Source organism: Poecilia reticulata, chromosome 11, assembly GCF_904066995.2.
Source record: "Poecilia reticulata chromosome 11, P_reticulata-male-v2, whole genome shotgun sequence".
NCBI lineage: Eukaryota > Metazoa > Chordata > Actinopteri > Cyprinodontiformes > Poeciliidae > Poecilia > Poecilia reticulata.
Genome location: NC_088840.1, coordinates 20,112,625 through 20,178,015, shown reverse-complemented (window position 1 = coordinate 20,178,015; position 65,391 = coordinate 20,112,625). Strand labels below are relative to the sequence as shown.

At 39.9% G+C, this 65,391-nt stretch overlaps 1 protein-coding gene and 2 long non-coding RNA genes across 3 annotated transcripts; 1 reads left to right on the top strand and 2 right to left on the bottom strand.

Moving 5' to 3' along the window:
• Positions 1-4,715: 4,715 nt before the first annotated feature.
• On the bottom strand, positions 4,716-6,160 carry LOC145553735 (potassium/sodium hyperpolarization-activated cyclic nucleotide-gated channel 2-like). Its single transcript, XM_081612622.1, has 2 exons — positions 5,752-6,160; positions 4,716-5,010 (listed from the first exon to the last, which is right to left on the bottom strand). Exons 1-2 carry the CDS (start codon positions 5,834-5,836, stop codon positions 4,802-4,804), a joined length of 294 nt encoding a protein of 97 aa, XP_081468748.1. The 5' UTR covers positions 5,837-6,160; the 3' UTR covers positions 4,716-4,801.
• A 20,545-nt stretch (positions 6,161-26,705) lies between these two features.
• Positions 26,706-27,169, bottom strand: LOC145553748 (uncharacterized). The gene is made up of 2 exons (XR_014089783.1): positions 26,994-27,169; positions 26,706-26,920 (listed from the first exon to the last, which is right to left on the bottom strand). It is a non-coding gene; the product is annotated as an uncharacterized LOC145553748 (long non-coding RNA).
• Positions 27,170-27,435: 266 nt separating this feature from the next.
• On the top strand, positions 27,436-34,720 carry LOC145553740 (uncharacterized). Its single transcript, XR_014089774.1, has 2 exons — positions 27,436-27,669; positions 34,549-34,720. It is a non-coding gene; the product is annotated as an uncharacterized LOC145553740 (long non-coding RNA).
• Positions 34,721-65,391: the final 30,671 nt, after the last annotated feature.

Sequence of the window (65,391 nt, the reverse complement as noted above, 5' to 3'; positions counted from 1 at the left end):
TTTATTATTGTTGTTTTGCCTATTTCACATATATTGTCCACTTGATGTCCCAGTGGAGCATATGAAGCACAGCGGTGCATCGGCTCAGGAGTCCAGTGATTGGATGGAGTTCCTCAGGGCTTCATGAAGCTTCATCTCATCATCACTACTTTTCATTGTTTCCTCTGCTGCTCTGGTCAAAACCTAGAGGCCCAACCCAGTGCATGCTGGTCCAATACCAGTCTCTATAGTGATGGAAAATGGACCCACAGTTCTTCCTGTTTAACTTAGAAAAGTAAATAACAAAGGACAAAAACTAAACAACTATTAACCTACAAATAAACTTATGTTTGTAAATAAACCCCAAAGATATAAAGTGAACTAAAATTAAATTTTTATATAATTCAGAGCAATACAAATAAAGAAAATTTTGACATAATGCAATTTACTGTTAAATATCAACAATAATCCCTACTACAATTATCCATCCATCCATTTTCTTACACCCTTTTCCCTCAGTGGAGTCGGGAGGGTTGCTGGTGCCTATCTCCAGCTAGTGTACCAGGCGAGAGGCAGGGTTCACCCTGGACAGTTCGCCAGTTTGTCGCAGCCCTACTACAATTAATTTTGCGATAAAATATGATTTTAAAATCCGTTCATGTGAGAATTCTCCAAATGTCAGCTGGATATGACGACTGATCTGTCTCTGTCTACGCTTTTGAAATTTAAAGTGTTTTTTTTTTTTTGTTGATTTCTGTTTTAAACGATGAAAATTTCTCCTACTTCAATAAAGTTAACAATAACTCTTTTTCTCTGTTTTCTCCTCCAGGTTCCCTGCAGTTTAACCAAGAGAGAAGATCGACTCTGGACCAGGAGGAGTTGGAACCTCTGCAGGGAAAACAAGACCAGGAAGAGGAAGAAGTTCACTGCAGTCAGGGAGAAGAACAGATTGAATTAAAACAGGAGACTGATACCTGCATGTTGGTTCCTGTTGATGAGCAAACACACCAAACTGAATCAGAACCAAACAGGAACCAAGTCCTCTTAAAGGAAGCTGCTGGAGCCGAGAAGCAAAATCAGGAAAGAAGAAAACTTTTCTCATGTGCCATCTGTAAAAAGCGTTTCGCTTTAAAATATGTTTTTGATGATCACATGAGAACTCATACGGTTCAAAACCTGTTTTCATGTGTGAAGTGTGGAAAAAGTTTTAGTCAAAAAAAGTATTTAACTCGGCACATGATGATTCACACTGGTGAAAAGCCGTTTTCATGTGGGAGTTGTGGAAAAGGTTTTAGTCTAAAACAGGCTTTAACTCAGCACATGATGATTCACACTGGTGAAAAGCCGTTTTCATGTGGGAGCTGTGGAAAAAGTTTTAGTCTAAAACAGGCTTTAACTCAGCACATGATGATTCACACTGGTGAAAAGCCGTTTTCATGTGGGAGCTGTGGAAAAAGTTTCAGTCAAAAACGGGATTTAACTCGACACATGATGATTCACACTGGTGAAAAACCGTTTTCATGTGGGAGCTGTGGAAAAAGGTTTAGTCAAAAACAGAAGTTAACTCAACACATGATGATTCACACTGGTGAAAAGCCGTTTTCATGTGGGAGCTGTGGAAAAAGTTTCAGTCAAAAACGGGATTTAACTCGACACATGATGATTCACACTGGTGAAAAGCCGTTTTCATGTGGGAGCTGTGGAAAAAGTTTTAGTCTAAAACAGGATTTAACTCAGCACATGATGATTCACACTGGTGAAAAACCGTTTTCATGTGGGAGCTGTGGAAAAAGGTTTAGTCAAAAACAGAAGTTAACTCGACACATGATGATTCACACTGGTGAAAAGCCGTTTTCATGTGGGAGTTGTGGAAAAGGTTTTAGTCTAAAACAGGCTTTAACTCAGCACATGATGATTCACACTGGTGAAAAACCGTTTTCATGTGGGAGCTGTGGAAAAAGTTTCAGTCAAAAACGGGATTTAACTCGACACATGATGATTCACACTGGTGAAAAGCCGTTTTCATGTGGGAGCTGTGGAAAAAGTTATAGTCGAAAACAGGGTTTAACTTACCACATGATGATTCACACTGGTGAAAAGCCGTTTTCATGTGGGAGTTGTGGAAAAGGTTTTAGTCTAAAACAGGCTTTAACTCAGCACATGATGATTCACACTGGTGAAAAGCCGTTTTCTTGTGGGAGCTGTGGAAAAAGTTTTTGTCACAAAGTTGATGTAACTCACCACATGAGGCGTCACACAGGTGAAAAGCCATAGCAGTATTTTCCATACTTGTCCTATGTTGAGGTTCACTATTGAATGGTTTTGGTTTAACACTAGAATGAAAGACTGGAGGGGTTTCATGTCTAAAACTTGAAAAGTTGAAAGTGTGATCATTTGTATCTTCACATTTGGATTCTTGGAGATGTGCAACCACGACACATTTTCCTTCAGAGATGCTTTGTTTTGTTTTCCTGGCATATTCCGTATCAAAAACAATACTGATCAACTGTATGTTATTAACATCCTGTTTATGTACAATGTGAAGAGCAGAGGGCTCAGCACACAGCCCTGAGGAGAGCCAGAACTGATGCTGATAGCTGAAGTGGCTTTGGAGCCCACTGACTATTTCATGCACTAACAGAGTTTGACTGGACATGGACTCCCTTCCAGAACATTCTCACAAGACTGGACTTGATTAGTATTATTCTATCCTGTATAGAGAAGAGTGGTGGGTGGATGTTGTTGATCTTAACACGCTTAGAATAAAAAATACAATGTGCTGTTATGCACTAATTGTGCATTCTCAGATACATCTACATACAAAAAATTATCTGATAAGGTTTCTCTTCAAAACAAGATGAGATTGTAACTGATGCTGTTATTTGTTTCAGATTATATTAACCAGTTTAACTCTACTCAAGTAACGGTTTTATGAATAAATAAACATGTTTATGGAAAATGTAAGAAGCATGGTGGATTATTATTGTCTTCAATAATTTGGTGTCTTTTGTCTTAGTTGTATTTTTCTCTTTTCTGCTGCGGCTGTCTTCTATTATGACTATAAAAAGATGTTACGTTTTTAGGCTGTGACTCAGTTGTATATTACATTTACTCAAGTTACATTTAGTTGAAAAAAAGATGGAGAACCTTTTACTTGAGTAATATTATGAATACTGCTACTCTTAAATATTTCTGGCTACTTACTACACTCTTTGAGTTACTTCACTAAATGAAGAATAAACATGTTTTTACCAAAATGACACACAGTTTATGTTAAAATAAGACTTTTTGTCTGTACACAAACTTTGTCGTACTAATTTTCTGTGCCTGTTGTACTATTTGGAGATCAAGCCCTGACTAAATATTTTTATTCTTAAATTAATAATTTATTGGACAGCCTGTGTTTAATACATAACCGAAGTCACTCCATGGAAAAAGTCCCCAGAAGACATTTTAATATAAAATTACCAAAATTACAGGGAAACAAATATTTGTAAGATTGCACCAACATCAGATCTCTGACGTAGCACTGAATTATTAGCTGCTGTTCAGAAAACCATCTGCATCATCAGCCGTCTGATGTACAGCAATATTTCCTTTCAGTGCTTACACTCTGCACAACACGCAACTGTTTCAGACGGACATAAATATCAACACAGTGTTTTGCAAATGTAAACAAATGCTTCTTTAAATTAAAAAAAGCAATACAATGTGTACAAATATGAGCTAATGTTCTTTGTTGTTCTATGAAAGCTGCTTTGGAAAACTCATTATTATGTCTCAGGGTCAGAAATATTCATATTTACTCTGCATAATCAGTGCCAGCAAAATATAAACATTTACGCAGAAATCCAGTCAGAGAAAGTCTAATTACAGTTCTACAAACATGCAAAGCAATTTGTCCCTCAAATTTTAATTTTATGCAATTTAAAATATTACCACCACTCTATTAAAGACCTGTTTTGAGAGAAACACTTTAGAAACAAACCTTATTAGCAGGATCTAAAGCATGTAAACAACAGGCAGTTGATGAAAAGAAAACCAAACAATCTCAGTTTTACCTTTTCTCCGCCTGCCTTTGCCTCTTCCTGGTGAAAAGCGCTTGACGAGAATCAAATATCAGCCGAAATTAACTGATTCAATCTGGTAAAGTGATAACATACTGAGAGTTTTATTCATTTATTTATTTATTTGTGCGTCTGATCTTTTAAAAAGACATTATTCTTTGAAACCCAGTGTAACTATAAATCCTGACAATAACAAATGAGTAAAATAGGGTGATGTAAAAGTTCACCACCACCTGCAGCTGCGGTCACAGTTGAGTTATTACATCACTGGAGCTTATCGGCCATCGGTATTAACCTCCATGTGACTCAACATACAGATCTTAGGGATCATTTGAATCAGAAAGCTTCATGATGCACCACCATCTGCTGCTCCCATGTCAGTGCTGGTCAAACAGAAATCCAGTCCTTGAGGTCCAGTGGCTTTTTTTGAATGTGTTTCTGCTTGAACACCTGATTTATATGGCTTACAGTCTATAACTTGTTAAAAAACAACATGTGGATCTATAACTCTCAGTTATACAGAAGAAAAAACTGTAAAAAGCGCTGACAAAGGTTTATTCAGTTTGTGAACATCAATAAAATCCAAGTAAACATTATGTTGACCTTTAATATTCAAGTGACAATTTGTAATTAATGAATGTTCAATAGTTTCAATCAAGTGATGCAGCATTTAACAACATCTGTATTTTTTATTTTCTTGAGATCTGTTAAAAAGGTCTATGTATGTCTGGCTGGAGTCTCTTTCTCTTCTTCCTTCACTCAGACTCAGTCGTTGGAGGTTGATAACTGGATCTGCGTGAAACTCGATCCAGTCGCTCCACAGCCACGCTCTCCAACACCCGCCTCATCAGAGGATGCTCCTCCAGGACTTTGTTGAAGTCGTCCACGCTGAGCGAATAAAGGCGACAGTAGGTGTCGGCCCTCACGCTGGCCGTCCGTCGGCCCTGAGTTAGTAGGCAGATCTCTGAGCCAAGAAAAACAATCGGTTTAGTCATAAAGTTAGAAGAAAAACGCAAATCTTTCTAAATATTTTTGGTCTAGTTTCTAGTCCAAATATTTTAGTGCACTTAAAGTAACTTTTCAACAAGATATTGGAGCTAGTTTTAAGTCCAGAATTGCTTAATATTGACTTAAAATGTACTAGTTTCACAGGCTGATTATTTTACTTATAGTGTTGGATAAATGTCTTGTAATAAGTGAAATAATATGCCAGTGGAACTGGTACATGTTACTTATATTAAGAAATAATTGACTTAAAACAAGCTCCTATATCTTACAGAATTGCTATTTATAAATTAGTTTTGTTTTATTTCAATTAAAATTTTCTTGTTTCCTAAAGAAAAATTCATGGCAAGATTTTGGGTTTTTTCACAGTGCAAAAAAAAGAAAAACTACCCTGCAAAATGTATTTACAGTATAATCATAATCAAGCAACTTGCACATTATCTTCATTGCTTTTACAGAGTGAAATATTTCATAATTTTTAGTTTTTTCTTCAAAATGACATTAAGCCAATGATGAAAAATTACATTTACCATTAGAAATTCAGAAGAAATAGTAAATATTAGGTGGAAATGTAGTGCAGTTACAGCCAAGAGTTCTGTGGGAGATTTTATAGAAGAAGGGCAGCAATAATCTGAATAATGAAGACTCTCGTAGAGATGATAAGTAGCCGAATAGAGTTTTAATACTCTGCTGTATTTACCTCCAAAGTAGGCTCCATCACTGAGCACTAACTCCTTACTGTCACGCGGGATAATCGTGACGGTGCCATGCTGGATGAAATACATTCTCCGACCCAGCGTTCCCTCTCGTATTACATAGTCTCCCGGCTGGAAAACATAAAGCGCAGCTTGGTCAGGATCACGGTGACAAAGTGAGGGTCGGTGTTGGCAAAGAGCGGCATGTTGGCGACAAGTCCACGGCAGTTATAGCTGACAATCTCCTGCATGACAGAGACAAAATGGACAGAAGTAAACTAAGTGGAAAACACATTTCGGTGATTCTTGAGAATAGGGACAAAATGGGTTTTAATTTTCCAATATTTTTTTGTTTTTTATTTCTCAACCATAAGTATGCAAATATGACAAATAATGTTTTGTAAATGTAAAGATGCTAAGGTATAGGCTCCCATTTGCAACATTTTTTTTTTAAAATTACACTCTTAATCGACCTGACCTAGAACGTTGCCATCACCATCTGACAAAAATAAATATAAAATAATTTTTAATGACCCTATTAGTGATATTTTTACTCATTTTAACGACAAATGCTTCTCAAGAAACAAAATAAATATGATTTAAAACCAAAAACAACAAAAAGTCCATCTGATGGAGTTGACATTGCATGACGGAGTTGACACAGAACTGAAGGTGATGACAAACTAGTGAGTAAGATGAAAAACTTGGTACATGTAAAGTAATGCAATTTATGTAAAATACATTAAAATGAATTAATTGCACGTTTAAGTGAGATTTGACAACAATTTCACTGAAAGAGTCACAAAAAATCTGATGGAGTTGACATCTGACAGAATGGACGAAATGCCAAACTACCTCAATTTATATGATGTTATTCTGAAGGAGGCCATATTGTAGCTCATCAGGTCCATGAAATCTTTACATTTTACCAAAATTAAGCTTTTATTTCACAAAATTTCATCAAAGTTTTGTAAATTGTCAGTTATGGTGTTGACACATCATGGTTGTGACAAACAATTTAGGAATAATAATAAGAAAAAACTATAGAATAACATAAACTAACCAGAGCTAACTAGCCCTCTTAGCAAAGGAAGAGAAAGGAAGTGGCCATGGGGTCCTCAGAAGTTCTGGTGCCCCCCAATAATGCCTGATTTTATTTTATTTTTTACATTCTTTTAATTTCTGACGGTGTTGACAAAAACTAGGGATAAATTTCAATGGAGTTGGAAAATATATAAAAATGATTTTTAATTCAATTTATTGATACTTTTATAATTATTTATATGACTACCTATTTACTGCTTAATTGTCATAATATATAATTTTAGTATTTTTTAAATTGTTTTAAGCTATTATAATGTATTGAGTTCTTCTCCGGAACAAGGGACTTTCCAGGCATCATCCACCGACTAGTGTTTAAAATTAAAAAAAAATATTCATCAAACACCAGGAAAATATACATTGTTGTGCTCACATGACCCAGGTTAGCTTAGTCAGATATTTGAAAAAAAAAAAATATTTTTTGTATATTTTATTCAAATTTTGTGCTTTATCCATAGGACCTGTTTGATCCCTATTCTCAAGAATCACTGATTTTTAATTTTCTGCTGTGCATATTGAAGACTGTTGATAAAATGTATGACTATTAACTCATTTAAAGAGTCAAACTCCAGTCTTCAAGGGTCGTTGTTTTGCAACTTTTAGATTTCATTCTGGCTCAACACACCTTAATGAAAAGTTTTATGAATGACTAAAAAATAATTACATTTAATATACATTACATTTATTATACATACATTGATCTTTATTTTAGAAATTATGATTGTCGTCAATAATTTAGTGGGGTTTTTTTTGTTTTAGTTGTATTTTTCTCTTTTCTGCTGCAACTGTCTTCTATTATTACTATGAAAAGATTTAACGTTTTCCAAAATGAATTGCCACTGTATGAGAACTCTTTACATGTAATGATCTAAGGATCCACAAGGTGGCGGTAAAGCAATAACATGAAAACCGACAATCATAAACCTGGAAAGAAGAAGACAAAGAGGACTGCACGTCGTCTGTTGTGTTGAATGTTTGAGTGTTTCTCTGAAAACTATCTTCTGTCCAGTTTTAACGAGTTTATCAAAAAGCTCCTGTTAACTGCTGCTGAAGCAACATTCAGAGTTTAAAGAAATAATCGTCAAGTCAGAGGAAGAGATGGATGATCAGCGCAGACTGCTGGATTTCTCCCGGACCCCCCAGATAATCTTACACCGAATAGGTAGGAAACACCAGCGTTTGGACGAAGGTTAATATCTGCACTTTTCTGTATGAGGATCATTTTAGTAAATGTTCTTTTCCCGTATAAATATTTTGTTAACATGTTAGAAAGCAGACATGAATATTACGCTGTGCCAATGGCTTATTTATGTAGAGCAGTGTTTCTCAACCTTTTTTGGGCCAGCGCCCCCCTAGCCTTTATCCAGGTCCCTCATCGCCCCCCACCAAAGAATTTGTAGGCTACTTTGCACTGACCATTATTTTATCATTAATATTACTATCACTATTGTACATGTTTTGATTTTTATGCTTGTTTCTGTATTTATCATCAAAAATAATTTCCCAGAGAACAAAAAAGCCATGGGAATAGAAATTATTTTCACGGGTGTCTACGAAAAATGCAATAAATGAACATTCAACTTAAAATTTGTAGGCCTAACAGCAGTCAATCAGAGTGGAAAAAATATTCTTAATTTGTGCCTTTTTCTAGTTGTTAAATGTTGCACAAAATGACCAGATAAAAGATGAACAACATGCCAGTTTAAACTTTGAACTATTTGCAAAACGACTGAGCTCTGCAACATAAAAACATGGATAGAACTGTAACTACATTAATCATAACTCTTCTTCTCTTCAGTGTTTCTGTCCGTTTCTGGTGGTGCAGCTCTGTGCTGCCTTCAGGAGAATGGGACATCAGAGTATCATCCATAAAACTTCACCCACATGGCATTTATTGTGCAAACCAGAGCTTTCAGTGGAAAAACAACAGTTCCAGGTCCTTTTAATGCCATACAAATATGAGACAGAAACATGGATTATATCTTTATGTAGACATGTCTATTGATTATAGATTAATAGTTTTACTGGACAGAAATTACAAAGAACAAATCTTGTTCTTAATCAAATCCTAATGAGTCAAATTCAAAGTGTCATGGAGTCATCAGCCTCATGACATTAACACTGACATGAAAAATAATATTGAAGAAATAAATATATCAAATCTAATTAAAAACATAAATAAGTGATCAGTTCTTTACTGTTATGGTCTGTAAGATATATTTATTCTCAGTATTATATGTGGTCTCAACAAACCCATAATATTTCAATAATATTATTTTACCTTTTATCTGGAAGTAGTGTCTGTTTATTTTTGCCATACAGTCCTCTGTATTAATTATTGCTCGAAAGGTCTTGCCATACCAGTTTATTCCTCTGTATTTACTTTAGTTTCTTAGTTTATTCTTGCATTTTGTTCTTCATTCATTTCCATTTAGTTTCATTTGATTAGTTTTATCCTCTCTTGGTTTATTGCTATGTCCACTTTAGTTTCTTTCCTCTTGCTAGATCCATTATAAGACGAATAATATAAGACGAATAATATTCACTCATCACCTGCTGCGCCTCCTAATCGTCATGTGTTTCACATCATGTGTTGATTTTTCACTGTTCAGCATCGGATTCTCTGTTTTTATGCCATATTTCACATCTAGTTCGTCGCTCCGTTTATGTCCTGCTTCTCCTGTTTCAGAGTTTTGTGCAATGTGCGCGTCTTTTTTTTTTTAAGCCCCTAAGGTGCAGGGCGGTCGGGAAGCGTATCGATGAGGAAAAGACAGACTGACATAAACCTTTTAAAACAACGGAAACAATTTCTGCATTCTGATTATTGAAATTTAAAAGTGCTGTGTTGTTCTATCACCCCCGTTTCATACCGGACCACTTACAGGTCCGGTGTTAACGCTATAAAATGAACGCTCTCTATCGTGGTATCACCCCTGGAGGGATTCCTTTATTTCTTTATTTAAATGGGTTCATTTTTCAGAGGGATACACAGTGAGGGTATCGTGATTTTAGCTACCAGTGACTGGAGAACGCAGCTGCGCCAAGAAGCTAACAGAAGCTAACAAACACCGAATAGAAGAATTCAGAGTAATACAAAAAACATCTTGACATAATGCAGTTTACTGTCAAATATCAACAATAATCCCTTCTACAATTAATTTTGCAATAAAATATGATTTTAAAATCCGTTCATTTGAGAATTCTCCAAATGTCAGCTGGATGTGACGACTGATCTGTCTCTCTGTCTACGCTTTTGAAATTTAAAGTGTTTTTTTTTTATTTCTGTTTTAAAGAATGAAAGATTTCTCCTGCTTACTTCAATAAAGTTAACAATAACTCTTTTTCTCTGTTTTCTTCTCCAGTTTCCCTGCAGTTTAACCAAGAGAGAAGATCGACTCTGGACCAGGAGGAGTTGGAACCTCTGCAGGGAAAACAAGACCAGGAAGAGAAAGAAGTTTACTGCAGTCAGGGAGAAGAACAGATTGAATTAAAACAGGAGACTGATACCTGCATGTTGGTTCCTGTTGATGAGCAAACACACCAAACTGAATCAGAACCAAACAGGAACCAAGTCCTCTTAAAGGAAGCTCCTGGAGCTGAGAAGCAAAATCAGGAAAGAAGAAAACTTTTCTCATGTGCCATCTGTAAAAAGCGTATCTCTTTAAAATCTGTTTTTGATGCTCACATGAGAACTCATACAGTTCAAAACCTGTTTTCATGTGTGAAGTGTGGAAAAAGTTTTAGTCTAAAACAGAAGTTAACTCGACACATGATGATTCACACTGGTGAAAAACCGTTTTCATGTGGGAGCTGTGGAAAAAGTTTTAGTCGAAAACAGGATTTAACTTACCACATGATGATTCACACTGGTGAAAAGCCGTTTTCATGTGGGAGCTGTGGAAAAAGTTTTTGTCAAAAACAGGCTTTAACTCAGCACATGATGATTCACACTGGTGAAAAGCCGTTTTCATGTGGGAGCTGTGGAAAAAGTTTTAGTCAAAAAAAGCATTTAACTCAGCACATGATGATTCACACTGGTGAAAAACCGTTTTTATGTGGGAGCTGTGGAAAAAGGTTTAGTCAAAAACAGAAGTTAACTCGACACATGATGATTCACACTGGTGAAAAGCCGTTTTCATGTGGGAGTTGTGGAAAATGTTTTAGTCTAAAACAGGCTTTAACTCAGCACATGATGATTCACACTGGTGAAAAACCGTTTTCATGTGGGAGCTGTGGAAAAAGTTTCAGTCAAAAACGGGATTTAACTCGACACATGATGATTCACACTGGTGAAAAACCGTTTTCATGTGGGAGCTGTGGAAAAAGTTTTTGTCAAAAACAGGGTTTAACTTACCACATGATGATTCACACTGGTGAAAAGCCGTTTTCATGTGGGAGTTGTGGAAAAGGTTTTAGTCTAAAAAAGGCTTTAACTCAGCACATGATGATTCACACTGGTGAAAAAACATTTTCTTGTGGAAACCGGAAAAAGTTTTAGTCAAAAACAGAAGTTAACTCGGCACATGATGATTCACACTGGTGAAAAGCCGTTTTCATGTGGGAGCTGTGGAAAAAGTCTTAGAAGAAATGATAGGTTAACTAGACACATGATGATTCACTCTGGTGAAAAACCGTTTTCATGTAGGATCTGTGGAAAAAGTTTTAATCAAAAACCAACTTTAACTCAGCATATGAAGATTCACACTGGTGAAAAGCCTTATTCTTGTGGGAGCTGTGGAAAAAGTTTTTGTCACAAAGTTGGTGTAACTCACCACATGAGGCGTCACACAGGTGAAAAGCCATAGCAGTATTTTCCATACATGTCCTATGTTGAGGTTCACTATTGAATGGTTTTGGTTTAACACTAGAATGAAAGACTGGAGGGGTTTCATGTCTAAAACTTGAAAAGTTGAAAGTGTGATCATTTGTATCTTCACATTTGGATTCTTGGAGATGTGCAACCACGACACATTTTCCTTCAGAGATGCTTTGTTTTGTTTTCCTGGCATATTCTGTATCAAAAACAATACTGATCAACTGTATGTTATTAACATCCTGTTTATGTACAATGTGAAGAGCAGAGGGCTCAGCACACAGCCCTGAGGAGAGCCAGAACTGATGCTGATAGCTGAAGTGGCTTTGGAGCCCACTGACTATTTCATGCACTAACAGAGTTTGACCGGACATGGACTCCCTTCCAGAACATTCTCACAAGACTGGACTTGATTAGTATTATTCTATCCTGTATAGAGAAAGAGTGGGTGGGTGGATGTTGTTGATCTTAACACACTTAGAATAAAAAATACAATGTGCTGTTATGCACTAATTGTGCATTCTCAGATACATCTACATACAAAAAATTATCTGATAAGGTTTCTCTTCAAAACAAGATGAGATTGTAACTGATGCTGTTATTTGTTTCAGATTATATTAACCAGTTTAACTCTACCCAAATAAAGGTTTTGTGAATAAATAAACATGTTTATGGAAAATGTAAGAAAGCATGGTGGATTATTATTGTCATCAATAATTTGGTGTCTTTTGTCATAGTTGTATTTTTCTCTTTTCTGCTGCAGCTGTCTTCTATTATGACTATAAAAAGATGTTACGTTTTTAGGCTGTGACTCAGTTGTATATTACATTTACTCAAGTTACATTTAGTTTAAAAAAAGATGGAGAACCTTTTACTTGAGTAATATTATGAATACTGCTACTCTTAAATATTTCTGGCTACTTACTACACTCTTTGAGTTACTTCACTAAATGAAGAATAAATATGTTTTTACCAAAATGACAGACACACAGTTTATGTTAAAATGAGACTTTTTGTCTGTACACAAACTTTGTCGTACTAATTTTCTGTGCCTGTTGTACTATTTGGAGATCAAGCCCTGACTAAATATTTATATTCTTAAATTAATAACTTATTGGACAGCCTGTGTTTAATACATATCCGAAGTCACTCCATGGAAAAAGTCCCCAGAAGACATTTTAATATAAAATGACCAAAATTACGGGGAAACAAATATCTGTAAGATTGCACCAACATCAGATCTCTGATGTAGCACTGAATTATTAGCTGCTGTTCAGAAAACCATCTGCATCATCAGCCGTCTGATGTACAGCAATATTTCCTTTCAGTGCTTACACTCTGCACAACATGCAACTGTTTCAGACGGACATAAATATAAACACAGTGTTTTGCAAATGTAAACAAATGCTTCTTTAAATTAAAAAAAGCAATGCAATGTGTACAAATATGAGCTAATATTCTTTGTTGTTCTATGAAAGCTGCTTTGGAAAACTCATTATTATCTCTCAGGGTCAGAAATATTCATATTTACTCTGCATAATCAGTGCCAGCAAAATATAAACATTTTGGCAGAAATCCAGTCAGAGAAAGTCTAATTACAGTTCTACAAACATGCAAAGCAATTTGTCCCTCAAATTTTAATTTTATACAATTTAAAATATTACCACCACCCTATTAAAGACCTGTTTAAACCAAAACACTTTAGAAACAAACCTTATTAGCAGGATCTTAAGCATGTAAATAAGAGGCAGTTGATGAAAAGAAACCCAAACAATCTTAGTTTTACCTTTTCTCCGCCTGCCTTTGCCTCTTCCTGGTGAAAAGTGCTTGACGAGAATCAAATATCAGCAGAAATTAACTGATTCAATCTGGTAAAGTGATAACATACTGAGAGTTTTATTCATTTATTTATTTATTTGTGCGTCTGATCTTTTAAAAAGACATTATTCTTTGAAACCCAGTGTAACTATAAATCCTGACAATAACAAATGAGTAAAATAGGGTGATGTAAAAGTTCACCACCACCTGCAGCTGCGGTCACAGTTGAGTTATTACATCACTGGAGCTTATCGGCCATCGGTATTAACCTCCATGTGACTCAACATACAGATCTTAGGGATCATTTGAATCAGAAAGCTTCATGATGCATTTCAGTGATTCTTGAGAGTAGGGACAAAATGGGTTTTAATTTTCCAATATTTTTTTGTTATTTCTCAACCTTATGTATGCAAATATGACAAATGTTTTGGAAATGTAAAGATGCTAAGGTACAGGCTCCAAGTTGCAATTTAAAAAAAAAAATTACACTTTTAATCGACTTGACCTACAACGCTGTCATCACCATCTGACAAAAATAAATATAAAATAATTTTTAATTACCCAATTAGTGATATTTTTACTCATTTTAACGACAAATGCTTCTCAAGAAACAAAATAAATATTAAAACAAAAAACAAAAAATCCATCTGACGGAGTTGACACTGCATGACGGAGTTGACACAGAACTGAAGGTGATGACAAACTAGTGAGTAAAATGAAAAACTTGGTACATGTAAAGTAATGCAATTTATGTAAAATACATTAAAATGAATTAATTGCACGTTTAAGAGAGATTTGACAACAATTTCACTGAAAGAGTCACAAAAAATCTGATGCAGTTGACATCTGACTGAGTTGACGAAATGCCAAACTACCTCAATTTATATGATGTTATTCTGAAGGAGGCCATATTGTAGCTCATCAGGTCCATGAAATCTTTACATTTGACCAAAATTAAGCTTTTATTTCACAAAATTTCATCAAAGTTTTGTAAATTGTCAGTTATGGTGTTGACACATCATGGTTGTGACAAACAATTTAGGAATAAAAAGAAGAAAAAACTAAAGAATAACATAAGCTAACCGGAGCTAACTAGCCCTCTCAGCAAAGGAAGAGAAGGGAAGTGGTCATGGGGTCCTCAGAAGTTCTGGTGCCCCCCAATAATGCCTGATTTTATTTTTTATTTTTTCATTTGTGACGGTGTTGACAAAAACTAGGGACAACTTTTAATGGAATTGGAAAATAAAAATGATTTTTAATTCAATTTATTGACAATTTTATCATTAGTGATATAATATAATATATAATAATTATATATATGGAATGGATGATATATTAACATGAAGTCTACATTAGGGAGTGATCATTTTCTAGTGAGTACAATAATTAATGACAGTGTAAATAGGCAGCAGAATTTAATATTAACAAGATGGTGCTTCAATAAAACTAATTGGCTAAAATTTTTAATCAATTGTGAAAAAAAACAGCCATATGGTTACATTAAAAGGTAACATTGAAGAATGTCAGATAACAGAACACATTTTAAATGTTGCTAATTCTAGTATCCCAAAAATCAAAGTTAAAGGTAAGAAAAAAGCAGTTCCTTGGTGGAATGATGAATACAGTACAGCAGAACGTAACAAAGCATTTAAAATATTACAGAAAAATTTAACAACCGAAAACCTTATTGAATATAAAAAGAAAAGAGCAATGGCTTGCAAAATTATTAAAGAAGCTAAAAAGAAAACATGGAGAGAATATTGTTCCTCAATAGGTTCAGAAATAAAATTGCAGAACGTTTGGTCAATGTTTAGGAAAATGACGGGGGAAAAGGAATGATGTTAAAATGCCAGCATTGGTCTGAGGACAGGAAATATTAGTTTTAGATAAAGATAAGGCAGATTTATTAGGGGAGACATTTGCTGCAGTTCACAGTGGTGAACATCTTACAGACACTCATAGACAGCAGAAAATACAAAAACTTGGAAATTATAAAAATATTTTGGAAAAATGTCAAAAATGCATGTCAACATTATGAATATAACCATAAAAGAAATGAAAACAGTACTGAAAGGGACAGGATACTCAGCTCCAGGAGAGGATCAATTATGTTATGCTATGTTTTGACAGGTTCCAGAAGTAACATTGAAATTAATATTACAATTATTTAATAAAATATGGAATGAAGGTTTAATACCAAATAGCTGGAAAAGGGCAATAATACTTCTGTTTAATAAACCAGGGAAAATCCTAGCAGTCCAAATAATTATAGACCAATAGCTTTAACTTCTCATTTAAGTAAATGGATGGAGAAAATAATAGTCAGTAGATTAGGATATGTTCTTGAGCTTAAGAAACTAATGAATGGATACCAGTGTGGTTTTAGAACAGGGAGAACAACAATGGATGCTCTAACCAGAGTAAGTAATGACGTAGAGAAAGCTTTAAAAATGAAGGAGGTAATGATTATAGCATTCTTTGATAAAGAAAACGCATATGATTCACTGTGGAGAGAAGGACTACTTAAAAAAATCAGATGGGAATTAGTGGAACGATGTATAATTGGATAGCAAATTTTTGCTGGATAGAAAAATAAGAGTTAAGATTGGGAATGATTATTCAAAAGAGTTTAATGTGGAAAATGGGATACCTCAAGGTAGTGCAATTAGTCCAATCTTATTTAATATAATGATTAATGAAATTTTTTCTGATACTGATAAATGTATAAACTCTGCATTGTATGCAGATGATGGGGCCATATGGATGGATTAATGCTCTTCTAATAGAGACTGGAGAAACTTCGCTGGAAATGATAAGAATAAAATTAGCTTTAGTATATTGTATAAAAATTTAAAGTAATGAAGAAGAGAATGTAACATTAATTATATTACAAAACTGTTAGGAATATGCAAAGTTCCAGAGTAATGGATTTGGATGGATGATAAGTAAATTGATCAAAATGTATGAAGTAGAGGATAAGAAAATAGCTCAGTTTAATCCAATTAGTGTTATTCCTCCATGGCTACTTCCTGAGGTTAATGTAGACATGAGACTTCTTAAAATGAAAAACGACTGGAATTTAAATGAAATAGGGGTAAAGACTGATGTATATTTAAGAAAATCATATTCTAACTACCTTAAAATGTATTCAGATGGTTCTAAAAATCATAAAGTATGTGTGGGAATAGGAATAAATACACCAGTTTGAAACTCGCATCTCTAAAAGACTATCAGATCACCTATCTGGTGGAAAAATGGCAACAAAAAAAAAAGGTGGAATGAAGATAAGAAAGGGAGAAGATTATATAAAGTACAAAAGTCAGTATTAATTAGAAATATTAATGAGAGAAACAGAAGGGAAGAAATAATTATGACCAGATTAAAAACAGGCCATACCAATTTAAATGACACATTATATTTAATAGGGAAGAAAAGTAATGATAAGTGTGAAGGATGTGGAGAGAAAGAAAATGTAGAACATTGTCATGGTTTTAGAAGTATACTGAACCCACATGCAGCAAAACACCCAGGAGAAAGCTCGAGATCAAAGGTTTATTAACAAACAGATCCGGAGAACTGTGGACGGGAGGCGGAACAGAAACGTCAGGGCTGGGGAGCAGGAACCAGAGCTATGCCAGTCCGGGGAGCTGAGGGAGAGAGGGGCCAGCCCGAGGGTGCTCGTCAGAGAAATCCGGGTCCGGCTGGCGGATGGGTCGGGTTCGGATTCGATCCGGCTCTCGGACTCGGTTTAACCTGGAGCGAGGAGATGGAATAGTTAGAGCACGTAGAATTAACAATGCAAGGCCTTCTTACTAGTTTCCGTTACCGCGGATATCAACACTCTGGCGAGGAAGTGTTGTCAGGTGGCTCCTCTTAAGCTCCTGGTGATGATCTGATGATCGGCAGGTGCGTGGTGGCACACCCGTGGGGTGGAGCGTCGGAAGGGAGCTGGGGAAACCCCCCTCTGGTGGTAGCTGGCGGTGGCGCAGGGACGCAGGACGACAACATCACCCCCTCCCTAACGACCGCCTCCCGGCGGTCCAGATGAAGTCGAGGGCAGGGATGAGTGGTAATCGGCGATCAGGGAAGGATCGCAAATAAATGAACGGGGAACCCATTGACGGTACTCGGGACCATAACCCTCCCAGTCCACAAGGTACTGCCACCCCCGTCCCCGGCGACGGGCGTCCATGATTCTGCTAACTGTGTAGACCGGACCTCCTTGGTGGTCCCGGGCGGGTGGAGGGGGTCTGGCAGGAGGGCATAGGGCGCTAGTGGTGACAGGCTTGACCTGGGAGACGTGGAACGTGGGGTGAACTCGGAGGTTGGGAGGGAGACGGAGGCGCACGGCCGTGGGGCTGATGATTGACTCGATGACGTATGGGCCGATGAAGCGGGGAGCCAGTTTTCTAGAGACAGATCTTAAAGGAATGTCACGTGATGAGAGCCATACCTCTTGCCCAGGTAGGTACTGGGGCGCGGGCGTCCGTCTCCGATTGGCCGAGCGGCAGGTGAGGGTGGCGGTCCGCTGGAGAGCCGCGACAGTGGAGGACCAGATGCGTTTACTGCGCCTGATGTGCTGAAGCACCGAGGTAACAGCGATGGCCTTCTCATCCTCCGGAAAGAGGGGAGGCTGGTAACCCAACGAAACCTCAAAGGGGGATCGTCCTGTTGCCGTGGAGACCTGCGAGTTGTGGGCATATTCTACCCAAGGCAGGAATCTACACCAGTCGGAAGCGTTGGAGGAAGAGACACATCGGAGGGCTGCTTCGAGTTCCTGATTGAGGCGTTCCACCTGGCCATTGGACTGGGGGTGGTGACCTGAAGTGAGTGACACCTTGGCGTCAAGGGCGCGACAAAACTGCCTCCATACCTGTGACGTGAACTGCGGTCCCCGGTCAGACAGGATCTCCGTAGGTATTCCATGTAGGCGAAAAACGTGTTTAACGAGCAGCTGCGCCGTCTGAAATGCTGACGGGAGCCTTCTGAGAGGAACAAGGTGGCAAGCCTTCGAAAAGCGGTCGATAATAGTGAGTATAGTGGTCATACCTTGGGATTGGGGAAGCCCCGTTACAAAGTCGATTGCAATGTGCGACCAGGGGCGCCTTGGGATGGTCAGTGGCTGGAGAAGGCCGGCCGGCGGGCGATGAGACGGCTTGTTGCGGGCACATGCTTGACAGGCTAGAACATATTCCCTTATGTCCCTGTGCATGGCGGGCCACCAGAAGCGGTGCGAGACGAGCGCTATCGTCCTGCTGACTCCAGGATGGGCGGCGAACCTAGAGGTGTGGAACCACTTAATTAAACGTGACCGTACCTTAGAAGGAACGTACATCTTGTCCGGAGGTCCGTTCCCTGGGCCGGGCTCGTTCTGTTGAGCTCGCCTCACCAGATCCCTAATTCCCCAGCTGAGCGCACCCACGGTGCAACTAGGTGGGAGGATGGTGGTGGGTCCCTTCTCGGAATCCTCCGGAGAATGCTGGCGGGACAGCGCATCGGGCTTGACGTTTTTGGATCCTGGGCGATAAGTGATAGAAAGGTTGAACCGGGAGAAGAACAACGACCAGCGGGACTGGCGAGTATTGAGACGTCTTGCAGTCTGCAGGTAGGCAAGATTCTTATGGTCGGTCCAAACTAAGACCGGGTGCTCGGAACCCTCCAGCCAGTGGCGCCACTCCTCGAGGGCCAGCTTTATCGCCAAGAGCTCCCTATCCCCCACGTCATAATTCCTCTCCGCAGGGGTTAGCCTACGGGAAAAAAAGGCGCAGGGGCGCAGCTTTTCGTCGGGGGCTGCGTGTTGAGAGAGAACTGCTCCTGCCCCCGTGTCTGAGGCATCCACCTCCAAAATGAATTGTCTGTGGGGATCCGGCTGGGTCAAAACGGGAGCCTGAGCGAACCTCCTTTGAGGTTGTTAAAGGCCCGATCCGCACCCTCAGTCCAGGAGAAGGCAACCTTAGGGGAAGTGAGACCGTTTAGCGGGGCGGCCGTCTGGCTGAAGTTTCTTATAAAGCGTCTGTAGAAGTTTGCGAAACCCAGGAACCTCTGGAGCTGCTTTCGTGAGTTGGGAGTGGGCCAGTCAATCACTGCCTAATTGTCTCGGGATTAGGTCCAGCTGGCCTCGCCTCGAGGATGTATCCCAGGAAGCTGATCGAGGTCCTGTGGAACTCGCACTTTTCAGCCTGGACAAAAAGGCGGTCTCGAGGAGGCGCTGGAGAACGAGACGGACATGCGTGCGATGGTCAGAGAGATTACGGGAGTAGATTAATATGTCGTCCAAGTAAACAAAACAAAAACGTTCAGGAAGTCGCGCAGGGACATCATTGATCAGGGACTGGAAAACTGCTGCAGCATTAGAAAGGCCGAATGGCATAACCAAATATTCAAATTGTCCCATAGGAGTCTTAAAAGCCGTCTTCCACTCATCTCCGTGACGAATACGAACGAGGTGATATGCGTTGCGGAGATCTAACTTGGAGAAGATAGCCGCTTCCTGCACTGGTTCAAAGGCAGATGAAATGAGGGGGAGTGGGTATTTGTTCTTAACAGTGATGCGGTTGAGCCCTCTGTAATCGATGCAGGGTCGGAGGGACCCGTCTTTCTTACTAACAAAGAAAAACCCCGCCCCCACAGGAGACGAGGAGCGCCTGATGATGCCGGCTGCTAGGGATTCCCTGATATAATTCTCCATAGCCTGGCGCTCGGGGAGAGAAATATTGAAGAGACGGCTGGAAGGAAGAGGCGCACCCGACAGAAGGTCGATGGCGCAATCGTAAGGGCGATGGGGGGGTAAAGAGAGAGCTTTGTCCTTACTAAACACTTGTCTTAAGTTGTGGTATTCCGCCGGAACCAGGGAGATGTAAGCGGGATCCGCCCCCTCATCGCTGGCCGACGGAGAACTTGGCTGGACTGCGGATTGGAGACATGAGGAGAGGCAGTTAGCGGACCACGACTCGAGACGGTTGTTAACCCAGTCCACGTGGGGATTGTGCTGCTGTAGCCAGGTGAGACCTAAAACCAGAGGTGACTGGGTGGTGGGAAAAACAAAAAAGGAGATAGTCTCACAATGATTGCCGGAAACCACTAACTGAAGCGGCTGGGTCCGGTGAGTGATCTTGGGAAGACGCCCCACATTTAATGCGGCAACATCGATTGAGACGGGAAGCCTTACTGTTTCGATGTTAAAATGTTCGACTAGGGATTGATCGATGAGGTTTTTCGCTGCCTGAATCTATGAGTGCTGAGAGGGACAAAGACTGGTTATTGAGTTGCAGGATCGTAGGGAGTAAAAAACGGGAAGGGGTTGGTGAGCGAGTTCGGCCCATCAGTTTCCCCATTCTGACTGACGGACCTTCGTGTTTGGGCGGACCGGACACAAAGCAATATAATGGCCCGGCTTGCCACAGTACAGACACTGATTTAACTCTCTACGCCGCTGCCGTTCCTCCGGGGTCAAGCGCGTACGGCCAATCTGCATGGGCTCCGGCTCTGGGTCGGGTGCCAGATCCCCGGGCCGCGCGGGTTGGGACACCTGCTGAATAGCTGAGCCAGGGAATCTGACAGGCTGCCTCTCCTGCCTCTGGCTTCGGCGCTCCCTGATTCGGTTATCCAGGCGGGTGGCGAGAGTTATTAATTCATTTAATGTCTTGGGCTCGTCTAAAGGAGCCAGCTCGTCTTTTATGCCCTCACTAAGTGCGTGAAAAAATGCGCTCTTAAGGGCGCAGCCGTTCCAGTCTGAAGCCGCTGCTAGAGTGCGGAACTCGATCGAGAACTCTGCCACGGTTTTTTGCCCCTGCTTAAGGGACCATAAGCGACGGGAAATACTTGCTTGATCGGTAGTGTTCCCAAAGACCAGCTTGAGCTCATCCACAAATTCTGAGAAGGAGCAGCCAAACCTTGTGGGGTCCGTAAACCTTGCCTCCGCCCACCTGAGCGCCTTGCCCGTTAGGAGACCTAAAACGAAGGATATCTTGGCATCGTCACTTGGGAAGGAGGGCGGGGAGCGGTGGAAAACCAGCGAACACTGAAGTAAAAATCCACCAACCCCTCCGGTCTCCCCGGAAAATTTATCCGGAGTGGGCGCCCGGTAATCGGCGCTCACACTCGGTTGAGGAGTTGGCTGAGGAGGCGCCTTGTCACCCGCCGAGGGCGTCTGTTCGGGCTGCTGCTTCTGGAGTAGAGATGCCAAGTACTCTAGGCGCTGATTCGTGACGTTTTGTTGTTTACTCAGGGATCGTAGCACAGCCTCATGAGACTGGATTAGTGAATGCTGCTCTGCGAGGGTCTCACTGAGTGCGTCTGCTAGGTTCGCTTGGCCAGAGTGTTCTGTCATGGTTTTAGAAGTATACTGAACCCACATGCAGCAAAACACCCAGGAGAAAGCTCGAGATCAAAGGTTTATTAACAAACAGATCCGGAGAACTGTGGACGGGAGGCGGAACAGAAACGTCAGGGCTGGGGAGCAGGAACCAGAGCTATGCCAGTCCGGGGAGCTGAGGGAGAGAGGGGCCAGCCCGAGGGTGCTCGTCAGAGAAATCCGGGTCCGGCTGGCGGATGGGTCGGGTTCGGATTCGATCCGGCTCTCGGACTCGGTTTAACCTGGAGCGAGGAGATGGAATAGTTAGAGCACGTAGAATTAACAATGCAAGGCCTTCTTACTAGTTTCCGTTACCGCGGATATCAACACTCTGGCGAGGAAGTGTTGTCAGGTGGCTCCTCTTAAGCTCCTGGTGATGATCTGATGATCGGCAGGTGCGTGGTGGCACACCCGTGGGGTGGAGCGTCGGAAGGGAGCTGGGGAAACCCCCCTCTGGTGGTAGCTGGCGGTGGCGCAGGGACGCAGGACGACAACATCACCCCCTCCCTAACGACCGCCTCCCGGCGGTCCAGATGAAGTCGAGGGCAGGGATGAGTGGTAATCGGCGATCAGGGAAGGATCGCAAATAAATGAACGGGGAACCCATTGACGGTACTCGGGACCATAACCCTCCCAGTCCACAAGGTACTGCCACCCCCGTCCCCGGCGACGGGCGTCCATGATTCTGCTAACTGTGTAGACCGGACCTCCTTGGTGGTCCCGGGCGGGTGGAGGGGGTCTGGCAGGAGGGCATAGGGCGCTAGTGGTGACAGGCTTGACCTGGGAGACGTGGAACGTGGGGTGAACTCGGAGGTTGGGAGGGAGACGGAGGCGCACGGCCGTGGGGCTGATGATTGACTCGATGACGTATGGGCCGATGAAGCGGGGAGCCAGTTTTCTAGAGACAGATCTTAAAGGAATGTCACGTGATGAGAGCCATACCTCTTGCCCAGGTAGGTACTGGGGCGCGGGCGTCCGTCTCCGATTGGCCGAGCGGCAGGTGAGGGTGGCGGTCCGCTGGAGAGCCGCGACAGTGGAGGACCAGATGCGTTTACTGCGCCTGATGTGCTGAAGCACCGAGGTAACAGCGATGGCCTTCTCATCCTCCGGAAAGAGGGGAGGCTGGTAACCCAACGAAACCTCAAAGGGGGATCGTCCTGTTGCCGTGGAGACCTGCGAGTTGTGGGCATATTCTACCCAAGGCAGGAATCTACACCAGTCGGAAGCGTTGGAGGAAGAGACACATCGGAGGGCTGCTTCGAGTTCCTGATTGAGGCGTTCCACCTGGCCATTGGACTGGGGGTGGTGACCTGAAGTGAGTGACACCTTGGCGTCAAGGGCGCGACAAAACTGCCTCCATACCTGTGACGTGAACTGCGGTCCCCGGTCAGACAGGATCTCCGTAGGTATTCCATGTAGGCGAAAAACGTGTTTAACGAGCAGCTGCGCCGTCTGAAATGCTGACGGGAGCCTTCTGAGAGGAACAAGGTGGCAAGCCTTCGAAAAGCGGTCGATAATAGTGAGTATAGTGGTCATACCTTGGGATTGGGGAAGCCCCGTTACAAAGTCGATTGCAATGTGCGACCAGGGGCGCCTTGGGATGGTCAGTGGCTGGAGAAGGCCGGCCGGCGGGCGATGAGACGGCTTGTTGCGGGCACATGCTTGACAGGCTAGAACATATTCCCTTATGTCCCTGTGCATGGCGGGCCACCAGAAGCGGTGCGAGACGAGCGCTATCGTCCTGCTGACTCCAGGATGGGCGGCGAACCTAGAGGTGTGGAACCACTTAATTAAACGTGACCGTACCTTAGAAGGAACGTACATCTTGTCCGGAGGTCCGTTCCCTGGGCCGGGCTCGTTCTGTTGAGCTCGCCTCACCAGATCCCTAATTCCCCAGCTGAGCGCACCCACGGTGCAACTAGGTGGGAGGATGGTGGTGGGTCCCTTCTCGGAATCCTCCGGAGAATGCTGGCGGGACAGCGCATCGGGCTTGACGTTTTTGGATCCTGGGCGATAAGTGATAGAAAGGTTGAACCGGGAGAAGAACAACGACCAGCGGGACTGGCGAGTATTGAGACGTCTTGCAGTCTGCAGGTAGGCAAGATTCTTATGGTCGGTCCAAACTAAGACCGGGTGCTCGGAACCCTCCAGCCAGTGGCGCCACTCCTCGAGGGCCAGCTTTATCGCCAAGAGCTCCCTATCCCCCACGTCATAATTCCTCTCCGCAGGGGTTAGCCTACGGGAAAAAAAGGCGCAGGGGCGCAGCTTTTCGTCGGGGGCTGCGTGTTGAGAGAGAACTGCTCCTGCCCCCGTGTCTGAGGCATCCACCTCCAAAATGAATTGTCTGTGGGGATCCGGCTGGGTCAAAACGGGAGCCTGAGCGAACCTCCTCTTGAGGTTGTTAAAGGCCCGATCCGCACCCTCAGTCCAGGAGAAGGCAACCTTAGGGGAAGTGAGACCGTTTAGCGGGGCGGCCGTCTGGCTGAAGTTTCTTATAAAGCGTCTGTAGAAGTTTGCGAAACCCAGGAACCTCTGGAGCTGCTTTCGTGAGTTGGGAGTGGGCCAGTCAATCACTGCCTTAATTCTCTCGGGATCAGGTCTAACTCGCCCCGCCTCGAGGATGTATCCCAGGAAGCTGATCGAGGTCCTGTGGAACTCGCACTTTTCAGCCTTGACAAAAAGGCGGTTCTCGAGGAGGCGCTGGAGAACGAGACGGACATGCGTGCGATGGTCAGAGAGATTACGGGAGTAGATTAATATGTCGTCCAAGTAAACAAAAACAAAAACGTTCAGGAAGTCGCGCAGGACATCATTGATCAGGGACTGGAAAACTGCTGCAGCATTAGAAAGGCCGAATGGCATAACCAAATATTCAAATTGTCCCATAGGAGTCTTAAAAGCCGTCTTCCACTCATCTCCGTGACGAATACGAACGAGGTGATATGCGTTGCGGAGATCTAACTTGGAGAAGATAGCCGCTTCCTGCACTGGTTCAAAGGCAGATGAAATGAGGGGGAGTGGGTATTTGTTCTTAACAGTGATGCGGTTGAGCCCTCTGTAATCGATGCAGGGTCGGAGGGACCCGTCTTTCTTACTAACAAAGAAAAACCCCGCCCCCACAGGAGACGAGGAGCGCCTGATGATGCCGGCTGCTAGAGATTCCCTGATATAATTCTCCATAGCCTGGCGCTCGGGGAGAGAAATATTGAAGAGACGGCTGGAAGGAAGAGGCGCACCCGACAGAAGGTCGATGGCGCAATCGTAAGGGCGATGGGGGGGTAAAGAGAGAGCTTTGTCCTTACTAAACACTTGTCTTAAGTTGTGGTATTCCGCCGGAACCAGGGAGATGTAAGCGGGATCCGCCCCCTCATCGCTGGCCGACGGAGAACTTGGCTGGACTGCGGATTGGAGACATGAGGAGAGGCAGTTAGCGGACCACGACTCGAGACGGTTGTTAACCCAGTCCACGTGGGGATTGTGCTGCTGTAGCCAGGTGAGACCTAAAACCAGAGGTGACTGGGTGGTGGGAAAAACAAAAAAGGAGATAGTCTCACAATGATTGCCGGAAACCACTAACTGAAGCGGCTGGGTCCGGTGAGTGATCTTGGGAAGACGCCCCCCATTTAATGCGGCAACATCGAATGAGACGGGAAGCCTTACTGTTTCGATGTTAAACTGTTCGACTAGGGATTGATCGATGAGGTTTTGTTCGCTGCCTGAATCTATGAGTGCTGAGAGGGACAAAGACTGGTTATTGAGTTGCAGGATCGTAGGGAGTAAAAAACGGGAAGGGGTTGGTGAGCGAGTTCGGCCCATCAGTTTCCCCATTCTGACTGACGGACCTTCGTGTTTGGGCGGACCGGACACAAAGCAATATAATGGCCCGGCTTGCCACAGTACAGACACTGATTTAACTCTCTACGCCGCTGCCGTTCCTCCGGGGTCAAGCGCGTACGGCCAATCTGCATGGGCTCCGGCTCTGGGTCGGGTGCCAGATCCCCGGGCCGCGCGGGTTGGGACACCTGCTGAATAGCTGAGCCAGGGAATCTGACAGGCTGCCTCTCCTGCCTCTGGCTTCGGCGCTCCCTGATTCGGTTATCCAGGCGGGTGGCGAGAGTTATTAATTCATTTAATGTCTTGGGCTCGTCTAAAGGAGCCAGCTCGTCTTTTATGCCCTCACTAAGTGCGTGAAAAAATGCGCTCTTAAGGGCGCAGCCGTTCCAGTCTGAAGCCGCTGCTAGAGTGCGGAACTCGATCGAGAACTCTGCCACGGTTTTTTGCCCCTGCTTAAGGGACCATAAGCGACGGGAAATACTTGCTTGATCGGTAGTGTTCCCAAAGACCAGCTTGAGCTCATCCACAAATTCTGAGAAGGAGCAGCCAAACCTTGTGGGGTCCGTAAACCTTGCCTCCGCCCACCTGAGCGCCTTGCCCGTTAGGAGACCTAAAACGAAGGATATCTTGGCATCGTCACTTGGGAAGGAGGGCGGGGAGCGGTGGAAAACCAGCGAACACTGAAGTAAAAATCCACCAACCCCTCCGGTCTCCCCGGAAAATTTATCCGGAGTGGGCGCCCGGTAATCGGCGCTCACACTCGGTTGAGGAGTTGGCTGAGGAGGCGCCTTGTCACCCGCCGAGGGCGTCTGTTCGGGCTGCTGCTTCTGGAGTAGAGATGCCAAGTACTCTAGGCGCTGATTCGCGACGTTTTGTTGTTTACTCAGGGATCGTAGCACAGCCTCATGAGACTGGATTAGTGAATGCTGCTCTGCGAGGGTCTCACTGAGTGCGTCTGCTAGGTTCGCTTGGCCAGAGTGTTCTGTCATGGTTTTAGAAGTATACTGAACCCACATGCAGCAAAACACCCAGGAGAAAGCTCGAGATCAAAGGTTTATTAACAAACAGATCCGGAGAACTGTGGACGGGAGGCGGAACAGAAACGTCAGGGCTGGGGAGCAGGAACCAGAGCTATGCCAGTCCGGGGAGCTGAGGGAGAGAGGGGCCAGCCCGAGGGTGCTCGTCAGAGAAATCCGGGTCCGGCTGGCGGATGGGTCGGGTTCGGATTCGATCCGGCTCTCGGACTCGGTTTAACCTGGAGCGAGGAGATGGAATAGTTAGAGCACGTAGAATTAACAATGCAAGGCCTTCTTACTAGTTTCCGTTACCGCGGATATCAACACTCTGGCGAGGAAGTGTTGTCAGGTGGCTCCTCTTAAGCTCCTGGTGATGATCTGATGATCGGCAGGTGCGTGGTGGCACACCCGTGGGGTGGAGCGTCGGAAGGGAGCTGGGGAAACCCCCCTCTGGTGGTAGCTGGCGGTGGCGCAGGGACGCAGGACGACAACAAACATGTATTAATGAACTGTAGAACATATGAATCTGAAAGGGAGAATCTAAAAAGAATGGCTGGAAGGACAGGTCAAACATTGAGTATTAAAGGAACATTAGGAAACATAATGGATATTTATAGATTAAGAAAAGTATTATTTATTTTTTTCAAAAGATTAATAAATAGAATTTAATAGATGTAAAGAAATGTTGCTACACACTCTTGTACAGTAGGTGGCGGTAGGCACCTTAAAGTTGCTTGCAATCCGCGATAATAGAACAGAAGAAGACAAAGAGGCCTGTAAGTGGTTTGTTGTGTTGAATGTTGGATTGTTTCTCTGAAAACTATCTTCTGTCCAGTTTTAACGAGTTTATCAAAAAGCTCCTGTTAACTGCTGCTGAAGCAACATTCAGAGTTTAAAGAAATAATCGTCAAGTCAGAGGAAGAGATGGATGATCAGCGCAGACTGCTGGATTTCTCCCGGACCCCCAAAATAATCTTCCACCCATTAGGTAGGAAACTATGGAGAGCCATTTCAGCCAAAATTAAATAAATAAATAAATGGGTGAAATAAATAAAAAATGAGTAAAATAAATCAAAAAATGAAGAAAATGAGTGAAATAAATAAATAATTTGTTAAATAAATAATTTAGCTTTTTCATTAACCCATTTTTTCATTTATTTATTTTTCATATTATCAATTTCTCAATTTCCCTTTTTTCATTAATCTATTTTTCATTTACCCACTTTTCATTAATCTATTTTTCATTTAACCATTTTTTAATTTAGCTTTGTCATTAACCCCATTTTTCATTTCTTTATTTTTCATATTATCAATTTCCCAATTTCTCTTTTTCATTAATCTATTTTTTATTTATCCCTTTATCCATTTACCCATTTTTCATTAATTTATTTTTCAATTAACCTCTTTTCAATTTCCCTTTTTTACTAACCCAATTTTTTCATTTATTTATTTTTCAGATTATCAATTTCTCTATTTCTCTTTTTCATTAATCTATTTTTCATTAATCTATTTTTCATTTGTCCATTTTTCATTTATCCCTTTATCTATTTACCCATTTTTCATTAATCTATTTTTTAATTTAAACATTTTTTGATTTCCTTTTTCCTTTAACCCGATTTTCTATTTCCCAGTTTCATTAATCAATTTATCATATATCCCTTTTTTATTTACCCAATTTTCTTTTATCTATTTTTCATTCAACATTTGTTTGAAAAATCTTTACTTTTCCCATTTTCCAATTCCCCTTATTCATTTAGTATTTCCTTATTTTCTTATTTATCACATTCTATTTCCCCGCAAAACTTGGGAAAAAAATAAATGCAAATGAGGAGAGGCACGTCATCAGGCTACAACTTCCCCAATTGGTTGGTTAGCGTCACACCCATACTTTGCTTCAAGAAAGATGGCGACCTACTAACGGGTTATCAATAAGCTGAAGCTCATTAACTTCATTAGAAAATAGTGTTATTACTCCTGACTTTAGTTCTCGTGTGGCCGCTCAGACAGAACGTGTTTCAGTTGGCGGCTCTCATGGACTCAGAGCTTCACCGTCGGGAGTTTTTATAGTTTGAACGAAGCGGCCGCTGAAGTTGGCTTACGATTGAAGGTTCGGGACACCTTCGTAGCTACCAGCTGTGATCCAACTATAAGGAGCAACTTTACTGTACATCGTAAGTGAACTGCAATATCCAGAGGCAGCTCTATGGAGCATCGACCTGAAAGAATGAGAGTGGAGAGCCTTGGAGATCTGCATCGGAGGCCATCTTTCAGACATGCACCGCTGCTGTCCGTCCAGGATCCTCCGGTTGCCCAGACGTTGCACGGTAAGCTACTAACGCTGATGTTTGTTTTCCAACTACAGTCATATTTAATCAATAGGGCTCAATTACGATCGTGGAAGGGTTTGAGTTGATCTCGGCAATAGGTGACAAACTGAACGCCTCCAGGATGTTGAGACCAGCACGTCCTCTGATCCAATACATCTTATTAAGGATAAAATCAACAAAACGTGTTCAAATTAATGGCCCAACAGGTTGATTAAAGACAGTAAAAAGGTAGGAGTGGTTTCGAGTCGATCGCCTTGTTTTACCTTTGTAAACAGACAACCTGAATACAGTGACCTTTAGTGAGGGTACAGAATGGAGAATGGATAAAAGCTGAACTCCTGCTACAATCTTTGCCTCTCTTGGTTACATCCCTGAGGTGTGCCAAGTGTGGCCCACATGCATATAAAGTAAATATGACTATTAATTTAAGTATTTCTTTGTATGTATAACGTGCCCACCTTAGTTTGCCTGTTTTTGGTCAACATGTGCCTCAACATTTGGTTACTGTTCCTTAGAGGTGGACAGAGGACCCACAATTTATACTCCAGGAATAACAGCAGCACTTCAACATGTTTTTACTCAAAGTAAAAAGTAGCTGAATAAGAAATTAAACAAGAGTAAAGAAGCATTTGGTAAAAAGTTGATCAGTACTGAGTAACTGATCAAGTTATCAATTATTTCATATCTAAAAAAAATTACACAATTAGAAGGCCCAAAATATTAAGTTCAGTGGAAATGTTGGTATTTTAAAGACAAAATAAAAAATTAGTTTAAATAGTGATGCCTCATAATAAAATGACTTGAGTAAAAGTAAAAAGTTCAGCATAGTAAGAGTATTCCTAAAAGTTCATTTGAGTTTCAAAAAGTTACTCAACTATATTTAAGTAAATGTAATTAGTCACTCCTAAACTCTGCCCTTCTGAGGGAACAGGAGAAGGAACTGTTAAGGAAATAAATTAATCTTATTTTGATACTAAACATTGTTTCAATTAACAAATGAATCATAACACCCAGAACATATTCTGTTATGTTTATTCAAGGGCGAAGGAACAGAATGACTGGAGATCCTGGCTGAGAAGGACCAGGCCTGACACGGCGAACAGTGAGGAGAACCGTCTGCACTGTGAGCAGCACCAGAACTCCTGATGGGTCTCCTTCAGGAAGAAGCAGAGAGATGGCCGACCTCCACAGAGAAGAGTTCACCCAAACATCAGAGGAAAAATGAATGCTGGTGCTCAAACAAAGCAGCCTCTTTTCTTAAACCCAACACACACAGGGTGTTGTGGCCCTGATTAAAAACCTGCTAACTTCAATTTAACTGAAACACAGAACATCCAGAAATGTGATGAACTTCAGCTATAGAGGGGAAATGACAGTGAGATGAAAACATGTGTCTATATCACTCTGTTATACAGGACATTAACATTTTAAAGTGTTTGTTCCAGAGCACCTGATACAAACGATAGCATTAGCTCATCCATCAGACATTTACTGAGGCCTGAAACATGCAGGGCAGACGACCTGAGGACTGACTGGTTAAACTATTTCACTGACACTTCAGATTGCAGATTTCCAATTGAAGGCGTCCGTAAATGAACACAATCACTATTCAATAAATCAAGCTGTGTAAAACAACTGCTAGGGTTGCTATTAAGAACCCAATATGTCATGTTTGTTCATTTCTACGTTGTACATATAAGGTCCTCCACTCACTGTTTAGCTTCATGTTGAAGAATCTTTAGTGTAATGAAACCAAAAAATAAAACAGGTCCAAAACTTTCAATCTGTATTCTATTTGTGTAGCTTTGTTCTATTAAGATTGTTTCGTTTACTTTAAGCCACAAACAAACGATCCATTTTATTGTCTCTGGGACGTGAAAACATGAGATTTGATTAAATTAGAACTTCACATATTAGAAGGAACACAGATTTAATAATAATCAGTTTGTTTATTCAAAACGGTAAAATACAGACAGTTTATGCATATCAATGGTATAAGAACAGCCACATTTTTTAAAATGAATGTGTCACCCGTGCATTTGGCTGAGTGTTCCTGCTCCAGAAAGGTGAAGGTCTCTGGTCATCCTGAAGCTGTGAGCCCACTGGGAGTCTGAAGGGAAACACTGAGACCAGAGGCCTGCAGGATGGTCTGCATCTGAAAACATACATGATGGAAACATTAATGAATGTGCTGCGCCAAAAAGCTGTACTTTTGACCTGGTGGCGATGGAACCAGTTATGGTAGATCTGAACTTTGGTTTGATGACCTAAATATGAGAAGCTTCAGACTGACAGGAGTTGGGTTAAAGCCACATCTTGTGAAGTTGGGATATTTTTCCTCCAACAGGATCCAGAGGAATCGCAACAAACCAGAAGTTGGACTAGAATTTATTTCAATGTCATTTGTGAATGTCAGCTTCTCATTTTCAACAGTGCATATGCATGTGGGCCACACTTGGCACACCTCAGGGATGTAACCAAGAGAGGCAAAGATTGTAGCAGGAGTTCAGCTTTTATCCATTCTCCATTCTGTACCCTCACTAAAGGTCACTGTATTCCGGTTGTCTGTTTACAAAGGTAAAACAAGGCGATCGACTCGAAACCACTCCTACCTTTTTACTGTCTTTAATCAACCTGTTGGGCCATTAATTTGAACACGTTTTGTTGATTTTATCCTTAATAAGATGTATTGGATCAGAGGACGTGCTGGTCTCAACATCCTGGAGGCGTTCAGTTTGTCACCTATTGCCGAGATCAACTCAAACCCTTCCACGATCGTAATTGAGCCCTATTGATTAAATATGACTGTAGTTGGAAAACAAACATCAGCGTTAGTAGCTTACCGTGCAACGTCTGGGCAACCGGAGGATCCTGGACGGACAGCAGCGGTGCATGTCTGAAAGATGGCCTCCGATGCAGATCTCCAAGGCTCTCCACTCTCATTCTTTCAGGTCGATGCTCCATAGAGCTGCCTCTGGATATTGCAGTTCACTTACGATGTACAGTAAAGTTGCTCCTTATAGTTGGATCACAGCTGGTAGCTACGAAGGTGTCCCGAACCTTCAATCGTAAGCCAACTTCAGCGGCCGCTTCGTTCAAACTATAAAAACTCCCGACGGTGAAGCTCTGAGTCCATGAGAGCCGCCAACTGAAACACGTTCTGTCTGAGCGGCCACACGAGAACTAAAGTCAGGAGTAATAACACTATTTTCTAATGAAGTTAATGAGCTTCAGCTTATTGATAACCCGTTAGTAGGTCGCCATCTTTCTTGAAGCAAAGTATGGGTGTGACGCTAACCAACCAATTGGGGAAGTTGTAGCCTGATGACGTGCCTCTCCTCATTTGCATTTATTTTTTTCCCAAGTTTTGCGGGGAAATAGAATGTGATAAATAAGAAAATAAGGAAATACTAAATGAATAAGGGGAATTGGAAAATGGGAAAAGTAAAGATTTTTCAAACAAATGTTGAATGAAAAATAGATAAAAGAAAATTGGGTAAATAAAAAAGGGATATATGATAAATTGATTAATGAAACTGGGAAATAGAAAATCGGGTTAAAGGAAAAAGGAAATCAAAAAATGTTTAAATTAAAAAATAGATTAATGAAAAATGGGTAAATAGATAAAGGGATAAATGAAAAATGGACAAATGAAAAATAGATTAATGAAAAATAGATTAATGAAAAAGAGAAATAGAGAAATTGATAATCTGAAAAATAAATAAATGAAAAAATTGGGTTAGTAAAAAAGGGAAATTGAAAAGAGGTTAATTGAAAAATAAATTAATGAAAAATGGGTAAATGGATAAAGGGATAAATAAAAATAGATTAATGAAAAAGAGAAATTGGGAAATTGATAATATGAAAAATAAAGAAATGAAAAATGGGGTTAATGACAAAGCTAAATTAAAAAATGGTTAAATGAAAAATAGATTAATGAAAAGTGGGTAAATGAAAAATAGATTAATGAAAAAAGGGAAATTGAGAAATTGATAATATGAAAAATAAATAAATGAAAAAATGGGTTAATGAAAAAGCTAAATTATTTATTTAACAAATTATTTATTTATTTCACTCATTTTCTTCATTTTTTGATTTATTTTACTCATTTTTTATTTATTTCACCCATTTATTTATTTATTTAATTTTGGCTGAAATGGCTCTCCATAGGAAACACCAGCGTTTGGACGAAGGTTAATGTCTGCACCTTTCTGTATGAGGATCATTTTAGTAAATGTTCTTTTCCCGTGTAGATATTTTATTAACATATTAGAACGCAGACATGAATATTACGCTGTGCCAATGGCTTATTTATGTAGAGAGAAAATGAAATTTTTTATGCCTCTCCTTTAACTACTGAGACTTACTTCAGAAAACAGGAGAAATGTGAACAACGAAGCGCAAGTTTAGTAAAACATAAAATATTAATAGTGGTGTTAGTAGCTGTAAATTTTATAATGTGTTTGTCAAACCAAATTTCTATAAAAGTCCAAGAAGCCACCGCTACACTCAGGTGATGCTTCGTATGTAGATAAAAGTTTAATATCCCAAAACCTTGAAGATTGTTTTTATAGTTTGTTTTTTCCAGTTTGATAAGCAAATAACAGTGGTCAAACTTTATTTGCTTAACAAATTTGGTCAAACCTTTCATTAGGGGTGTGTCGATTAATCCATGATAAATTTTATGAAGCATATAAAAAGGAGAACTCATTAAAACCCGAGCAGTTAGTTTTTATTTTTTGTAATAAATCGTTGTCTCTGGTGACGTAGCGGATAACAAGCCAATCACAACCCTCTCTCCTGTTTTTCCCGTTTTCTTTTTGATCCAGCCATTTTTTAATGCAACCAGATTAATCAGAGTTTATATATCAGAATCACAAACATTTTTTACTTGTTTATTTATTGTAAGGCTTCATGTTGTTTTGCCTATTTCACATATATTGTCCACTTGATGTCACAGTGGAGCATATGAAGCACAGCGGTGCATCGGCTCAGGAGTCCAGTGATTGGATGGAGTTCCTCAGGGCTTCATGAAGCTTCATCTCATCATCACTACTTTTCATTGTTTCCTCTGCTGCTCTGATCAAAACCTAGAGGCCCAACCCAGTGCATGCTGGTCCAATACCAGTCTCTATAGTGATGGAAAATGGACCCACAGTTCTTCCTGTGTAAATTGGAAAAGTAAATAACAAAGGAACAAAAACTAAACAACTATTAACCTACAAATAAAGTGGACTAAAATTAAATTTTTATGTAATTTAGAGTAATACAAATAACATATTGACATAATGCAATTTACTGTTAAATATAAACAATAATCCCTACTACAATTAATTTTGCGAAAAAATATGTTTTTTAAAATCCGTTCATATGAGAATTCTCCAAATGTCAGCTGGATGTGACGACTGATCTCTCTGTCTACGCTTTTGAATTTTCAAGTGTTTTTTTATTTTTTTATTTTTGTTTTAAACAATGAAAGATTTCTCCTACTTACTTCAATAAAGTTAACAATAACAAATTTTCTCTGTTTTCTTCTCCAGGTTCCCTGCAGTTTAACCAAGAGAGAAGATCGACTCTGGACCAGGAGGAGTTGGAACCTCTGCAGGGAAAACAAGACCAGGAAGAGAAAGAAGATCATCAGATAAAAGTGGAAGAGAAAGAAGTTTACTGCAGTCAGGGTGAAGAACAGATTGAATTAAAACAGGAGACTGATACCTGCATGTTGGTTCTTGTTGATGAGCAAACACACCAAACTGAATCAGAACCAAACAGGAACCAAGTCCTCTTAAAGGAAGCTGCTGGAGCCGAGAAGCAAAATCAGGAAAGAAGAAAACCTTTCTCATGTGCCATCTGTAAAAAGCGTTTCGCTTTAAAATATGTTTTTGATGATCACATGAGAACTCATACGGTTGAAAACCTGTTTTCATGTGTAAAGTGTGGAAAACGTTTCAGTCAAAAACAGAAGTTAAATCAGCACATGATGATTCACACTGGTGAAAAACCGTTTTCATGTGGGAGCTGTGGAAAAAGTTTTAGAAGAAATGATAGGTTAACTAGACACATGATGATTCACTCTGGTGAAAAGCCGTTTTCATGTAGGATCTGTGGAAAAAGTTTTAATCAAAAACCAACTTTAACTCAGCACATGACGATTCACACTGGTGAAAAGCCTTTTTCATGTGTGAACTGTGGAAAAAGTTTTAGTCGAAAACCAACTTTAACTCTGCACATGATGATTCACACTGGTGAAAAGCCGTTTTCATGTGGCAGTTGTGGAAAAAGTTTTAGTCTAAAAAAGGATTTATCTCGGCACATGAGGATTCACACTGGTGAAAAGCCGTTTTCATGCAGGATCTGTGGAAAAGGTTTTAGGGGAAAACTGGAGTTAACTCTTCACATGAGGCGTCACACTGGTGAAAAGCCGTTTTCATGTGGGAGCTGTGGAAAAAATTTTCGTCACAAAGTTAGTTTAACTCGGCACATGATGATTCACACAGGTGAAAAACCGTTTTTTTGTGGGAGCTGTGGAAAAAGTTTTAGGGGAACACAGGAGTTAACTCAGCACATAATTATTCACACCGGTGAAAAGCCGTTTTCATGTGTAATCTGTGGAAAAAGTTTTAGTCAAAACCAGAGTTTAACTCAGCACATGATGATTCACAGTGGTGAAAAGCCATTTTCATGTGGGAGCTGTGGAAAAAGTTTTTGTCAGAATGGTAGTTTAACTCGCCACATGATGATTCATGCAGGTGAAAAGCCGTTTTCATGTGGGAGTTGTGGAAAAACGTTTCGTCACAAAGTTAGTTTAACTCACCACATGAGGCGTCACACAGGTGAAAATCCATAGAAGTATTATCCATATGTGTCCTATGTTGAGGTTCACTATTCAATTCATTTGGTTTAACACTAGAATGAAAGACTGGAGGGGTTTCATGTTTATAAAGCTGAAAGTTGTATTTGTTAAATGTGATCATTTGGATCTTCACATTTGGATTCTTGGAGATGTGCAACCACGACACATTTTCCTTCAGAGATGCTTTGTTTTGTTTTCCTGGCATATTCTGTATCAAAAACAATACTGATCAACTGTATGTTATTAACATCCTGTTTATGTACAATGTGAAGAGCAGAGGGCTCAGCACACAGCCCTGAGGAGAGCCAGAACTGATGCTGATAGCTGAAGTGGCTTTGGAGCCCACTGACTATTTCATGCACTAACAGAGTTTGACCAGACATGGACTCCCTTCCAGAACATTCTCACAAGACTGGACTTGATTAGTATTATTCTATCCTGTATAGAGAAAGAGTGGGTGGGTGGATGTTGTTGATCTTAACACACTTAGTGCATAACAGCACATTGTATTTTAAATTCTAATTGTGCATTCTCAGATACATCTACATACAAAAAATTATCTGATAAGGTTTCTCTTCAAAACAAGATGAGATTGTAACTGATGCTGTTATTTGTTTCAGATTATATTAACCAGTTTAACTCTACCCAAGTAAAGGTTTTGTGAATAAATAAACATGTTTATGGAAAATGTAAGAAAGCATGGTGGATTATTATTGTCTTCAATAATTTGGTGTCTTTTGTCTTAGTTGTATTTTTCTCTTTTCTGCTGCAGCTGTCTTCTATTATGACTATAAAAAGATGTTACGTTTTTAGGCTGTGACTCAGTTGTATATTACATTTACTCAAGTTACATTTAGTTGAAAAAAAGATGGAGAACCTTTTACTTGAGTAATATTATGAATACTGCTACTCTTAAATATTTCTGGCTACTTACTACACTCTTTGAGTTACTTCACTAAATGAAGAATAAATATGTTTTTACCAAAATGACAGACACACAGTTTATGTTAAAATAAGACTTTTTGTCTGTACACAAACTTTGTCGTACTAATTTTCTGTGCCTGTTGTACTATTTGGAGATCAAGCCCTGACTAAATATTTCTATTCTTAAATTAATAATTTATTGGACAGCCTGTGTTTAATACATATCCGAAGTCACTCCATGGAAAAAGTCCCCAGAAGACATTTTAATATAAAATGACCAAAATTACGGGGAAACAAATATCTGTAAGATTGCACCAACATCAGATCTCTGACGTAGCACTGAATTATTAGCTGCTGTTCAGAAAACCATCTGCATCATCAGCCGTCTGATGTACAGCAATATTTCCTTTCAGTGCTTACACTCTGCACAACATGCAACTGTTTCAGACGGACATAAATATAAACACAGTGTTTTGCAAATGTAAACAAATGCTTCTTTAAATTAAAAAAAGCAATGCAATGTGTACAAATATGAGCTAATGTTCTTTGTTGTTCTATGAAAGCTGCTTTGGAAAACTCATTATTATGTCTCAGGGTCAGAAATATTCATATTTACTCTGCATAATCAGTGCCAGCAAAATATAAACATTTTGGCAGAAATCCAGTCAGAGAAAGTCTAATTACAGTTCTACAAACATGCAAAGCAATTTGTCCCTCAAATTTTAATTTTATACATTTTAAAATATTACCACCACCCTATTAAAGACCTGTTTTGAGAGAAACACTTTAGAAACAAACCTTATTAGCAGGATCTTAAGCATGTAAATAAGAGGCAGTTGATGAAAAGAAACCCAAACAATCTTAGTTTTACCTTTTCTCCGCCTGCCTTTGCCTCTTCCTGGTGAAAAGTGCTTGACGAGAATCAAATATCAGCAGAAATTAACTGATTCAATCTGGTAAAGTGATAACATACTGAGAGTTTTATTCATTTATTTATTTATTTGTGCGTCTGATCTTTTAAAAAGACATTATTCTTTGAAACCCAGTGTAACTATAAATCCTGACAATAACAAATGAGTAAAATAGGGTGATGTAAAAGTTCACCACCACCTGCAGCTGCGGTCACAGTTGAGTTATTACATCACTGGAGCTTATCGGCCATCGGTATTAACCTCCATGTGACTCAACATACAGATCTTAGGGATCATTTGAATCAGAAAGCTTCATGATGCATTTCAGTGATTCTTGAGAGTAGGGACAAAATGGGTTTTAATTTTCCAATATTTTTTTGTTATTTCTCAACCTTATGTATGCAAATATGACAAATGTTTTGGAAATGTAAAGATGCTAAGGTACAGGCTCCAAGTTGCAATTTAAAAAAAAAAAATTACACTTTTAATCGACTTGACCTACAACGCTGTCATCACCATCTGACAAAAATAAATATAAAATAATTTTTAATTACCCAATTAGTGATATTTTTACTCATTTTAACGACAAATGCTTCTCAAGAAACAAAATAAATATTAAAACAAAAAACAACAAAAAATCCATCTGACGGAGTTGACACTGCATGACGGAGTTGACACAGAACTGAAGGTGATGACAAACTAGTGAGTAAAATGAAAAACTTGGTACATGTAAAGTAATGCAATTTATGTAAAATACATTAAAATGAATTAATTGCACGCTTAAGTGAGATTTGACAACAATTTCACTGAAAGAGTCACAAAAAATCTGATGCAGTTGACATCTGACTGAGTTGACGAAATGCCAAACTACCTCAATTTATATGATGTTATTCTGAAGGAGGCCATATTGTAGCTCATCAGGTCCATGAAATCTTTACATTTTACCAAAATTAAGCTTTTATTTCACAAAATTTCATCAAAGTTTTGTAAATTGTCAGTTATGGTGTTGACACATCATGGTTGTGACAAACAATTTAGGAATAAAAAGAAGAAAAAACTAAAGAATAACATAAGCTAACCGGAGCTAACTAGCCCTCTCAGCAAAGGAAGAGAAGGGAAGTGGCCATGGGGTCCTCAGAAGTTCTGGTGCCCCCCAATAATGCCTGATTTTATTTTATTTTTTTTTCATTTGTGACGGTGTTGACAAAAACTAGGGACAACTTTTAATGGAATTGGAAAATAAAAATGATTTTTAATTCAATTTATTGACAATTTTATCATGAATTATATAACTACTTATACTTAATTGTCAGTATATAACTTTAGTATTTCTTTAATTGTTTTAAGCTATTATAATGTATTGAGTTCTGCTCCGGGACAAGGGATTTTACAGGCATCATCCACCGACTACAGTGTTTAAAATAAAAAAATATTCAGCAAACACCAGGAAAATATACATTGTTGTGCTCACATGACCCAGGTTAGTTTAGTTAGATATTTGAAAAAATTATATTTTTTGTATATTTTATTCAAATTTTGTGCTTTATCCATAGGACCTGTTTTGTGCCTGTTGATAAGGGTCGTTGTTTTGCAACTTTTAGATTTGATTCTGGCTTAACACACCTGAATGAAAAGTTTTATGAATGCATAAAAATAATTACATTTTATATGCATTACTAATATACATACATTGATCTTTAATTTCAGAAATTATGGTTGTCGTCAATAATTTAGTGGGGTTTTTTTGTTTGTTTTAGTTGTATTTTTCTCTTCTGCTGCAACTGTCTTCTATTATTACTATGAAAAGATTTTAAGTTTTCCTAAATGAATTGCCACTGTATGAGAACTCTTTACATGTAATGATCGAAGGATTCAAAAGGTGGCGGTAAAGCACCACCGCTCCACTCCCAAGCTCCTTTGGGGCTTTATGATTGTCGGTTTTCAATCATAAAAGGTGGTAAAGCACCAGTGCTTTACCACCTTGGAGTTGCAACTTTTAGATTTGATTCTAAAAGGTCATTTTATGATTGAAAACCGACAATCATAAAGCCCCAAAGGAGCTTGGGAGTGGAGCGGGAAGAAGGAGAAACGAGTGAAATAGCGAACAAACGAAGGCGGTAGGATTTGATTTTGGCGGATTGCATAAACTGTACATTGACTGTAGCAACATGGCTTCTACATCAGGAGGGAATACTGGAAATGAGATGGAATGGATGATATATTAACAGGAAGTCTACATTAGGGAGTGATCATTTTCTAGTGAGTACAATAATTAATGACAGTGTAAATAGGCAGCAAAATTTAATATTAACAAGATGGTGCTTCAATAAAACTAATTGGCTAAAATTTTTTATCAATTGTGAAAAAAAACAGCCATATGGTTACATTAAAAGGTAACATTGAAGAATGTCAGATAACAGAACACATTTTAAATGTTGCTAATTCTAGTATCCCAAAAATCAAAGTTAAAGGTAAGAAAAAAGCAGTTCCTTGGTGGAATGATGAATGCAGTACAGCAGAACGTAACAAAGCATTTAAAATATTACAGAAAAATGTAACAACCGAAAACCTTATTGAATATAAAAAGAAAAGAGCAATGGCTTGCAAAATTATTAAAGAAGCTAAAAAGAAAACATGGAGAGAATATTGTTCCTCAATAGGTTCAGAAATAAAATTGCAGAACGTTTGGTCAATGTTTAGGAAAATGACGGGGAAAAGGAATGATGTTAAAATGCCAGCATTGGTCTGAGGACAGGAAACATTAGTTTTAGATAAAGATAAGGCAGATTTATTAGGGGAGACATTTGCTGCAGTTCACAGTGGTGAACATCTTACAGACAGCAGAAAATACAAAAACTTGGAAATTATAAAAATATTTTGGAAAAATGTCAAAAATGCATGTCAACATTATGAATATAACCATAAAAGAAATGAAAACAGTACTGAAAGGGACAGGATACTCAGCTCCAGGAGAGGATCAATTATGTTATGCTATGTTTCGACAGGTTCCAGAAGTAACATTGAAATTAATATTAGAATTATTTAATAAAATATGGAATGAAGGTTTAATACCAAATAGCTGGAAAAGGGCAATAATACTTCTGTTTAATAAACCAGGGAAAAATCCTAGCAGTCCAAATAATTATAGACCAATAGCTTTAACTTCTCATTTAAGTAAATGGATGGAGAAAATAATAGTCAGTAGATTAGGATATGTTCTTGAGCTTAAGAAACTAATGAATGGATACCAGTGTGGTTTTAGAACAGGGAGAACAACAATGGATGCTCTAACCAGAGTAAGTAATGACGTAGAGAAAGCTTTAAAAATGAAGGAGGTAATGATTATAGCATTCTTTGATAAAGAAAACACATATGATTCACTGTGGAGAGAAGGACTACTTAAAAAAATCAGATGGGAATTAGTGGAACGATGTATAATTGGATAGCAAATTTTTGCTGGATAGAAAAATAAGAGTTAAGATTGGGAATGATTATTCAAAAGAGTTTAATGTGGAAAATGGGATACCTCAAGGTAGTGCAATTAGTCCAATCTTATTTAATATAATGATAAATGAAATTTTTTCTGATACTGATAAATGTATAAACTCTGCATTATATGCAGATGATGGAGCCATATGGATGGATTAATGCTCTTCTAATAGAGACTGGAGAAACTCCGCTGGAAATGATAAGAATAAAATTAGCTTTAGTATATTGGATAAAAATTTAAAGTAATGAAGAAGAGAATGTAACATCAATTATATTACAAAACTGTTAGGAATATGCAAAGTTCCAGAGTAATGGATTTGGATGGATGATAAGTAAATTGACCAAAATGTATGGAGTAGAGGATAAGAAAATAGCTCAGTTTAATCCAATTAGTGTTATTCCTCCATGGCTATTTCCTGAGGTTAATGTAGACATGAGACTTCTTAAAATGAAAAACGACTGGAATTTAAATGAAATAGGGGTAAAGACTGATGTATATTTAAGAAAATCATATTCTAACTACCTCAAAATGTATTCAGATGGTTCTAAAAATCTTAAAATATGTGTGGGAATGAGAATAAATACACCAGAGTTTGAAACTCGCATCTCTAAAAGACTATCAGATCACCTATCTGGTGGAAAAATGGCAACAACAACAAAAAAAGGTGGAATGAAGATAAGAAAGGGAGAAGATTATATAAAGTACAAAAGTCAGTATTAATTAGAAATATTAATGAGAGAAACAGAAGGGAAGAAATAATTATGACCAGATTAAAAACAGGCCATACCAATTTAAATGACACATTATATTTAATAGGGAAGAAAAGTAATGATAAGTGTGAAGGATGTGGAGAGAAAGAAAATGTAGAACATGTATTAATGAACTGTAGAACATATGAATCTGAAAGGGAGAATCTAAAAAGAATGGTTGGAAGGACAGGTCAAACATTGAGTATTAAAGGAACATTAGGAAACATAATGGATATTTATAGATTAAGAAAAGTATTATTTATTTTTCTTCAAAGTGCAAGATTAATAAATAGAATTTAATAGATGTAAAGAAATGTTGCTACACACTCTTGTACAGTAGGTGGCGGTATGCACCTTAAAGTTGCTTGCAATCCGCGATAATAGAACAGAAGAAGACAAAGAGGCCTGTAAGTGGTTTGTTGTGTTGAATGTTGGATTGTTTCTCTGAAAACTATCTTCTGTCCAGTTTTAACGAGTTTATCAAAAAGCTCCTGTTAACTGCTGCTGAAGCAACATTCAGAGTTTAAAGAAATAATCGTCAAGTCAGAGGAAGAGATGGATGATCAGCGCAGACTGCTGGATTTCTCCCGAACCCCCAAAATAATCTTCCACCCATTAGGTAGGAAACACCAGCGTTTGGACGAAGGTTAATGTCTGCACTTTTCTCTGTGAGGATCATTTTAGTAAATGTTCTTTTCCCGTATAGATATTTTATTAACATATTAGAACGCAGACATGAATATTACGCTGTGCCAATGGCTTATTTATGTAGAGAGAAAATGACATTTTTTATTCCTCTCCTTTAACTACTGAGACTTACTTCAGAAAACAGGAGAAATGTGAACAACGAAGCGCAAGTTTAGTAAAACATAAAATATTAATAGTGGTGTTAGTAGCTGTAAATTTTATAATGTGTTTGTCAAACCAAATATTCTATAAAAGTCCAATCAAAAAGAATCCGTGTATGGTTCGTTCTTTGGTTTTTTCGTTTCAAAATAAAATTGGAAAAACCAAACAAGCATGTGTTTTTTTGTTTTTAAAACGAAATTAGAAAAACGGCAATTGCAAAAAGAAAAAGAAAACGAGCTGTCAATTTAGCTTTTCATTATTTCATTGTTGACAATCGGTCTGACCCGGAAGTTCTCTCTGTCCGGTTTACACAGGGGCCGTATCACACATAGACATTATGCTCTGTCCCGCACACTTTGTTTTTCTACACTCGTCCAAAGCGACATGTAATTAATTTGATCATACCTTCACACAGACAGCCTTTAACTCCGACTTTGTTTTGTATATGAAGCTAATGGCTGCTAAATGCAGCTTCCCATTCAGTAAATATCTAAAGGGCTAGTCCGTCCATTTTTTTTTACCAACCTTTAATCTGCTCTGGTTTAAAAAGACGCTCAAAGAACATTCTGCCAGTCATTCAAACCCTTTAAGTTTAAGTTTTTCCTTTCTGAATAGCATTAGCAAAGCAATTATAATCCGGTATGTCATGAACAAGCATGCAAAAAAGGTTATCCAAAATATACAATATCCTGGATAAATATTGTATATTTATCCAAAATAAATATAGAATATATTGTATATATAAAAACATTTATATACAATATACTAATAGATTGATAGTAGTATCTATTTCAGGTAAATACCTGGAAATAGATACCAGAAATAGAAATCTATTTCTATTTCTGGTATTGAAATCTATTTCTGCTAGAAATAGATTTATACCAGGTAGGAAATGTTTGAAATAATTTACCAGATTATTAAAAGCTTAACTAAATAAATGTTTGCCTATGGAAGAAGATTTGGGAAAGAAAAAAGGTCATCATTCTGTCTTTAATCTCAGAATTCAGACTTCAATCTAAAAAAAAACAAATCTTGTACATCAGTAGGTGTTAGAAAAATGATATAGGCTTCTTCTCTTCTGTGGTTTAACACCTCACAATATCTTTTCACATTTTTATAAGATGCATATTACTGTCCAATTAGAAATGAAAACCTCTGTGCCCTTCATGAGACTATTTATCCATCCATCCATTTTCTTCCACTTATCCGGGGTCGGGTCGTGAGCCCAGACTTCCCTCCCCAGCTACTTCTTCCAGCTCCTCCGGGAGAATCAAAGGTGTTCCCAGGCCAGCAGAGAGACATCGTCCCTCCAGCGTGTCCTATTTATTATAACTTATTAGACTCAACTGACTAAACATAATGAACAACTTTTGAGTTGATACTTTTAATTATTTCTTAGCTCTGGATTTATAAGCAAGAAACATTAAAAGAAACAAATATTTAATTTGTATCAACCTTTATGTAATCTGAGCTTTAAACTCAAATCTTACAAAATAAACAGACAAAACATTTTCATAAATTTATTTATTACAATAACATACGCAGATATTCAGCCAATGTTTGGGGAAACATGAAAAAATATTCCTATAATTTATGTATATAAAAGATGAGGAGACAGCGAAGAAGACGATGTCAGGAGGAGGAAGAGGATCACTGGGAGATTCTGGGAAGCTGCATCCAAACCTGGAGCTGAGGCCTCTCCTCCTAAGAGCTGCCTGCGTGAAACAATAAAAAATATATTTTAAAAAAGTTCACACTTCACATAAGAAGCCAATCGAAGGGAAGAATATATTTCGCACACATAAATAATATGAATTTACAAACTACAAAAAGATCAGAGGAAGGGAATATTAGTAACTAGTATCGGATGATGTCAATGATTAGGAGATACTAACATCTTCAGAAATATCGAACTCTGCAGAGAGGAATATTATATTTTGACACACGTATCTAATAGTATATATGCAAACACATTAAACTCTTCATGTTACACTTTGAGAAGCTACGATCAGATATCAAGCAGCAGAATAGACAAGGTGACTTTCCCAGACCTTGGTTAGCGGGGTAAACACACTCCACCCGGCCGCTGAGCCTGGAGCCGCCTTGCCCCGTTAGCGGAGCTACGCTGCTCCGAAAACGCCGGAGTATATTTCAAACCGTAAATTAAGCTATAAGGGCTACTTTCTAGTCTAAAAACATCTTAAAACAACTTTTTGTGACAAATTAATAGTGTACTTACTGTTGGTCGCTGCTGGAGGCGCAGTGCAATGGAAGCCATCTTGCTGGTCCAGAGACGAGACGGGTATGGCTGCAGTGGAAAGCCACTCCCCGGTGCTCTGGCCTTTCAAAATAAAAAACTTAACTAAAAACTCAGGCTAACCATTTTTCTCGGTGACCAGCTGTCCGGTATTATTTGTTTCTCACAGGAGCTTTACTTAAACTGACTTGTGGCTGGGAGAAAATACTACAGTATATAGCCTGAAATGAACAAGCTTGTGTCCCTGCAGCCTGCATAATGTGTGTGATTCGGTCCCTGCGTAAGCCGGACAGAGAGAACTTCCGGGTCAGACCGCTTGCCAAAAATTAAATAATGAAAACCGAAATTGACAGCTCATTTTCTTTATTTTTGCAATTGCCGTTTTTCTAATTTTGTTTTAAAAACGAAAAAACAAAAAAGAACACATGCTTGTTTGGTTTTTCTAATTTTATTTTGAAACAAAAAAACAAAAGAACGAACCATACACGGATTAAAAAGCCACCGCTACACTGAGGTGATGCTTCGTATGTAGATAAAAGTTTAATATCCCAAAATCTTGAAGATTGTTTTTAACAAAGTTTGACAAAGGTCAAACTTTGTTATTTGCTTAACAAATTTGGTCAAACTTTTCATTAGTGGTGTGTCGATTAATCCATGATAAATTTTATGAAGCATATAAAAAGGAGAACTCACCTAAACCCGAGCAGTTAGTTTTTATATTTTGTCATAAATCGTTGTCTCTGGTGACGTAGCGAATAACAAGCCAATCACAACCCTCTCTCCTGTTTTTCCCCGTTTTCTTTTTGATCCAGCCATTTTTTATGCAACCAGATTAATCAGAGTTTATGTATCAGAATCACAAACATTTTTTACTTGTTTATTTATTGTAAGGCTTCATGTTGTTTTGCCTATTTCACATATATTGTCCACTTGATGTCACAGTGGAGCATATGAAGCACAGCGGTGCATCGGCTCAGGAGTCCAGTGATTGGATGGAGTTCCTCAGGGCTTCATGAAGCTTCGTAACCCGTAATTAGTCAATTAGTCAGACTTTTATTTTTACGGGCCCACTTCCTGTCTTGCCCCCAAACTCTTCAACTTATTTAAAGCCCCGCCTCAGCGCAGTTAAAACACCACCTGTTCCACTGTGATTGTGACTGGCTGTTGGCGTCTTGCTGATCATCTCTCCTTGGAAAATTCACCCAAATCTCTGAAACTGATTTGAACTATTGGTGAGTTTGCTTGTTTGACAGCAGTATTGTTCAGCATGAAAGTTTTGCTCGATTGCTCATTGGAGCATTGTTTTATTAGAACTGTGGCAGTTGTTACCTGGGCTGTCACCGGAATTCACAGCTGATCGCAGTCTAGCACTCTCTGCTCAAAGGTAATTGTTAGTTTTGTGCAAGATTTCTTTTCCAATTTAATTACTTTTGTAATGAAATTGATTGAAAATAGGATGTAGCTACATTTAAATTGATATTGCGCAGTATATTTATTTTCTTTTTCCTCACACTGCTTGAGTATTTTGAGTTAATTTATTTTCTCTTGATTGATATTTTGAAAGTGAACTTTGATTTCAACTTTAACCTTAAATGGATTAGTTTGAAATACGATTATTCTTTTTGTTTATTTAAATTATGGTTAACTTAACCTGACTGAAATGTTTAGTTTAATTATTGAATTTGATATTTATTGTATTTGTGTGTTTGCACATACTTATTGTTGATAAACCGCCTAATGGGTTTTTTTTTTTTGGCCTTTTAGGTCGGGTTTTATTTGATGGATCAGATTCTCAGATCCTCTTCTGAGCAAAAAGGATGGCGAGCTAAGGACAAGAACTCTAATCTTTTGAATTTATTTATTTTGAATTAATTTGACCCTCATTGTGTATTTGTAATTGTTGTTGTTTTTTTTCCCCCCTATCATCAATACAAAAAAACACCAAAACTAAAACGGTGATTGTGTCTTCATTCACACCTCAGGCTCCTTCAAGAACCATCTTCTGATGCTGCTTTTGTAGCCGCAGTTAGCTGCGTAGCCCATAACTGTTACATTCTGTGGCGAGCTAGCCAGGAGCCTGATGCTGTGAATGTTTTGGTGAATGTATTTTTCTGGTTGTATTGAAATATGGATTTCTTTGAAGGAATTGGCATCAATGTTGCTCATTCTGTCATCGTTAGTGGTGTAACAAACACTCAAGCAGATGATGAGATCATCAATTATTTACGCAGCTATGGTGAAGTTAAGGTTTTTACTATTACTGCACGTGAGAGTCCATTTTATAAAAACCTGGCCATTGAATTTATTAATCCTGCAGATTTGGAAAAGCTAAAATCGCTTTTACCATATATTTACCAATCTGAGACTGCAGATGATGTTATATTTGTTGTCAAATTACTTTCAAGAGAGTGCCTTGCCACAACCACAGTGGACACTACCTCAGCGCCTGATTACCTCCATGAACTGAAACGCATTTCCCAGCAGAGTGGACAATCATTTGATGATGTTTTGAGAGGAGTTTTTGAACAAATAAGTGCTCATTTAGGTATAGCGGCTACTGGAGGGGAGCCTGACGAGGCTGATGATGATGAGAACACAGTTGAAATACTTACGACTGACAGAGAATCCAGTCAGACTCAGCCATTTACTCTTCCCTCAAACCAATCAGATCAGTCCACCACCAACCCACAAAGACCACAAACTCAAACAAATCCAGCTACAAGTGTGGGGCCGAGAATTTCTCTCTCGGGGAATGATCTAAACCCTCCTGGGGTCCTAAGGGTTGTAATTGAACACATTGTGCGCAGAGATGATGTCAATCTTCAACCTCTGTCTTCCTTTAGACTACGTACCTTCTCAGGGAGGCTTCCAAAACCTCAGCATGAGGCAGATTATGAATCTTGGAAGTCTCAAATAGAAATGTTAAATGCAGATCCAGGTCTAGCACCTCTACATGTTACAAGGCGCATTTTGGAAGGTTTACTACCTCCAGCTGCTGACCTAGTGAAGGGTTTGGGGCCTAATGCCCTCCCTGCAGAATTTTTGCAAGTACTTGATTCTGCATATTCTACTGTTGAGGACGGAGAAGAGCTGTTTGCTAAATTTTTAAACACGCTTCAAGACCATGGGGAACGACCATCTTCTTATCTGCAGAGACTCCAGTTGGCTCTCAGTACAGTGGTGAAGCGTGGTGGGACTCCAGCAACTGAAATGGACAAATATTTGTTAAAACAATTTTGTAGAGGTTGCTGGGATAACAGTATGATAAACAAACTGCAACTAGACAAGAGAAAAGACCAACCACCTTCCTTTTCAGAGTTTTTATTAACACTTAGAACAGAAGAAGACAGACAGTTGGCAAAAGAGATGTTGATGAAAAAGCATATTCCATCAGTCAAGCACCGTGTTAATGTACAAGCTCATACCACCAGTGCATGCTCATGTGGCCATCTGTCAGACTCGGGTGCTATTGAAGATTTGAGGAAGCAAATGCTGAAGCTGCAGAGTCAAATGTCAGCCCTGCTGTCCAAAGACCCCAATGCTGCTAAACCAGAAAATCAGCAGAAGAAACAGAAACCAAAATCTGGCCAAACCAGTAGTAGGCCAAAGCCCTGGTTCTGCTTTAAGTGTGGACAGGACGGTCACATTGCTCCCAACTGTTCCAGTCAGCCAAATTCCAGCCTGGTTGAAGAAAAGTGCCGCCAGCTGAAACAAAAACAGCAGTCCTGGGAGAAAAGTAAACCATCAAACTAGAAGCAGTTCTTACTGAGGGACAAGTAGGAGCTGCAACTAGTGAATGTCCCCACAACAAAGATTTATCTTCATATTTCCCATTACCTAAAGGATTAGTGGGCACAAGAAGTACTGGTGAGGTGAAGATTAAAGGGATCAATTTTCATTGCCTCTTTGACACAGGTTCCCAAGTCACCACAATTTTGCATTCCTTCTATAACACCCATCTATCAGATCATAAGATAAAACCATTGAATGATCTTTTGGAGATAGAAGGTGCAAATGGTCAGAGGGTGCCTTATATTGGATATGTGGAACTCTGACATTTCCCTCTGAGTTTACAGGAGAAGAGATGGACATCAACACCTTGGCCTTGGTTGTTCCAGACCTGCGGTCATCACAACCTCCTGTTCTGATTGGCACCAACACTTTGGATGTTGTTTATGACCAGTGCTGTCAGTTACAGTCCGAGTTCCATCCTGTGCCTTTTGGATATAGAGCAGTGCATAAAATTTTGGAGATGAGGCATAAACTAACAATTGATGACTATCATGGCATTTTAAAAATGCAGTCATCCAGCCCACAGGTAGTTCCTGCTCAAAAGACTGTTGTGATGGATGCTCTCCTGATATGCCCATTACTGCAAGGAGAAAATGAAGTAATTATTCAGCATCCTACCTCTTTCTCTCTACCTGGTGGTTTGATAGTAAAATCTAGCCTTATGGATCTACCTCCTGTACAGCCTGCTTCTCTGCCTGTGGTGATCACTAATGAATCTGACCATGACATTGTGATTCCAGCTAGAGCAGCCATTGCTGAAGTCAGTACCATCCAGACCATTCTTCACAAAGAGCAGAATGTGCATCAATCTTCCCAGAGTGCAGAGTCAAATCCAACCAAGATGAATTACAACTTTGGAGACTCTCCGCTTTCAGCTGAATGGAAGCAACGCATAACAACCATGCTCAACAGTATGTCAGATGTTTTTTCAAAGCATGATCTTGATTTTGGTTGCACAGATAAGGTTAAGCATGAGATCAAGCTGTCAGATCCCACTGCTTTTAAACAGCGACCAAGACCCATCCACCCCCAAGATGTGGATGCTGTGCGTAAACACATACAAGAACTGCTGCAGTCTGGTGTTATACGTGAATCTAACTCACCCTTTGCTTCTCCCATAGTTGTAGTGCGGAAGAAAAATGGTGCAGTACGGCTCTGTATTGATTACAGAAAGTTGAATGCCCAGACCATCAGAGATTCATATGCTTTGCCAAAGCTGGAGGACACATTTTCGGCACTGTCCGGCTCCAGATGGTTCTCCACATTGGATTTGAAATCAGGTTACTACCAGATTGAGATGAATGAATCAGACAAGAATAAAACTGCATTTGTCTGTCCGCTTGGATTTTATGAATTTAACCGCATGCCTCAAGGAGTAACCAATGCCCCTAGCACTTTCCAACGTCTCATGGAGCGGTGCATGGGAGACATGAATTTAAAAGAGGTGCTTGTTTTCATTGATGACTTAATAGTGTTTGCACCAACTCTAGAGGAGCATGAACTCCGGCTGAAGAAAGTTCTTCAATGCCTAAAAGAATTTGGATTGAAGTTGTCAGTTGAAAAGTGTGTTTTCTTTCAGACATCTGTTCGCTACCTTGGACATGTAGTCTCAAGTGATGGAGTGGAGACGGATCCAGACAAGATTTCCACATTAACATCTTGGCCGGTTCCTCAGAATCTAAAAGAGCTCAGATCATTCCTTGGTTTTGCAGGGTACTACCGCCGCTTTGTGGAAGGGTTCTCATCAGTGGTTAAACCTCTCAATGAGTTAACAGCTGGATATCCACCCTGTCAGAAAAAATTAAAACAAATGAAGTTGCAACATTACCTTGACCCCAAAGAACCTTTTGCTGCACGCTGGACAACTGCTTGCCAGCAAGCTTTTGAAGAGGTTATCCAGAAGCTGAGTACGGCACCAGTTCTCGCATTTGCAGACCCAGGTAAACCTTACATCTTACACACTGATGCTAGCTCTACTGGCCTTGGTGCAGTTTTGTACCAAGAACACGATGGGCGAAACAAGGTGATTGCATATGCCAGCAGAGGTCTGTCCCGCAGTGAAAGTCGCTACCCTGCCCATAAACTTGAGTTTCTGGCTCTCAAATGGGCAGTTGCAGAAAAATTCTATGACTACCTGTATGGATCTGATTTCACTGTGGTTACAGATGGCAACCCACTGACATATCTGCTAACTTCCGCTAAATTGGATGCTACAAGCTACAGGTGGCTTTCTGCTCTTTCAACTTTTACATTTAAGATCATTTATCGGGCTGGCCGGTTAAATGCAGATGCTGATGGTCTTTCTCGGCGACCTCATTATGAACAGGTGACTGATCCTTTATCTCTGAAGGAGAAAGAGAGAATATTGAAGTTCACTGAACAACATCTGGAGCATCCATCCTGTATTTCCATTGACCAGCATTCAGTCCAAGCAATATGTGATAGACAACTGGTGTACAGCTCACCCAACCTGGACCAGGTTGCTGCTCTTGTGCAAACTCTCTCCATTAACACTGACAGTTTACCAGACAGTTTTATTAATGATCTGCAGTTCTCTTCACCTGTTGTGCCATCTTTTTCTGAAGGTGAAATTGCTGACAAACAAAGAACCGATCCAGTCATTCAGCATATCATCGCTCAGTTGGAACGAGGGGAAAACCCACCGCCATCTCTGAGGGAGCAGCTCCCCGATCTGCCATTACTCCTGCGAGAGCTTACACGTCTGGAGCTCCATAATAATGTTCTCGTCAGGAGAAGGAATATTGGAGGTGAGCTTACTTACCAACTTGTACTTCCAGAGGAATGGCGGGCTGATGTCCTCAACCAGCTTCATGACCAGATGGGCCATTTGGGTACAGAGAGGACTCTGGACCTTGTCAGATCACGGTTCTTCTGGCCACGAATGGCAGTTGATGTCTGTAACAAACTTAAGAACTGTGAGAGATGCATTCGAAGAAAAGCACAACCTGAGAAAGCTGCACCCCTTGTTAACATTAAAACCTCAAGGCCACTCGAACTTGTTTGTATGGACTTTCTCTCAATAGGACCAGACCGAAGCAACACCAAAAATGTTCTAGTGATAACTGATCATTTCACAAAATATGCTGTTGCAGTGCCAACACCAAACCAAAGAGCTAGAACTGTAGCAAAAGTGCTATGGGAGAACTTTCTTGTTCATTATGGACTGCCAGAGCATCTCCATAGCGACCAAGGGACTGATTTTGAATCTCACACTATCAAAGAGCTCTGTCAAATCACAGGAATCCAAAAGATTAGGACCACACCTTATCATCCCCGTGGCAATCCTGTGGAATGATTCAACCGAACGCTCTTAAACATGTTGGGCACGCTGCAAGAAGACAAAACTCACTGGAAAGACTTTGTAAAGCCGTTAGTACACGCTTACAACTGTACTCGAAATGATGTCACTGGATACTCCCCGTATGAACTGATGTTTGGTCGACAACCCTGACTTCCTGTTGACTTGGCTTTTGGACTTCCTGTGTCTGAGAAACAATCTACATCTCATTCACAGTATGTTGAAAAACTCAAGTCACACCTCAAAGAAAGTTACAAGATTGCAACTGAAAACTCTGAGAAAGTTATGTGGAAGAACAAACTCAGATTCGACAAGCAAGTCACAGCTGCAGAACTCTCAGTTAGAGATAGAGTTCTGGTTAGAAATGTCAAACTACGAGGCAAGCACAAGCTCGCAGACCGGTGGGAGTCGGATGTGTATATTATTCAGAAGAAAGCCGGCACTCTTCCAGTATACACAGTTAAACCAGAAGACAAAGATCGTCCCGTCAGAACTCTCCACCGTGACCTGCTGTTGCCTTGTGGCTACCTGTCTCCAGCCTCCAAACCAGAACAAATAAAGCCAACGACTGTGATTGTACCCGTGACTCCAGAAAATGTAGATCTTCCAGATCCTGAAAATGAAGTATTCTTACCTGATTTATCTGATTACTCCAGCTCTTATCTCACCAGAATTACAACTGAGGTTGACTTACCTGCTCCCGCATCTACTGTTGCTCCTATGCCTGTGGATCCGCCTGGCCAGCGCTCACAGGGTTCCATGGAAGGAACTGTTGGTGAGGAACAGGAAGTGGAGTCTGGACCTGTACCTACTGCTGAACTGGACATGGAGCAAACAGCTGAAGATGAAGCAGATTCTGCTGACTCGGAGCCTCTCGAGGAAAACTCCTTCTCTCAAGCAGGACCTGTCTCTCCTCACTCAGAATCTGCATCCTCTCCAGAACAAACCAGCCTGTTAAGTGATTCTACTGCTTCAAAACTCTCCAGTCCAGATCCGGAACCACCTGTCCGATGCTCGACTCGAACACGTCAGCCACCATCTCGTCTGCAGTATTCGAAACTTGGGCATCCACTTCTGCAAAGCATCCAGTACCTGTTTCAAGGACTCAGCACAGCCTTTACATCTGCTCTGGAACTGGATGAGACCTCTGTGACCTCTGCATCATGTGACAGTGTGGTGTGTCACCAGCCGCTTGCATGTGCGAGGACGCACATGAGTTTAGGGGGGGAACCTGTAACCCGTAATTAGTCAATTAGTCAGACTTTTATTTTTACGGCCCCACTTCCTGTTTTGCCCCCAAACTCTTCAACTTATTTAAAGCCCCGCCTCCAGCGCAGTTTAAAACACCACCTGTTCCACTGTGATTGTGACTGGCTGTTGGCGTCTTGCTGATCATCTCTCCTTGGAAAATTCACCCAAATCTCTGAAATTGATTTGAACTATTGGTGAGTTTGCTTGTTTGATAGCAGTATTGTTCAGCATGAAAGTTTTGCTCGATTGCTCATTGGAGCATTGTTTTATTAGAACTGTGGCAGTTGTTACCTGGGCTGTCACCGGGATTCACAGCTGATCGCAGTCTAGCATTCTCTGCTCAAAGGTAATTGTTTTGTGCAAGATTTCTTTTCCAATTTCATTACTTTTGTAATGAAATTGATTGAAAATAGGATGTAGCTACATTTAAATTGATATTGCGCAGTATATTTATTTTCTTTTTCCTCACACTGCTTGAGTATTTTGAGTTAATTTATTTTCTCTTGATTGATATTTTGAAAGTGAACTTTGATTTCAACTTTAACCTTAAATGGATTAGTTTGAAATATGATTATTCTTTTTGTTTATCTAAATTATGGTTAAGTTAACCAGACTGAAATGTTTAGTTTAATTATTGCATTTGAATTGGATATTTATTGCATTTGTGTGTTTGCACATAATTATTGTTGATAAACCGCCTAATGGGTTTTTTTTTTTTTGGCCTTTTAGGTCGGGTTTTATTTGATGGATCAGATTCTCAGATCCTCTTCTGAGCAAAGGATGGCGAGCTAAGGACAAGAACTCTAATCTTTTGAATTTATTTATTTTGAATTAATTTGACCCTCATTGTGTATTTGTAATTGTTTGTTGTTTTTTTCCCCCCTATCATCAATACAAAAACACCAAAACTAAAACAGCGATTGTGTCTTCATTCACACCTCAGGCTCCTTCAAGAACCATCTTCTGATGCTGCTTTTGTAGCCGCAGTTAGCTGCGTAGCCCATAACTGTTACACTATCAAAGCATCATGGCCTCCATAACACCTCAGCAGAGCCACAGGCTGATGGCCTCCATGCCATGCCGCATTGAAGGCTGCAAAAGTACCCCCAAGAATTTAAAACTACTTTCACCCCTGGTTACGATATTTGGTTTTCAGGCTTGATATTTATTTTGCTATCATTAATAAGCCTCCCTGAACACAGAGGTGGTTGATTAGTTCATTTTAAACTCCTGCTCTGTTATTTTGGTAATGGAACCGAAACGCACAGAATTGCACAACATCTTGTTGAAACAATAATCACTGAGATTATTATTGTTGTCGGGTCATTAATTTGAGCACGTTTTGTTGATTTTGTTGTTCTTTCATAAAGTTACAAACGTTTTAAGCAAGTCAGAGGAGGATGTGCTGGTCTCAGCCTCCTGGCTGCGTTCAGTTTGTCACCTAATGCTGAGATCGACTCAAAACCTTCCGCGATCGACGTATTGCAGTCCAAAGCACGAACAGTTCAGAAACAATACGAAACAAGAAAAAAAGTATTCATTAATTGATTAAGTCATATTTTAGATTGTTATTGAAAAACGAATCAGTCACGGCCAATTAGTGGGCGCAGTCGCGGCTGCACAGTTTAACCCACTGATTTTTTACAGCAGACAGCCGCTCCCCTCTCTTGCAGGTACTGCAAATATTACTTACTTTCACCCCTGAGCAAAAGCACAGTGGTTCTCAACGTGGGTGGTATCGACCCCCAAGGGGCGTTCAGAGGACGGCAGGGGGCGCTGGCCCAAAAAAGGTTGAGAAACACTGACCTACAATCTCGTTCAGCTTTGACACTTCCTGGTTAGTTACTAGATGCCTAATCTCAACCACTATTCTAATTGACTGAGCTTTGCATCATTGAAAGACAACTACACAAAGATCTGTTATGCTGTTCATAACATTTTTGATTAGTAAACGTAGGAGCTCCTTCTGTCTTATATATGTAAATTGTTTAATTTCTGTTGATATTCCTATATTATTTTAAATGTTTTATCATTCTGTTGGCTTGTGTTTGCTTTTAAATGATTTATAGTTTATGTTGTTCTTCAAGTCTCTTGTTTTTTTCAATTTGGAGGAAATGGTTATTGATCTTCCACTCATTACAGCTTTAGCCCCTTCCTATAAAGTAGAAGGGGAGTCACTGTTGTTGTCATTCAAGTTAAACTATTCATTCAGGTCTGTCTGTACCTCTGTACACACTCCAGGATCTGTTGGCAGAGAAACATTTAGCCTCCAGTATTTAAATTGATGATTCTGTCCAAGGTATATTTTTAGAGCATGATCTGAGATAATTATCCGCCCAACATCTCCCAAATTCTTCTACTCTGGAATTTAGAAGATGTTAGCAGCTGTTTTGGCCCTTGTCAAGCTGCCTTATTGGTGTGGTGGATGGGTCTGACTTGTGAAAGCTCAGACTAACATGCTGTGGACCAGAGAAACAATTATTGCTGAGATTTTACAGGCCAGCTGCAGACTGGAGCTCACAGATGGGATGTAGTCGAACTTGAAGGAGCTGCTGTTCGATCTGGCAGGAACAGTCTAATTTAGATGGTTGGAGTCACCATAGAGATGTACAGGTGAAACGTATGGGATGAAAATGATAAAAATTGAAAGTCTCCCCAAATTAAAAAAAACTGCCAATGTCTCAACTGTTTCAGCCTTGGCTTGCTGGATTTCTCTTTTCGCTTGGATAATATGTAAGCAATGCTCTCTTGGATAAGGAATTGCGCTTCCCTCCCCTGAAGACATCTGGGAAACCATGAGGCAAGGCTCTCCTACTTCAGTGATTGTTGGCTGAGAGAGCTGGATGTACAGGAATCAGGAACTTAGTTAAACTGGCACGCATACACACACACATTTCATAGCTATAAACTAAGGCTGGGACATGTTAAATTATTTATCATACCTGTAAAAATACTTGCCAGGGAAAATAAATGTTATCATGACAGTCAAACTTCATGGTGTTAATACGTCATTCTATCACGCACGCAACAATATTCAAGCTGTAAAGATAAAGGCAAATATGGTTGAACCCCCATAAAACTAAATAAGATGGTCAGCTGGTTTACAGTCTGGCCTGGACTGAATTTATCAGCATTAGCTGATATCTGCAATAAGGTGGAGATATACAGTAACTGCAATAGTGTTTTGACCTCTGCAGTTTCTGTAACGGCAATTGTCTGGTTACACAGAGTTCATCTCTGAGTCAACTCTCCTGTCAACATGGAAAGAATGAACCAATCAGCCACAGCGAAAAAACTTTCTGAAACACTGATGTCTTCCCAAAAGCATGAAAGGTAAAACTGAAAACTCTGACATTCATCATTTCAGCAAAAATATCTGTGACAAATGGAAAAAAATGAACAAAGTTCCATGTCATCAGGAAGTGTGCTCAAGCTTTTACTGTTTCCAGGGTTTTTATGTGACATATTTTGGTATTGAGCATTTTAAAAAGGCAGATTTACTTTTTAAAATAAGATTATTAGTTTTGCACACAATTTTTGTGTTTAAAAAAAAACATGACGTGGAACCACTTTTTAACATCTTGTAAAACTAATGTTCTGTTGAACCACAAGTTTAATTTGTGTATTTATGTATTTTATCTCCATTTGGAAGCTGTTTCAGACAGAATCAGTCTTTTGTTAGCCAAATTAGTTTCCATTTCCATTTATCTATTTTGTATTTTCCTTGATGCATTAATGTGTAATTTGGTTTATTATATATGAATATTGTTTATGTAGTTACTTCATAAATGAAAGTAAAAAGAATATTCAAAGAAAGTCCCCACTACCCCCACCCCAAAAAAATGAAAGTAAACATAGAATATTGTCTGTGAAGTACTGAGCCGGCCCTTCCCATACTCCTACCCTGCTGCAGATCTACAAGGACAAATGATGGTGAGTACAAAGGAAAACAAATACCATAAATATACCTTGATATTTTGGGGACCTGATAGTCCGGTAGATTTGGTTCGATTGGGGACCAAAATTGTAACATTTGTTACATTTTCAGCTGCTGCAGTTCGATTTCACTCTACACCAAGAACTACTGCAGGAATCGACACAAAACCTCTGAAAAAGACTAGCGAAATTTCTTTTTCATGAAATATAAACAAAAATGGAGAGGTACCAGATTTTTGCGGTTGTAGGATTTCTCTATTGATATACATTACTGGTTTGGACATCACTTATCAGTTGCTGCAGCTAGTGACGCTCCGGCAGGCGGCATTATGATTGGGTCATGTCCACAAAACCGTACTGTTCCGAAGTGGGGTGAGCAGGAATCCGTCACAAAGATGGTCGTAGCACTCTTACTTCTTACCCAACTTCTATAAATATGGCTTAAAGTTTAGAAAATTGCTAAACTTTATGTATTTATGTATTAAGTATGCATTTTCCCTGGATATAACTCTATGAACAGCAGGTTTTTATTAGTTCTGTCAAGATGCAAGAAAGGACTGAGCAATTTTTTCTTTTATGTTGGTCAATAATTTAATTTCACATAATTGTTACTGTTAAAATTAGTTTGGTAAAATTTAACAAAGCATGGCTCCTGTACTTTATAAAATATTTAATCCTATTTAATTATTGTTATGAATATCTCCATGTTCTACAAACAATTTTATTAGTCCAGTTTTTGTTGTTTATTGGAGGTTTAAAAATTACAGCGGCTGCATTGCTCCACAGCAAAGGGGAAATAAACTGAAACATATGTAAAACTACTTTAAACCACTTGTATTCTGATGATGTTCTCTGGGTCGGCTTTACTCTACACGCAGACCCATTGCCATGGCAACACCTCCACTAACCCACAGAGAGTAATATATTGACCAGAAGGTCCTGCTGTTAGCTTCCTGCTTTTGGAGTGGTCTGCAGTCAGCTTGCATTCAACAAATCGCATGAGAGTTCACCTCAGCTGGATCGAGACCAACGTTTCGAGGTGGATAAGAGTTCGCTTTTTTGGTCTGCATTAGAGTTCGATTGCACATTCACATCTCCTCAAACAAAGCAGACTTTCTCAACAAACAAAACTCAAGTTCAATCAAAGCGGACTAAACGGGGCCGGTGTAAATGCACCCAAAGTTCAGTGTTGAGGGTTTCAGAACATTTTGTGGTTAAATTAAAACATTCAGTCTCACAGAGCCAGTCAGAAACTAAATTACAACCTTATGTTATCAGAATGTTTTCAAACTGGGTTCTGCTCATAGCACAAAATGTTGTTGATTTAGTGCTTAATGTTTTATCACTGATATCATTGATAATGATAATCGTTGATAATGTTTTATAAGTAATTGTTCAAGTGTTTTCAATCATTAATCCTTTTATGCCCTTTGTAGTGCAGGATATCAGTTTATTCCAGTATTATCTGAGCTTTCCTGTAAATGGGTTAATCAACACAAGCTTGAATTGCATCATAAGGCTTCTCTGCTTAGAGGAAATGTATCATAAAAGCACATCTTTCTCCACCTTTGACAAGAAATGAATGTACTTACTGGAACTACAGATTGTTCTGCTCAAATCTCATTCAAAATCTTCAAATAAATTGACTGGAGAACAATTCATCTGAATTACATCTCCCTTAATTAATGTGCAAAGTTTTATGAAAAGTTAACATTATCAATTAAGAGAGCTATTGCTAAATAGGGCTGCCACTTTTTTTTTCTTTTTAAGGGTTTTTTCTTTGGCTCTAGTGACCTTCATTTGAAAGTGCTCAGACAGGAAAGTATAGGGCAACAAGAGAGGGAAGACAAGTGGCAAAGGTCACCAGGCCGGGAATCGAACCTGCGATGGCCACGTCAAGAACTAAGACTTCCTTATAAGGGTTGTGCTAAACCCCTGCACCACCACTTTTCTAACAAAAACCACAGAGAGAAAGATTGCTTATATTCTCTTCCTTTAAACATGGATGTTTGCTGCTCCTACTGGGATACCTAGATGGAGTTTTCCCATTGTTGTCAAACTGACTGTAAACATCATGATCTGACTGAATATCCACATGTGGAGCAATGCTTTTAAAGAAAGAAGAGTTCACTGACACAGAATATCCATCAATGGAAGCTGTGATCACAGAGCCCTTAACACTCATCACTGTATATGGTCCTACATCATATGGTACAGTAAGGTTATTGCACTCAGGTTGTCCACACAGTATCACCAAGAGCCAGCGTGTGTAAGGTGGCACAATACCTCGTGTCAGCGTGAGATTTAATTTTGGTTTTGGCCTTATTGTGTCTTGTTCTCACAACAATCTTTGTATGCAGAACGGAGATCTTCACTTTTCTGTGGTCTTTGGGCTTCAGAGGTGTGTCCCTCAGGGTGTGAGACAAGTGGTGTTTTAGGTGATGTCATCCTCCTGTAGTTCCTTAAGTTCATTCTCCACTTTTTGGCGTATGTGGAAGTGCATACATTGAGCTGATCTAGTGTCAGGATCTAAGTGATACTTCACCTGAAAATCTTTCAATTTTTCAATTCCTTAGAACAAGTCTGGATGACTTTCCACCAGCTCATGGTGTGACACTGTGCGTTAGCTGCCACTGCTGTGGGGGTCTACATTCCTATGCTGCATCAGGAATGTTCATCGAGCTTATCGAAGTCCAGCTCGACGTCCCCGGCCGGGGCCTGAACGCCAAAGGACTTTGTTTATTTTTATGTACATTTTGTCATTAAACTCTTTTAATCACTTTCTTTCTCTGTCTGAGTCTCTCCAGATTGAAATACATAAATACACAAATTAAACTTGTGGTTCAACAGAACATTAGTTTCACAAGATGTTAAAAAGTGGTTCCACGTCATGTTTTTTTTAAACATAAAAATTGTGTGCAAAACTAATAATCTTATTTTAAAAAGTAAATCTGCCTTTTTAAAATGCTCAATACCTAAATATGTCACATAAAAACCCTGGAAACAGTAAAAGCTTGAGCACACTTCCTGATGACATGGAACTTTGTTCATTTTTTTCCATTTGTCACAGATATTTTTGCTGAAATGATGAATGTCAGAGTTTTCAGTTTTACCTTTCATGCTTTTGGGAAGACATCAGTGTTTCAGAAAGTTTTTTCGCTGTGGCTGATTGGTTCATTCTTTCCATGTTGACAGGAGAGTTGACTCAGAGATGAACTCTGTGTAACCAGACAATTGCCGTTACAGAAACTGCAGAGGTCAAAACACTATTGCAGTTACTGTATATCTCCACCTTATTGCAGATATCAGCTAATGCTGATAAATTCAGTCCAGGCCAGACTGTAAACCAGCTGACCATCTTATTTAGTTTTATGGGGGTTCAACCATATTTGCCTTTATCTTTACAGCTTGAATATTGTTGCGTGCGTGATAGAATGACGTATTAACACCATGAAGTTTGACTGTCATGATAACATTTATTTTCCCTGGCAAGTATTTTTACAGGTATTATGATAAATAATTTAACATGTCCCAGCCTTAGTTTATAGCTATGAAATGTGTGTGTGTATGCGTGCCAGTTTAACTAAGTTCCTGATTCCTGTACATCCAGCTCTCTCAGCCAACAATCACTGAAGTAGGAGAGCCTTGCCTCATGGTTTCCCAGATGTCTTCAGGGGAGGGAAGCGCAATTCCTTATCCAAGAGAGCATTGCTTACATATTATCCAAGCGAAAAGAGAAATCCAGCAAGCCAAGGCTGAAACAGTTGAGACATTGGCAGTTTTTTTTAATTTGGGGAGACTTTCAATTTTTATCATTTTCATCCCATACGTTTCACCTGTACATCTCTATGGTGACTCCAACCATCTAAATTAGACTGTTCCTGCCAGATCGAACAGCAGCTCCTTCAAGTTCGACTACATCCCATCTGTGAGCTCCAGGGTCTGCAGCTGGCCTGTAAAATCTCAGCAATAATTGTTTCTCTGGTCCACAGCATGTTAGTCTGAGCTTTCACAAGTCAGACCCATCCACCACACCAATAAGGCAGCTTGACAAGGGCCAAAACAGCTGCTAACATCTTCTAAATTCCAGAGTAGAAGAATTTGGGAGATGTTGGGCGGATAATTATCTCAGATCATGCTCTAAAAATATACCTTGGACAGAATCATCAATTTAAATACTGGAGGCTAAATGTTTCTCTGCCAACAGATCCTGGAGTGTGTACAGAGGTACAGACAGACCTGAATGAATAGTTTAACTTGAATGACAACAACAGTGACTCCCCTTCTACTTTATAGGAAGGGGCTAAAGCTGTAATGAGTGGAAGATCAATAACCATTTCCTCCAAATTGAAAAAAACAAGAGACTTGAAGAACAACATAAACTATAAATCATTTAAAAGCAAACACAAGCCAACAGAATGATAAAACATTTAAAATAATATAGGAATATCAACAGAAATTAAACAATTTACATATATAAGACAGAAGGAGCTCCTACGTTTACTAATCAAAAATGTTATGAACAGCATAACAGATCTTTGTGTAGTTGTCTTTCAATGATGCAAAGCTCAGTCAATTAGAATAGTGGTTGAGATTAGGCATCTAGTAACTAACCAGGAAGTGTCAAAGCTGAACGAGATTGTAGGTCAGTGTTTCTCAACCTTTTTTGGGCCAGCGCCCCTGCCGTCCTCTGAACGCCCCTTGGGGGTCGATACCACCCACGTTGAGAACCACTGTGCTTTTGCTCAGGGGTGAAAGTAAGTAATATTTGCAGTACCTGCAAGAGAGGGGAGCGGCTGTCTGCTGTAAAAAATCAGTGGGTTAAACTGTGCAGCCGCGACTGCGCCCACTAATTGGCCGTGACTGATTCGTTTTTCAATAACAATCTAAAATATGACTTAATCAATTAATGAATACTTTTTTTCTTGTTTCGTATTGTTTCTGAACTGTTCGTGCTTTGGACTGCAATACGTCGATCGCGGAAGGTTTTGAGTCGATCTCAGCATTAGGTGACAAACTGAACGCAGCCAGGAGGCTGAGACCAGCACATCCTCCTCTGACTTGCTTAAAACGTTTGTAACTTTATGAAAGAACAACAGCAACAAAATCAACAAAACGTGCTCAAATTAATGACCCAACAACAATAATAACCTCAGTGATTATTGTTTCAACAAGATGTTGTGCAATTCTGTGCGTTTCGGTTCCATTACCAAAATAACAGAGCAGGAGTTTAAAATGAACTAATCAACCACCTCTGTGTTCAGGGAGGCTTATTAATGATAGCAAAATAAATATCAAGCCTGAAAACCAAATATCGTAACCAGGGGTGAAAGTAGTTTTAAATTCTTGGGGGTACTATGACCAAAAAAAAAAAAAAATTATTATAAAAATTATTATATATATATATATATATATATATATATATATATATATATATATTCGATAAAGCTGTATTTCTCTCAACCCACTGGCTGCAATGTTGACACCTTGAGATGCCATGAGTAAATATCAAGCCTGAAAACCAAATATCGTAACCAGGGGTGAAAGTAGTTTTAAATTCTTGGGGGTACTTTTGCAGCCTTCAATGCGACGTGGCATGGAGGCCATCAGCCTGTGGCTCTGCTGAGGTGTTATGGAGGCCATGATGCTTTGATAGCCTTAAGCTCATCCAGAGTGTTGGGTCTTGCATCTCTCAACTTTCTCTTCACAATATACCACAGATTCTCTATGGGGTTCAGGTCAGGAGAGTTGGCAGGCCATTGGAGCACAGTAGTACCATGGTAAGTAATACCAGTGGTTTTGGCACTGTGAGCAGCTGCCAGGTTGTGCTGAAAAATGAAATCTTTATCTCCATAAAGCTTTTCAGCAGATGGAAGCATAAAGTTCTCCAAAACCTCCTGATAGCTGCTGCATTGACCCTGCCCTTGATAAAACACAGTGGACCAACACCAGCAGCTGACATGGCTCCCCAGACCATCAGTGACTGTGGGAACTTGACACTGGACTTCTGGCATTTTGGCATTTCCTTCTCCCCAGTCTTCCTCCAGACTCTGGCACCTTGATTTCCGAATAACATGCAAAATTTGCTTTCATCCGACAAAAGTACTTTGGACCACTGAGCAACAGTCCAGTGCTGCTTCTCTGCAGCCCAGGTCAGGCACTTCTGCCGCTGTTTCTGGTTCAAAAGTGGCTTGACCTTTGACCTGAGGAATGCAGCCCCTGTAGCCCATTTCCTGCACGGTGGCTCTGGATGTTTCTACTCCAGACTCAGTCCACTGCTTCCCCCAAGGTCTGGAATCGACCCTTCTCCACAATCTTCCTCAGGGTCCGGTCACCTCTTCTCGTTGTGCAGCGTTTTCTGCCACACTTTTTCCTTCCCACTGAGGTGCCTTGTTACAGCACTCTGCAAACAGCCTATTCGTTCAGAAATTTCTTTCTGTCTTACCCTCTTGCTTGAGGGCGTCAATGATGGCCTCCTGGACAGCAGTCAGGTCAGCAGTCTGACCCATGATTGCGGTTTTGAGTAATGAACCAGGCTGGGAGATTTTAAAAGCCTCAGGAATCTTTTGCAGGTGTTTAGAGTTACTTTGTTGACTCAGATGATCAGGTTAACTGCTCATTCAGAGAACCTTTTCATGATATGCTAATTTTTTGAGACAGGGATTTTGGGTTTTTATGAGCTGTATGCCAAAATCATCAGTATTAAAACAATAAAAGACCTTAAATATTTCAGTTGGTGTGCAATGAATCTAAAATATATGACAGTTTAATTTTTATCATTACATTATGGAAAATAATGAACTTTATCACAATATGCTAATTTTTTGAGAAGGACCTGTATATATATATAGTATATAAAATCTGGTAGCTCTTGAATTGCTACAAAATAAAGCTGTATTTCCCTCAACCCACTGGCTGTAATGTCGACACCTTGAGATGCCATGAGACCTAAATTCTGAACATGATGGCATGGAGTGCATCCCAGTTTTCCATGTCTGGCATATAACCATTGCAGATCTGCAGCATGGCAGGACTATGGGAGGGGCCGGCCCAGTACTTCCTGCTTAAATGGCTGGATGATGTCAGTGATTACCTTGCTGGGTTCTACCAATTAGAGGGTTTTCTTTTGTGTATTGCTTGTTTGTTTTTCTTTAAAGTAACTTTTTTAGTCATCTTGTATTATGTAGTTTATTTTGCAGACAACTTCATTATGTAGGAGTTTGTAAATTAGATTCGTAATTTTAGTGTTTCGTCGAGCTGGACTTCGATGAGCTCGATGAACATTCCTGATGCAGCATAGGAATGTAGACCCCCCGGGGCCTGTACTGGTGGCGGCGGTCAGAGGAAGATGAAGCCTGAGCCAGGAGCGGAAGGTGGAGATGGGGCGCAGGTGGGACAATTGCAGCTGGTGAGCAGAGGAGGCCATGGGTGTCGATGTTAAGCGATAATTGGGTAACGGCCAAAACGAGCAAGAATTTGGCTTGTTCAACGATTAGAGAATGCACTTGAACTGACCCTACCGAGAAGAGCCATGGAGGGAATATTGACCAGCTACACGATCCGTCGGCAGCCAGTTTACTGCGCATGTCGCCTTGCAACAAGGCAAGTCACAATTAGGCTAATATAATTTATGACATGCAAACTGTGCAGATAACTTCTCTTCAGCCGGTGCATGGCTTTTTTTTTTTTTTTAACTGGCCTGCGTTTAATTCGGATGGGTCATTAATGCACATCTCATTCACTAGCGTCGACTGGTAGCGAAGTTAAATATGGGAGCAGAGATATAAATGCGGTAATCGTGACGATCCGGCTGCTCTGCTCTCAGTAGCTCAGAGCGCAAAGACTGCTGTTTATGAATAATCCCTCTGCGCTGATAGACGTGAATAAGCGCGGCTGCTAGACTTGAAAGGGACTGGGAAAAGGAGCAGGAAGTCCAGTGCAGGGCGTAATTGAGCTCAAGAAGTAAGCAATCGAGAGCTTGATAACGGAGATTTGATACCGTGTGCGAGACGCTGTAAAAGAGCCCGGAGAGCTACCTGCGCTCGCCGGTGG

Bases quoted from the DNA above. Each gene is read 5' to 3' on its own strand.
- LOC145553735 (XM_081612622.1), bottom strand. From the start codon at position 5,836: ATGTATTTCATCCAGCATGGCACCGTCACGATTATCCCGCGTGACAGT. The intron at 5,011-5,751 runs GTAAATACAGCA...TTCTTGGCTCAG, and splicing joins TGATGGAGCCTACTTTGGAG to AGATCTGCCTACTAACTCAG.